Source organism: Helobdella robusta, assembly GCF_000326865.2.
Source record: "Helobdella robusta unplaced genomic scaffold HELROscaffold_3, whole genome shotgun sequence".
Taxonomy (NCBI): domain Eukaryota; kingdom Metazoa; phylum Annelida; class Clitellata; order Rhynchobdellida; family Glossiphoniidae; genus Helobdella; species Helobdella robusta.
Genome location: NW_008704501.1, coordinates 1650680 through 1722768, shown reverse-complemented (window position 1 = coordinate 1722768; position 72089 = coordinate 1650680). Strand labels below are relative to the sequence as shown.

The 72089-nt window shown below is 33.3% G+C and overlaps 8 protein-coding genes across 8 annotated transcripts in view; 6 read left to right on the top strand and 2 right to left on the bottom strand.

Moving 5' to 3' along the window:
* The window catches only part of HELRODRAFT_161145 (hypothetical protein), a gene marked incomplete at both ends in the record, with an annotated part of 6729 nt that extends 656 nt beyond the window's left edge, over positions 1–6073 (top strand). The window contains 5 exons of the mRNA XM_009021099.1: positions 1–39; positions 4562–4639; positions 5074–5139; positions 5406–5735; positions 6000–6073. The exon at positions 1–39 is cut by the window's left edge and continues 138 nt beyond it. Of these exons, the coding sequence (XP_009019347.1) occupies positions 1–39; positions 4562–4639; positions 5074–5139; positions 5406–5735; positions 6000–6073 (587 nt within the window). The remainder of the gene's footprint in view (positions 40–4561; positions 4640–5073; positions 5140–5405; positions 5736–5999) is intronic.
* A 2225-nt stretch (positions 6074–8298) lies between these two features.
* On the top strand, positions 8299–13913 carry HELRODRAFT_161144 (hypothetical protein; the record flags this gene model as incomplete). The annotated part of the gene is made up of 6 exons (XM_009021098.1): positions 8299–8366; positions 9614–9666; positions 10123–10422; positions 13229–13252; positions 13487–13608; positions 13851–13913. The coding sequence occupies 6 exons, from the start codon at positions 8299–8301 to the stop codon at positions 13911–13913; spliced, it is 630 nt and encodes a 209-aa protein (XP_009019346.1).
* Positions 13914–17415: 3502 nt separating this feature from the next.
* HELRODRAFT_161143 (hypothetical protein) lies at positions 17416–19598 on the top strand (the record flags this gene model as incomplete). The annotated part of the gene is made up of 5 exons (XM_009021097.1): positions 17416–17608; positions 17719–18003; positions 18080–18259; positions 18360–18395; positions 18457–19598. 5 exons carry the CDS (start codon positions 17416–17418, stop codon positions 19596–19598), a joined length of 1836 nt encoding a protein of 611 aa, XP_009019345.1.
* Positions 19599–23213: 3615 nt separating this feature from the next.
* On the bottom strand, positions 23214–24401 carry HELRODRAFT_161142 (hypothetical protein; the record flags this gene model as incomplete). Its single annotated transcript, XM_009021096.1, has 5 exons — positions 23214–23373; positions 23589–23591; positions 23647–23738; positions 23818–23889; positions 24168–24401. 5 exons carry the CDS (start codon positions 24399–24401, stop codon positions 23214–23216), a joined length of 561 nt encoding a protein of 186 aa, XP_009019344.1.
* A 600-nt stretch (positions 24402–25001) lies between these two features.
* Positions 25002–34880, top strand: HELRODRAFT_184959 (hypothetical protein). The gene is made up of 14 exons (XM_009021095.1): positions 25002–25098; positions 26163–26287; positions 26617–26691; positions 26772–26830; positions 26907–26956; positions 27060–27111; positions 27206–27258; positions 27567–27641; positions 28120–28190; positions 28635–28721; positions 28978–29054; positions 29169–29215; positions 33589–33681; positions 34645–34880. Exons 1-14 carry the CDS (start codon positions 25032–25034, stop codon positions 34737–34739), a joined length of 1026 nt encoding a protein of 341 aa, XP_009019343.1. The 5' UTR covers positions 25002–25031; the 3' UTR covers positions 34740–34880.
* Positions 34881–36047: 1167 nt separating this feature from the next.
* On the top strand, positions 36048–41077 carry HELRODRAFT_161139 (hypothetical protein; the record flags this gene model as incomplete). The annotated part of the gene is made up of 11 exons (XM_009021094.1): positions 36048–36092; positions 36263–36364; positions 36918–36992; positions 37257–37325; positions 37938–38024; positions 38726–38860; positions 39221–39307; positions 39673–39741; positions 40115–40189; positions 40779–40859; positions 40952–41077. 11 exons carry the CDS (start codon positions 36048–36050, stop codon positions 41075–41077), a joined length of 951 nt encoding a protein of 316 aa, XP_009019342.1.
* A 9214-nt stretch (positions 41078–50291) lies between these two features.
* HELRODRAFT_66185 (hypothetical protein) lies at positions 50292–54807 on the top strand (the record flags this gene model as incomplete). The annotated part of the gene is made up of 14 exons (XM_009021093.1): positions 50292–50369; positions 50444–50521; positions 50694–50765; positions 50984–51023; positions 51355–51464; positions 51621–51693; positions 51893–51959; positions 52365–52450; positions 52639–52731; positions 53080–53204; positions 53424–53474; positions 54025–54114; positions 54289–54399; positions 54688–54807. The coding sequence occupies 14 exons, from the start codon at positions 50292–50294 to the stop codon at positions 54805–54807; spliced, it is 1194 nt and encodes a 397-aa protein (XP_009019341.1).
* A 1216-nt stretch (positions 54808–56023) lies between these two features.
* On the bottom strand, positions 56024–61608 carry HELRODRAFT_161135 (hypothetical protein; the record flags this gene model as incomplete). Its single annotated transcript, XM_009021092.1, has 9 exons — positions 56024–56133; positions 56955–57128; positions 57353–57500; positions 57864–57925; positions 58613–58762; positions 60104–60184; positions 60539–60603; positions 60983–61199; positions 61473–61608. The coding sequence occupies 9 exons, from the start codon at positions 61606–61608 to the stop codon at positions 56024–56026; spliced, it is 1143 nt and encodes a 380-aa protein (XP_009019340.1).
* Positions 61609–72089: the final 10481 nt, after the last annotated feature.

The following is a 72089-nucleotide window of genomic DNA, read 5'->3' as shown; positions in this document are numbered from 1 at the left end:
GAGAGGTCCCTGGACAGTGCTGTCCTGTCTGCGATAACAGTGAGTTTGAAAGAGGAGGATGATGAGGAGGAGGAGGATTGGAATGATTGTGACGATGATGTTGAAGATGATGATGATGATGTTGGTAGTGGTGGTGGTAAAAGTGAATGAAGGTTGTGGTGGCGGTGGTGGTTGTGATTATAAAGAAGGTGATGATCATGATGACGGCGATGGTGTTGCAAATATGTAAAAATTTACTTCTGGACCTTGCTAAGACGGACAGTGTTGAGCTTGGTTATTCTTTTTCTCCTCTTGATAAGCGTGTTTGTTAGGATGTGGACTCGTAGAAAGAGGTTTTAAATTTGCAGAGTTGAGTAACGAGAGAATCTCTGCCATCAGATTAAAAAAAGTCTAATCGAGTTTTGAACATTTAAAATTTTATGTGAATTTTTTGCTGGCATATCAGCGTAATACCAACACATTGTTATAAATATTTATAAATACGTTGAATGATGATGAAACATTTTTGTAAGAGAATTTGAATGGCTGAAGGTTGAAACTGAAGCGGCATGCAAGTATCACACGAGCGTCCATGAATGAAAATTCAAGCGATAAATATAAATAATGAGTGCATTCGAGTTACGAGAGGCCTGAAGTCTGCTTATTGTGACAACTTTTTTGCTAAAGTGATCACACCCTTTTGAAAGGAGTGAGTGTGGTCTGTAACGATGAAGATGATGATGATGAGAATGATGATGATGATTGTGATGATGATGATTGTGATGATGATGATTGTGATGATGATGATGATTGTGAGGATGATGATTGTGAGGATGATGATGATGATTGTGAGGATGATGATGATGATTGTGAGGATGATGATGATGATTGTGAGGATGATGATGATCGTGATGATGATGACGTTTTTGAGTGTAAAGTTTATAGCGAAAGATTATGAAGGCCGATCGATGTAGTGGTTGTTACTCTTCTCATCCTCACTGCCACCAATTTGTTTCAACATCATCATCACCGTCCTCATCTACATCATCACCGTCATCATCATCATCATCGTTATTGTCATCATCATCATCATCATACACTGATCTGTCTGTCTTTAATTAATTAAAAGTGATTGGTTTAAATCATATTAAATAAATTATCTGTCTGAATGGCTGGATGAGAATATTGTTCAAGTGGAATTCGTAATAATAATAATAATAATAAATAATAATACTTATAAATAATAATAGTAATAACAACAACAACAATGTTAGTAGTAATAATAATTAATTTTAATTCAGCGATTTAAAAAGTGTTTGAATGAATAGAAATAAAACTGCTGAACAATTGCTGAACTTCTCGAAACAATTTTATGAATCATACTTGCACGATTCGTTTGAATTAATCTGAATTAATTAACATTTGATATTTAGTTAGTTGGCATGGAGGTTTTTTTTATGGCAAACTGAATGTTTCACACAACTAGCTAGACTTATATTTGACTGATATCCTGAAACGAAGTATCAACCAATCCACACAAATAGTTTTGAAAATTAATTAATTTTTAGATCGAAAAATGTTTCATTAATATACCTTATAATATTTATAATTATAAAATTAAACTGAAAATGACGACGCACACGCGCACACGCGCACGCAACAGTCACGTTGGTTCTCTTGTTTACTGAGATTTACATTCATCTGTTTGTCAATTTTGTATTTCTGCAGAAGAAAACTCGCGAAGTCCGGTTTCAAATGCATGTTTTGCGCTTCTGTGGGGCGTTCTTCATGTTTAGATACGTACATACAGAACAATTTTTCGTTATTATCATTAAATTTTTATTAATGAAATGCATCGTAATGCTATATAATGTATGGAATGCAATGTAATTTGAGTGTAATGTAATGAAGGGATACAATTTGATGAGATGTAATATGATGGGAATGAATGAATGAATGAATGAAAGAAGGAATGAATGAATGAATGAATGAATGAATGAATGAATGATGAATGAATGAATGAATAAGTGTTTCGTGTCATTTCAATTTTTGAAATGTTTTTTCCAATAATATTTGATTTTAAACAATATTTGGATATATCTAACAATATTTAATGATACTTATTAATATTTGATGATACTTATTGATATTTGATGATACTTATTAATATTTGATGATACCCAACAATATTTGATGATACCTAACAGTAGTTGGAAGTAGGTGATGGCATTTGATAGCAATTGATAATATTTGATTTCAGACATTAAATAAGGCATTGAAAGAAATTTACAACTTTAAAAGTTTATATATTTGAAATATTCGGAGCCTTAAATTAGAAGCCACTTCAAACGACCGAGTATAATTTAGGATGCTTTCAAAAAGCGATATAAATAGTCCGCATGAAATCTCACACGGTTGTGAAAAATAAATAGATGTTCATGCAGCGTTCGTTTACTCTCACACTTGCGAAATGTTCATCCTCACGTTCGCACTACTTTCATGTTCTTGTTCATTCAATGTTCATACAATGTTCATACAGTGTTCATCTTCACTTGTATATAATGTTCATCCTCACGTTCACGCAATACGTATTCATACTTATATTAATAAAACGTGCACACTCACGTTCACACAATGTTCATCCTTCTGTCCATGCTATGTTCATCTTCATGTTTATACTACGTTCATCCTCGCGTTCATCCTCAACGTTCACAGTCACATTTGTAAAACGGTTTTCTATACATTCACAAAGTTTATTCTTGCTTGTTTGTAATCGTTCTGAGTTAACTTTCTAAAATGGTCACCATCAGTTATGAACGTGCGTCTGCTTGGATGAACAATACAAACGTAAATAAATAAATGAACATTAACAAACATAACCATGATCATGAACGTGAACATGATTGAACATAAAAAGATACATAATGATGAATGGGCATACACACGAAGGAATGAACATAAATATGAACATGAACATACATATGAACATGAACATGAAAGAACATGAACACGAAGCCTACTCGCAATTCCTGACAGCACACCACTGATGTCTCCCAATGAAATAGCTCGCATTCCTAACGTTAATTCCAATTCAAGTGCTCATTTTTAACAACTATAAACAATCGCAATTAAAATAACAGCTTAAACATCCACAACAACAGTAATAATTAACTATAATTAACTATAATAATAATAATAATAATAATATTGATAACTTTTATTGTTAAACGTAATTATGCATTAATTATTATAAGTAGGTTTCTTTCAGAAACACTTAATAATTATTTATTTATTATTACTGTTATTATAGGTGTTATATTTTTATTATTAACATTATAGTTGTTTTTTTATAATAATATTAATATTATTACTGTTGTTGTTGTTGTTTAAAGGATATGATTTTTTGCTAACAGTCACTTAAGTTATCTCAACTATTTCGTCATTGTTTAGTTTATCATCATCGTCGTCGTCATCATCTTCACTATCATCGTCATCATAACCATTGTCGTCGTCGTCATCATCATCATCGTCGTCATCATTTTTATTATCATCATCGTCATCATCATCTCTTCATCGTCATCATCATCATCATCTTCATTATCATCGTCATCATCATTATCATCATCATCGTTATCATCATCATCACCATCATCATCATCATCATCTCTTCATCATCGTCATCATCATTTTCATCATCATCGTCATCATTCTCATCAACATCGTTATCATCATCATCATCTCGTCGTCATCATCATCATTATTATCGTCGTCATCATCTCGTCATCATCATTATCATCATCTCGTCATCATCATTATTGTCGTCATCATCATCATCATCTATCTTATCTAGGCGGGCTGATTTCGTCTCCGTTCACTGGCGACTTTCATTGACAGACATTTTAACGTTCAACTTACTTCTGGAATGCTTCAAATAATCCTTCATTTATCGCTCATTCATTCGTTCATTCATTTACTCGTCCATTCATTTGTTCATTCACTAGTCCATTCATTCATTCATTTATTTACTCATTCATTCAATCGTACATTGTTTCGTTCAATTGCTAACTTTACTTATTTATTCGTTCTTTTTTTTTCGATGATTTGAAATACATCCATGCGTGCATGCATATCTGCATGCACGCGTACATATATGCATACACACACACACATACATACATATACATACATACATACAAACAAACAAACAAAACCTGTTCCTTTATATTCCTCAGATGTTGGAGCATCTGTGTGAGAGTATCTTTGATACTTGGTGCAGGTCGTTGTTATCATTCTGCGCTCCGTAAGTTTCGTTCGCACGCTTTTGATGACATCTTCCAATTTAAACAGCTTTGCTTCAAAATTAGGAATAATTACTTGAAGAAATTTTCAAAGAAAAATCCATTAAAACTAATAAATTGTATATGCTTCTGACTGAAGAGTGTTGCATCGTTACTACGATATGTTGCGATTGATTGATTGCCTGCTTGACTGAATGAATGAACGAATGAATGAGTGAATGAATAAATGATTGATTGATTATCTGATTGATTGCACAAATGTACGAAATGTTAATAACAACAAGAACATGAGGATGAGGCACTTGCTGATAAGAGCGACAGGCAGCCAGCCTACGAGCGTTCGTTGGCGCCGCTCACACAACGTCAGCGATTAGGCTGGCGACAATAAGAATGATTTGTTGACTCGAGGAGCGTTCTTCAGGCTATAAATAGTCCTCCCAACTGATAAACGTGCATGAGTGTGATGAAGATGATGGTGGTGGTGGTGGTGGTGGTGGTGGTGGTGGTGGTGGTGGTGGTGGTGATGTTGACGGCGATGACGATACCGAAGATGGTGGTGATAACAATGATATTGTTGTTCATGATGACGCCAGAGGATGATAATTAAATGATAACAAATGATAACAAATGATAACAAATGATAACAAATGATATCTAATAAAGCATTGAATCGTGTGACGGAATGTTGAAATTATGGCCGACGCATTGACGTGACTGTTTGGCGGTTGAAGAGGATGATAGTGCTGGGTGATAACTTAACAATGATGATAACAATTTGTTTAAAATTGATTCTCAGATGAGAACATTATATCCACCATCGGAGATACCCTGGACGCGCAAGATAATCAAGACACCATGCAACGTAAGAGGATCTGTCTAATGTTTTGGGAATGTTTCACGCCACACAATCATGCATTTTTAAAAGTCGTTGAAATATTCATTAAATTAAAATTTTTGCCATCTAGCAATTAATTGCGTTCTTTTGTTTTTAACGGCTGGTTGATTCTGTGAGGCTGGTCTCAAATATTGCTCATTTGTCTTAATGAACATTATAACGATTAACGATTCGCAATGTTGTGTGCCGGCCGTGATGAATGAATTGAAAAACAACCTGACTGACGCACACAGCGGCAGCACCCTGCAGACTCAAGTGCCCATTCGGATTCGTGAAGAAGAACAAGGTCCCTGTTTGCATATGTGCGAACGATCCCAAGACTTACAAAACAAAGACCACCACTTCGCTGAACCTCCTACCGACGACACTCAGCGAGTACCCGCTGATTCCTGCCTGCCCCAAACTCAACGACTGCCGCCTCAACTGCCTCTACGGTCGTCAGGTCGATGACGATGGATGCTTCCTCTGCGTCTGTAACCTCTGCCCTCAACTTGTCTGCAACAAGAAGTGCCTGCCTGGCTTCCAGACCAATGAAGATGGATGCAAAATATGCAAATGTGCAGGTGAGTCATTCTTGTCGCCGCCATATTTATCTATCATCACTGCCGTCATCATCACTATCATCACCACCATCATTATCATCACCTGTATTTTCATCACCACCATCATCATCACCTGTATTTTCATCGCCATCATCATTATCATTACCACCGTCATCGTCATCATCACTATTCTCATCATCATCACCTTCATCATTGTTATCGTTGTTGTCATCTTATCACTGTCACCAACTTCATGTGTCACCATCTCAATTTTTCTCCTAACAGTCCCCACCCTCAATAACCACCACACACCAAACATCTCCCCACCCAACAACAAACACTCCTCCTTCATCGTATGAATTTTGTTATCTTATGATTACGGATTAATTTTTAAACAATTAGGAGGTTGTGTTTGTTATGAAAATGTTTATACAATTTTCATTTTATTATGAAACTGTTTTTATATATTTACAATTCAATAGAATGGTAATAGATAAGGACGGTGAAGTGGACTTGAATGCCTGCAAGTTATGTGTTGTGATTGTGGAGCATGGCTTGCACTTCAAACAATATTAAACAGCATACATAATAATTGCGTTTTATCCCTTCATTTCCGTGCCGTCAAAATTACATCGTTGCGTTTTTTCGCAAATATTTCAAGCTGTTAATTATTTCGATCTGTGTGTTGAATTTTATGGACACAATTTCAACAGCGTACGACAAATTTGTTAGACACACATTAAGGTTAAAGGTTAAAGGTCAATTATGATAAATACAGAAGGGTAATTTTTTCTAGTTAAAAAACATGTTGGTGTGTTGATCGAAAGAGAGAAGAAATACATGAAAAAGTAACCATGTAAACTTGTAACCATGTAAACTTGTAACCAGGTAACTTTGTAACCATGTAAACATGCAACCATGTAAACTTGTAACCATGTAAACTTGTAACCATGTAAACTTGTAACCATGTAAACTTGTAACCATTTAAACATTCAACCATGTAAACTTGTAACCATGTAAACTTGTAACCAGATAACTTTGTAACCATGTAAACATGCAACCATGTAAACTTGTAACCATGTAAACTTGTAACCATGTAAACTTGTAACCATGTAAACTTATAACATGTAATCAGCACACAAATTTTTCTCAGGCATAATTAATAGCAGAAAAGTTTATGAGCACTCGCTCTCCTAACGAAAATAACCACAAAAATGTACAGCAATAAAAATATTAATGCACTGAGAGCCAGCAAACATTGGAAATGTTGTAGCAACACACAAATGAAAGGTTAATATCTCTGTGATGAACTCGCAAGGGTTTGTAACTGCTGATAAATAATAAAAATTAATGTAAATGTTACAACACTGCTGCACAATCCTTTTTCGTGAATTATTTGATTAGTACGACGAACCCAAGCAAACATGTAAGTGGATAAATACCACACAGTTTTTATTTGAATTCATATCTCGAGTTGCTTCTATTCATCGACTAACATGCGATGCAACCGATCGTAAAACACTCGCACACCTGTTGTTATGTTTTAATAACCATTTCTTCCGAACTCTGATTTGTCATTGTGCCGGCCAATATATATATTGGATGAATTACAAATATTTGACATTTAAAATTTTAATAACATCATTAATTCTGGAGTTTAACAGAAACATTTTTTATTTTTCATACAATATTTTATCGTCACAATTTGTAACATCACTGTTTATCACTGCCAGCATCTTCAGCGACATCTCACTCATACTACACTTGTCATCATCATCTTCATCTTCATCAATTTCGCAATTATCAGATTAATTCTCATTATCACCATCATCACCAGCATCCACTCACACGTACACAATTGAAAAACAAGCGCGCAACTAACTTCTATGCGGAATGAAGCATCTATTTATACGTACATCCATCCAACCATTTCAAACAATATCCTTTATTGGTCGTTAATGGCAATTGGATAATTCCTAAATCTTAATAGTCAGAGGGGCGGTTTAAATTACTGCTTAAGGACGTCATCGTCGTCGTCATCATGTTATCGTAATCACTATTTCATCATCATCATCATCATCATCTCCATCACCATCGTCATCACCATGAGGTCTGGGTTTCTTGTTAATGTAATTTCTGCTGTTGTTGTGCATGCATGTTGTATGCGAGTCGAGTGCGAGGTCATGTTTAACTCGTCAGGTAGTACGTACATTCGTAGCTAAAACACATGGTTTCATTTGCTACTTGCAATGTATTATACACACATACACATACACACACACATACATATAAACGTACATTCAACCACTTAAACACACACAAACATACAGGCATACACACACACAATCACTTGCAAGTAAATATTTAGGCACACACGTACATACCAACAAGCAAGCAAACATTAGCACATAGGAAAAACATAAAAACAAACAAACACACACACACACACACACACACTTATATGTGTGTACCACCTATATACGAGTGCGTAGATATATATTCATAAATACAAATATAAGCAGAAGACCCTTTTTTTGCTATAAATATTTCCGCTATTTTAAGTAGTTGATTTTTAATGAAAGTTATGACTTTAATAAGGCTGAGAAACATAATGTTCTGCAAGAGCTGGATGCATTCGTGCAACACAGACAGGTACATGTATGAACGAACGAACGAAAAAACCAACGAACCAACCAACAAACCAACGAACCAACCAAGTGTTGTATTAAAATGCATTTGCATGATTGCAATGCACACAAGTACATAAATGAGCAAATAACTCAATGTTATACTAACCAGCCAACCAAACAACCGACCAGCCAACATTGTGAAATTTTTAAAAAAGACGGAAACTTTGTTGGGAACTATTTAGTCTTGCGAAACCAACATCAGTGGCCATTTTGAATTTAAGGATGATTTGATTTCAAGATGACACCTTCATCTACGTTTCTGTATTTTCATATTTTATGAAGTTTTAAAATATCATTTCGTTTTAAAATTGTTCGCCCACAACACTTTAAAAAGTTATAAAAATAAGCAGCTCGAATTCTTTAAAATGCTTTCAAAAATTTTCAAAAAATGTGAAGTAGGTAGTTTGCTAAGAGATAGCATTTTATTGGCTTTTTGGCTAGCGAGAATGGTAATATAACCATAACAACATCAACAACAATGGTAACAACAAGCAACAACCACAGCAATAATAACAGTGGAAACACAAATAATAAGTCGTTCAAATGTGGCATGAATTATGAAGTCCCGTTTGGGTTTCTCCGATGCATTCATTCGACTTAATCACCATTCGAAAGTACAGCTGCAGTAAATTTTCAATGTTAGAACGTGCACGGAGAAATACAAAAAATTAAAATTATTCCCATGTAAAGAGTACCTCTGCCTCCATATAGCTGAAGTTAAATTTAGTGTTGCTGGGTTTTTATTGTATTGTTGTTGTTGTGTTGTTGTTGTTGTTATTGGGTTGTTGTGTTGTTGTGGGATTGCAGTTGTTGGATTGCAGTTGTTGTGTTGTTGTAAGTTTGTTGTTGTTGGGTTGCTGTTGTTGGGTCGTTGTTGCTGTTGGTGTCGTTGTGTTGTCGTTGTTTTTGTTGTTGTGCTGTTTCTTGGTAGTATGCCTGTGGGAAGGTGCGCACGTTAAATAAGAAAAAAACAGAACACCTGCAGGATCAGTCGGAACTTCTGAGATATCTACGATATGCAATTTTATTTCTCAGTTTGTTCATTCGTTCGTTTGTTTCTAACAATCTCTGCTAATACTTTCATAATCGTCGTTGTCTTCGTCGTGCCATTCCAGCTGTCATCATCATCGTCGTCATCATCGTTGGTACCGTTATTATTGCTATCAATACTTTCACTATCATTATCAGGTTCAATATCATCATCATCAGCACCAGCAGAGGTGAATTTGGCGCTCTAGACGGGAAAAACATTTCCGCCCCTCGTTCATTTTACCTTTTTCTTATTATCAACAAACAACATTTAAGACATCTACCAGCAAAATAAAGTTACTTTCATTTATTTACTCCTCTTTAATGACGAATTATGTATTTAACGTTTTGAACTTTTTTTACGTTCTCGTTGAGCTCTGGGCAAAATAACATCCGCGCTAACTATCCAGCCAAGAAAAATGAAACCGACATTAACAATTTTATAGTTTATTGTAAATAGTGATAATACACATTGAAACACTTTTATAGCAAATTATTCGATCAATAGAATGTTGGTAATACAAAATGCGAGTCTCCCACACAAGAGGATTTCATTATTTCTTGCCTTACTTTCATTTAAGAGAATCTATGAATTATTTTGTGAAGATGTAACAAATACATCTATGATAAAACCACAAATCATCATTGCATAGAGGATAATCAAATTTTTGAAACAATTTCCCAAACAGACACCGGCCTCTTCAATCCTTACTTCAGTCCTCCTCACTCACCATCGCACCGCCACTCTACCATCAACACGACCTTGACACGTGGCAGGCCCTGCATCTCCTCCTCCTCCTCCTCCTCCTCCATCTCTTCCAGTGTCGGCAACAGCAACAACCAAGTGGCCCACGGACATTCGTGGTGGGATGGGTGTCGTAAGTGTTTCTGCAACCACGGATATGAAATGTGTGAGTTGGTGGTCTGCCCGCCAGTCAGGTGCTCCAACCCCATTGTCTTGTCAGACAGTTGCTGCCCTACCTGTCCAGGTTCGCTATTTGTCCTCTTTCTGTTGTTTGTTTGTTCGTTTGTTGTTTTGTTTGTTTTCATTCCGCTGTTGTTGTTCGTTTGTTGTTATGTTTCTATTGGTGTTTGTTTGTATTGTTTTGTTTTTGTTGTTGTTGTGTTTTCATTGTTTTTTGTTTTTTTTTTGTTTTTGTTTATCTCCCTGTTGTTGCCGCTTGTTTTTATTTTTGTTAGCCGTGATCGTGTTGCCGGTCTTTATTTATCGTTAGTGTTAATTATTATCAATTAATTATTAAGAACTTTTAAATGTTGCCTCATTAATTTGTTTGTCCGTCTCCATTGTTGTTGTCATTGAACAACTTTTTGTTTATTTTGTTAATAAGCTGAATTTAACAAGACTACATACATTATATATGTATGTATGTATATATATATATATATATATATATATATATATATATATATATATATACTTGTGTGTGTGTATGTGTGCGTGTGTGTGTGTGCGTGTGTGTGTGCGTGAACATATATATATTAATTAGCGCTATATGAATTGTTTTTAATAATGATAGTATTCATTATAAAGTTTTTTTGGACTAACTTTTTGCCTTAACTTAAAATAGTTTGCCAATCATTTTTGTTGGGTTGTGAGAGTTGAATGAGAATTATAATTTTCCTTCGGTTTTCTGTTATAATGTAATGGAACGTGCAATAATGTTTGCTTCGCTGATGTCTGCACAGTACAGAGGATTGAAGTTTGCATAGTTGAGATGGGTTGGTCTGCAGTGCTAACGTATGAACATGAAGAAATATTATAGACAACATTTGGAAGTTTCTCCAATGAAGAACATCCAATACTAAATCATGTTTTTATTGCTATTTTTATTCTTGTTGTTGTGGTTGATTTCTAGTTCAACATTATGACGTATAAACAGCCGGTCTAACGCTGCTAACTACTTTCTCCTCATGTTCGTTTATTGTATTGTTGATTTTGTTGTTTATATTGTTGTTGTTGTTGTTGTTGTTAATGGTGATGATGTTGTTGTTGTATAATCTTGTTGCTGCTGTTGTTCATAATGTTGATGTTGTTATTGTATATGTTGTTGTTGATAATGTTGATGTTGTTATTGTGTATGTTGTTATTATATTTGTTGTTGTTGATGTTGATGATGATGTTGTTGGTGTTGATGATTATGATGATGATGATGATGAAATGATGAGGACGATGATTCTGACGATAACAATAATAAATATTGATAACAAAAAAATATGATGTAGATAATGACGACACAGGGAATGACGACAACAATAATAACAACATCAAAAATGGTCATGATTGTTTCAAATCTTATTCGATTATAGCATTTTTATTGGGACATCGTATTCAATGAACAAGACAAATACTTGCAAGCAGTTCTCAGAGCCTAACTTCAGCAGCCAAGTTGCTCTTCTAAACTTATCAACCACGGCTGTGGTGTGGCTCCTTAAGTAGGCACATCATATTTCACCGGAAAATATTCACAAATTTGTTGTTTATTACAAAATTTAATTAAATTTTCTAACAAAACTTGATATACTTCATCAATCGATGTCGAAGTTCAAATTGCCCTACATTATTCGTTATCTTGACTATTCGTTATTGATTTTTCAAAAGGTTCAAGTTATCTGGTGTGAGTGATGGAAATAACAAAGAAGATTGAGGCCAACTTGTCTTGAATTGATTATATATATTTGTTTTAACCACTGGAGTAATCAAATTGCACTATATTATTTGTTATCTTGATTATTCGTTTTCCTTGCATATTTGTAATCTTTGGATTGTGAAGGATCGGAAAAAGAAGCCTAATAAGATCCTGCAAAGACACAGTTTTCCAGCGAGGTTTGAAGCGAAGTCGTAAATATGATTCATATCGTTTCCTGGATTAGTTTAATGTTTCCATTACTGTTGGTATTCAAATAAACGTTCAACATCTATCGGAAATCTTGAACATACGCAATAACGAACACTTGACGATCGCTAAAAGCTACAACACTGGTTTTGGAAATATATATATATATATATAAAGGTTTATATATGAAATAAGGCGCCCGATGATGATGATTAGGCAGTGAGATGAACTGAATTTTTTTTCGAAGTTGGTGGATGTTCATAATTTCATCTGTGTTTCGATGTTACTCTTGTGTGCAATCGTTCATGTGAGCTTCAGAAACATTTCAATGTTGTATAGCTGCACTTTGTTAATACATCGCAGCACGCAGACTTTCGATTTAAGTGTCTTTAATTTGGAGCTGCTGAATACGATTAGATGGTCTTTCACTCAAACACTGGCTCATCCTTTGCTGAACAACGTTATGCTAATAAGCATCATTTGTCTGTTCGTTCGCTTCTATCGTTCATTATTTTTGGATGCATGCATACATTTGCATTAATCTCTGCTTCACGCCTCTTACCAACGATGAACGAACAATTTTTTTTTTTTTTTGATTTCAATACACGCACGCGCGCACACACATTCACACATACACACTCACTGCACATAAATAAATTAGAATACATTATAACAAATATAATATATATATTGTCAATATTGTGTGTGCGTGCCTGCGTGCGTGCGTGTGCGTGTTGCGTATATTTGAGTGTAAATTGTAGTTTATTTACGGCAAAATGTACCTAGTATTTATAAATGAATATCGTTAAAAATTGAGCACGCGACAGATTTTTATTTAAAACTTCAGAGACACACACAAGCAAAGTAATAAACGTTTGAAAGCATCTGCTATTAGTACAATCACACACACACACACACACGCACACACACACGCGCGCAGTGTGCATTTCATCTGTGAATGGAGGTTTCTGGGCAGATGTAACACACTTTGCTACTAAATTAATTAATCATATATGTTATATATAACAATTGATTGCAGATCGATTTTGACCTCAATACGCAATAGTACACAACGTAAAACTTTTAAACGTAAATGTTATATTTATTTGTGAAGCATGCTGCCCATAGCGTACACACACGCGCACACGAGCATGCGCACGCACACAAGCAAACAAGCACACAATACACTTCTGTTCAGTGATGCACAGCAGCCATTGCTTTCCAACCGTTTCCAACTCACGGCAGAGCAATCGGTTAACTGTTGATGGATCCCTGAAGGGTTACCCGGTTCAATTGGTCCCCGGTTCAATTGGTCCCCCGGTTCAATTGGTCCCCCGGTTCAATTGGTCCCCGGTCTAATTGGTCCCCGGTTCAATTGGTCCCCGGTTCAATTTGTCCCCCGGTTCAATTGGTCCCCCAGTTCAATTGGTCCCCCGGTTCAATTGGTCCCCGGTCCAATTGGTCCCTCGGTTCAATTGGTCTCTTGCCCGGGCACCATCAATTACTTTCCATTTCTCTTTTCACAATTCATTCATAAATTATTGTATTGTGTGCGTATACAGGAAATATTCAACATCGCATCTCTCGAGTTTATTTTACACGGCATTTTGTTGATGAGATGCTGATGGGATAACGCAGAAGATTGTTGTAGCTCACGTGTGTTTCTGCGGTGGCAAATTGTCAAAAACAAAATAGAAATTGCAAATTTGCAATAAACGAAAGTCGTGAGAAGAGATGACTTGTTCAACTTACTCGATGCGTGCACATCCTTCGGCAGAACATGTTTGTTCTGTGAGAAAAATATTCATCTGCGTGCGTTATATGTCTGGCCTGTTTTATTTTTAAATAATTTTGTTCTATCTACTTCTCCGATCGTCTCGTTAACTCACTGCACGCATATGCTTTATTTTTCGATTGATATCATTTCTTTCATCAGTCTGGATTAGATTAAACTATAAGCGTTCATTATGCATTTATAAATAAATCAATCAATATCTGAATATAAATATTTAAGTATATGTGCGTGCGTGTGTGTGTACGTGTGTTTGCGTGTCACTGGGTTGCGTTCATACACACTTATGCAAATAAACATCATTCGATACACATTAACCCAGATAGAAACAAATGTCGCATCAATTCGCGTTTATGAAACACCTGTCCTTACGATGTCGAGGATGAAGATGATGATGAGGAAGACGATGATGAGGAGAAAGATGAGGAGAAAGATGACGATGATATGATGGCGAGAATGATGATAATGTTTATTGACGTTGTTACCCCATACATGTTTTTTTTATGATCGTTCACATTCATCATCGCCATCTTTACAATCCCGTTGTAATTAGTAAGATCATCGTCTGTGGAAGAATGTGGATTAATTGATGATGATTGCCGTCTTGATGAGTTTTTTGAGGTAAATTTGTTAACATCTATATCTACATTTCAACCAGCCAATCAATGATCCTCCTTTGTCCATCAGGGGACCGTCGAGACCGATGGTGTACATCTGAGCATGCTTTTAACATTTCTTTTCTTTTTTTTCTTTCCAAAAACCTTTTCTATCTTTTAGACAGTTTTATTGAATTCAGAATACCAACACCAGTCCATTCAGTAATGTCATCTATCTATTTCTTTGCAGGTCTACCAACGTTTTTCTTCCAATCCCTTTTCCTCATTAATACCATCTTAATCAATCTGTCTTCCCTCATTCTACAAATGTGTCCAAAAAATCCGAATTTTTTTTCTGACTTAGTCATATACACTTTTCTATACTTTCTGCCTCCAACTGATTACTAACGAATTTCGGTAACGCTTCATCTCAAATACTTCCAACCTGTCTTTGTCACACAAGCATAAAGCAGGCTTGGAAAAACGCAAGATTCTATCATTATCAACTTTGATTTTATAAATATATTTCCACTTTTCCATATTTCCTTTAATGATGCAAACATTCCATGGGCTATTGCTATCCTTCTGTCAATTTCTTTGGTGCAGTTGATATCTACATTGAGATTATTATAAAACACACATTCCCACTCACACATCATGTACACACAAACGCGCGCGCACACACAAACGCGCGCGCACACACAAACGCGCGCGCACACACATACACACACACACACACTCAAAGTAGTCTCCTGATGTTAGATGGATGATGGATGCTGTTCCAAGCGTTCCAGACAGAATTTTACGTGGTTTTTGGTCGTTGGATGAACTATTTATTATTTGTGGCAAGTGCATTTTATGGTAACATGAATTAGTTTGGGCATCTATCAGCATGAATCAGCATGAAAACCACATTTAGAATTAATTAAACATGATATCATCATCATTACCTCCGTCAACATCAGTGTCAGCCATATAATTTTTCAAAATCAACAACCTCATCTTCGTCATCATCATCGTCATCATTTTCATTAATAATAAGCCAATAACAAACAGTCTTCTATATAAGCCACAAATCTCGTGCTCTCTCTCTCACGCACGCACGCACATACACACACAATACACCGCAATAACATTACAATAGATTGATAGGGCATCTCAGATTGAGTTCGCTTGTTTTTATCCTTCAATGGGCTTATAATCATCTACTCATTATGTTTATAAATCCGTTTTGATGAGATAACAACTTGTTTGACATCTGAATTTCTGATGCAATTGTGTTTGGGCGTAAGCTCTTTCATAAAATTTCATCATAACTTTGCACAAAAATAACACGACTAATAACATTTGTATCGCGGCAAAAACTGAACGATAAGTTCGTTTGCATAGCGTCATGTTGATTTCATAAATGTTGTCTTTCACAAAACTACATCGCTGGGTGCCTGCCGGGTGCCGGCCGGCATTCATCGCCAGCTGCCATTAATCGGTACATCACCTCTCCTACTCACATTATCTAATTGATAGTTACACGGCTAGCTATGATAATTTCTTATTTACACGGTAATTTAAATAGGTTGTTGATCTATTGAAATTAGTTTATTTATCGTAACTGCACACTGCACAGAGTTGTAGCTCATATATAGCAGTATGTTTAAGGCACTGACAGAACTCGTACTTGTAAAGGCTGACATCCTCAGATGAACGGCGTTTTATCCCACCGATGTCATGTCTACACTACATATCTTTTAAGCTGTTTAACTTTCTATCAATATTTATCATTGTTGTTTAAATTTGCTATTCTGTATATGAATAAATAAGATATCTACATTTCTATCTATCCATAATTTTTATCTTGAATTTCACAACTTTTATCATGATGTATTATTGTTATATTGTGCAAAACATTATTTCCTATGCGTTATATAATATAATAATTATAATATAAAATATATATATATAATATAATAATATAATATTTAACATCGTTTACAATTTATTGCTAATGGTGTTAATCATGTCTCATTAAACTGTAGCAAGCTATCTAATCCTTTTTTTATTTGTTTATTATTGGTCTAATTTATTTATTTGTTCTTTCAAATGTTAATGTATCAATTCATTCTGCCAGTCATTCATTTGCCTGCTTAAACGTTTTCCCATTTTTCTTACTTACCCATTCATTTGATATTTGATTATTATTTTTTATCTTTCCAAAGTCATTTTGCTTTCTTTGCGGGTTCTTCCTAAGATTTTTAGAGGCATATTCCAAAGTTTGCGTTATTTTTATTTGGGATTTTTGCATAATTTTTCCCTTACTGACATTTTAATCTTTTTATAGTTCTATTACTTCCATGCATCTTCTACCCATCTTGCACTCATCTCTGCATTTTACAGTTTGATTTTTCTAAAGAATAATTATTTACTTATTTTTTGCATCTGCGCTGCTTGGCATTCAAGTTTGGTAATGTAGTTATATTTGTGTGTGTGTGTGTGTGTATGTGTGTGTGTGTGTGTGTGTGTGTATGTGTGTGTGTGTGTGTGTGTGTGTGTGTGTGTGTGTACTTCAGAAATACACGGTTGTACTTTTATGGTTGTCATAATATTTTCTTTATTTTTGCGTTTTACTACAGTTCATTTTAAAATTGTGAACTATTAAATTTCGAAAACTTCATTATTATTATTAATTTTTACAATTTTTTTGATTTACTTCAAATTCTTATTATAGGAAGTGACTCGCCAGCCATGCTTGAAAGTTCAGGAATGTGCTTCTCAAGTGATGGTCGTTATTTTGTTGAAGGTGAAACATGGGTGTTGGACAAATGCACGCATTGTATATGCCACCAAGGAACTCCACTCTGTTCAATTGAAACCTGCCCACCCTTGCTCTGTTACCATCCAATCGCGTTGCCTGACTCCTGCTGTCTCTTTTGCCTCAGTCGGTTTTCAATTGGTTGCCTGTTTGAAAATTTTTTTAGTTGCGAAATTTGTGTGCAGCTGAAAACAAAATGACATAAATGAAATTCAAATTAAAAATTAATTACTTAGTTAACATAAAAATTGTTGATGCTTCCGTAGACACGATGGAACGTCAGAACACTCTCCCTCAAAGAAATAACACCAGCAAGGTTCAACTTTCTCAGCACACCAAAAACAGATCGTGTTATTCGGGCACGGGAGCAAAAGCCAACCACGGCGATTCTTGGAAAGTGTCGTCGTGCCAGAGTTGCGTCTGCAGGGACGGCTCCATCAACTGCTTCTCACAGACGTGTCCAATTTTGGGTTGCAGTAAGACAGTTCTTAAGAAAGGACATTGCTGTCCCAGTTGTGTTGGTTAGTTCTTTTAAGTTTAAAAATATACGTAAATATGAAAAATTAATTGACTTCTAACTTCTGTACATGAAATCAGAAAGATCGATTCTGTACTGCGTGTACAACAACGTGACGTACGACAACAGCGAGAGCTGGTTGATTGACGAATGTACGACTTGCGCTTGCATGGACGGACAGATCCTCTGCACGGTGTCCATATGCGAAGCTCTCTCCTGTCACAAAACCGTGACCGTACCTGGAAAATGCTGTCCAGTTTGTCAGAGTAGCTGCTTACAATTTCATTGAAAATTGAATTTATATTTAAAATTAAAATTTATATCGTGTTATTTATAAATAAAAAATAATTTTACTTTTAGCCAAGGAACAACCTTCCTATTTTGGAACTAAAAATGGTTAGTTGACTTGAAATTAATAATTTTAATTACAATTAACAAACTGATAAAAATCATCCAGAGTCGACGCATCCTTTGAACGTCACCCTCATTGTCGTCCTCGTTTCCATCATCGCCATCCTCGCCATTGCCATTATCGTCCTTCTGGGCATGTTACTGTGGCTGAGGCCGAGACTGAGTAGACATCTGAGAAGAGCCTCCAGCATCACGTTACCTCCCTCCATGCATTCATTGAATCCTCTCAATCTCTTTAATCATAGACACGATCATCAGCAATTGAACGATGAAAAATCCGTGTCGTCGAGCTTACTACCTCTTAGTCCTGTTACAGGAATGATTGGCAATAACAACAACGTTAGTAATAATAACCAGTTTCAACAAAAACAGCAACCGACAGTTGGCAACTTGTTGCTGAAATATAATAAGGAAATACCATCAAAACTTCGTTTGTCTATAAACGAGTCACACCCTTATGACGCTCCTTCGTTGAGTGCTGCTGTTTCCTCAATGACAACTGCTTCCCTTTCTTCGTCATCTTCCGCCGTTAAAAAAAGACTTTCATCTTCCGACGGATACAGCGAAGAACGTCGCAATGTCATCGAAAATGTCAAAAACGATACCTCCCATTTCAATAAAAACATCAGTGAAACTAATCCTAGTCCAAATCACGACTTTTCATGCAACGCCAACGTCACCAACGTGAGTGGAGATTTGGTCAAACCGATAAATTTGCCTCCATTGCCTCCAAGAATGAAACCGATGATGTGCAGCGACTCGAACGAACCGTCGCCGATCCACCAGAACATCGATGGCAGGGAAGTTCTCCAACTGGATTCAGACGACAAAACAGATAAGGATGATATGAACAATCTGAACAACGATGAATACGATGACCACGTTTTGAACATGATGGAAAGCTACAGCAGCTTAAACGGTGACAATATATTGGATGTTGTAGTCACCGACGGTCCTGTTGATAACAACAGAGCCAACAGCATCTTTAGATCGCCACTTAAATCCAGTAGATTTAGTGATCTTGATAATGATCTTACTCGACATTTACTCAATCCATCTCCATCTCAAGACATCCAGACGAACGCCGATAACTTAACGAGTAACATAAATTATTCGAATAATAAAAACCGCAACAGCAGTAACAGCAGGGATAACAAGATGTCCCTCAGCAATCGTAAAAGTTGGTGAATAAACTTTCGGGTCTCCATCAAACAAACAAGCCATCTAGTTGGTACTGTTCATATCGTATAAACACATTTGTATACTTATTAATAAACATAAACTTGTGATTATTACAAAACGTTGACAAGGTTCGGCTGACTGACCGAGATGTATAAATGCAATCTTATTACATATACAGTAATATTATTTTTTTTTTTTGACAATCAACATCAACAACGTTAATAATGTTTTAGTAAACATTGTAGTCTAATGTAACTCAGTGCCAAGATTCACTGATGAAGAAATTTGTCATGTGAATGATTGGTAACTAAACCAGTCAAATATCCACAGTAGTCATAATGCATCGACCTCCTCCAAGACCTTTTCCACTTTCCACCATCACGTTGTTATTTTTCCCCCTACAATCTGTATTCTTGACTTGATAAACAGAATGAATAAACTTAATCGCAAGCATACATTCAAATTTCATTCACGCCAAACTATTTTGCAAGATGCCAGATGTCAAGAATCAACACGAGTTTTGAATGAAACGTCAACAACAACAACAACAACAACATAACTTGTTTAATGACTTGTTTGGTTTGTTAATCCAAGATTAGAACATGAACTAATTCGCTATCTTTCAATTTTATAAAACTGTAACGAAATACATTAACTAATGTATTTACTTTGTACATATTATATATATATTTGTATGCATGTATGTATATTATATATATATATATATATACGTTTTATATAGTTTGTGTTAACCTAGTTATACGGATGAAGTTACATGTACTTAAAAACTTGCATAAACTCACATAATTATAATATCAAAGAGTTGAGTAAGAAGAGGATGTCGTGACTTTGCGTCAGTGCTTGCGTACCAGCGTTTATAAGATTGAGCAATACTTTATAATGGTACGGTTGTAACTTTTGTAAGTTTGTGATCATGTCATGAGGTGCTGGATTGCAATCTGCCGTTACTATTTTTACGTTTATTTATAGTTTGTTTCATACATATGGATTGATGCATATACATTTTATACATACATATGATACATATGGATATATATATAATACTTGATTGATGTATATATATATATATATATATATATATATATATATATATGTAAAGTTTGGTAGTAGTTCTTCTTGTAAAAATATTTAATTGAAATCGATAGCTGCGATAGCATTATTCAATTTTTTCTTAATTCTTTCAAGATTATATATATATATATATATATATATATATATATATATATATATCCATCAGATGAACAATCTAGTTGGCACTGTTCACATCACATAAGCACATTTGTATACTTATATATATATATATATATATATATATATATATATATATATATATATATATATATGACATTGACTGTATATATATACACATATGCTATATATATATACACATATATATATACATATGTTGGTAATAGACCATAATTATAGAATATTGTAAATATATATATATATATATATGTTGGTTAAAGACTATATATATATATATATATTCATATAAATATACACACAGATATATATATATATATATATATATATATATATACAAAACACAGTATTCAATTGGAGGGTATCAGTTTATATTCGATCACACACAACAGTCAATTAGTTTGATCGGTGTTGTCTTAAGAACGGTTTCTTCGTATCTCATTTGCATTTGGACTTATTTTATATAGATTTATGCGAACAAAATTAAGGCTTTAAACGTTAAATCATTGTTACAAAGACTTGACATTCAAATTTAAATTTATCCATTAACAAAAATTTTATTTTTAACAATTCCATTACGTAAATGATATTAAATTTATATCAAAACGTATTTTAGGCGTTCAAAATTTCATTTCTCAGTCTAAATTTGACCACTTTGAGCAATTTTATTTATTTTTGTATCATTAAAACATCTAAGAGATTATTATTAACATTGACTGATTCTAGCTTATGCAAAAAATTATGCTGCACCGTTTCTATCCTTTGTTCTTTTGTTAGTCAAAATTTTGAGCCACTAAAGGCCATGACTCGGCTTGATTCAAGCCACATTATAAGCGTGTCAATATATTTATTTATCTATGTTTGCATGTATTTACGTATTAAACAATTTCTATGTACTTTTTTAATGTTACGTTTCTTATTTGTATAGATTATTTCTTTATCAAAATTGCTAAAAATGTACCCGTATTGTGCAAAAAACGTCTGTTTTTATACATTTATGTAATTTTAATTATATGTGGACAATTTTTAAATATTCTTTGCCACTGTCGTACGAGCTTTCAAGGTTTCAACCTTTAATGCTACCCTGGCCCAGTAGCTAGCTTAATAAAATGATAAGCATTAATAAAGAATAAACAATATAACGTATGAAACCACTAAAATGCGAGGAGTTGCACGAGGACAAAGTTATAACAAGGGGATGAACTCACTCGCGTTTTAAATTTATTTATTTACATAAGATGAATGAATGTTTGCGGAAACTGAATGTTTGCGGAAACTGAATGTTTGCGGATTAAATCTCTAACTATCAATACACGCTATGTGATATGCTATGATGAGAGGAAACGACAATGATGAATCGTACTGAATGGAAACGGGGAGGCTACAAAAATAATGAGATCATAAAGGCAAAGATATGAGATCATCAAAGTGGGGTCAATCTGAACCTCGCATACCTTGACGCTTGCTATCATTTAGATATTCTTGAGAATTTGACTTGTCTAAAGTTACTGTCAAATTTAGCAATTGAGCACAATCGGAAAAAAAACGGCCTAATTTTCGACGCGATGAAAACATTCTCACAGCACAGCAGACTGCTAGCATTTAAGGCTGCAAGGAGGAAAAGCTATCAGCTGCACCACTCTCTTTGTCCTGGTTTTTTTATCTTTGGTCGGTCTTTGGAAGAATATGTCTGCCCTGCCTGGGCGTCACTCACTGAAAGTGACTAAGTTCTCTGCACAGCATGGCTGCCAGGTCCGCGGCCGAGTCGTACAACGCCCCCGTGTTGCTCAATGGATGACCTTCACCTTTGCCTGCAATAGATACCTTAGGAGAAACACTTTTCCAGGCAACGAGAACTCTGGCCTAACTTCGTTCAGGTCATTGCATCTTCCTTGGCAGCTACAAGGGAATGATCAACCGAAACCAACCGTCTTTTCAGCCGCTCGTATGTCTCCCCATCTGTTTATCTGCCCTGTCAATCTAACTACACTCTGAACAACAGTTGCGGAAATTGTTCGAAGGAGCAACAACAATAATTTAAATTTATCACCAACACGTTAAAATATATTTAAAATTTTTGTGGTTTGCTCAAGCAAACTAAAAATAATGACAGTCTCAATGCTAAGATGTAATAAAAATCAACAACAGATTTATTTATGCAGAGTAAGATGTAACACTGAACGAATATTAAATAAAAACGAAACTTTTACCTTAAAGATAAATTAAATTAATGATAAAAACGAACCTAACTAATACAAATGAAGGATTCAAACTGAGAAAGCAAACAGGGAATGCTACAAACAACAGTCTAAAAAGTATTTTGATTATTCCATAATATACAAAACAACTGATATATCGAAGATGCCACACTAGATGTACAACTTGTATCCTGATCTACAGTTCATCTTTGTTCTTGTCAATCCAGTCTTTTACTTTATTAAGGTCATTGTCGATTTCCTCTTTGTCATAATAAGGCAATTTACTAAATGGGATTAAAAATTGAGTTACTTGAATCATTTTGAATGTAAGAGCAATCAATGATTTTTCAAGAAAGCTAGTTTTGAAAAAATTAAAATTTTTTTGTTTAACATGTAAACAAGCACCACCTGTCCTCATAATATCAATTCATTGTCTGATTATTTCATGTAGTAATTTTTTAGCATAACACAAGTGTTTACATGTTAGCACAATCAAGTTTTACTTTAACACTATATCACCCAAATGAAAAACAAAATTAAATTAATTGATCTAAATTTTTGAGGCACTAACTTTCTAATAAAATGAATAATAATGATAAAAATAAAATAAAAAATAACAGTAGACTAACCTGAACAGCAGTGATGTATAACGATCCACATATCCCCCAGGCTGACAGAATGTATCACAAGCCAGTTTACATAGGTAACAATATTTGCAGTACTAATGAACAAAAACAACAATATGCTTTCTATTAAAAGTAAAACTGATGGCAAAGCATATTTTACAAAAATTATCAAACCTTGCATAAATCACAGTTTGGTCTCGTGGGGCTTTTTGTGCATGGACAATCTCTGTCACACATCTTGCAAAACTGAATTAAATGAAAAATTAAATCAGACGAAAAAAATTAGACAACTGAATCACATGGAAAAAAAACACACACACTATCATAAGTAAGATATTGTATTTACTATTAAGTTAAAAATTTAACCATCATCGTGTTGTATTACAGTATGTATGTATGTATAGTAATTGATGTATAATTTCTTAATTAATTTAAAATTTTAAAACAAAAAATTTCCAAAAAAACCTTAAATAAGTAAATTAATAAATCTATTCTACATAAAATATAAATGTTTCTGACTGAACCTTGCAGTAGGTACAGTACCCACAAAGAGATCCTTTCTTATATTCCATCTCCGGATCCTGCTCTTTGCTCAGATCCATCTCCTCCTCTCCCGCTGCTCCTTCCTCCGCACTTTTCAAGTCACCGCCATATTCGGCATCAGGACTTTCCGCCAAAGGTTGTTGGTCCTCGTTTGCAAATGAATTGCAGCATAATGACAAGATTGTACACAACGCAAATAAATAAAATTTCTCCATTTTAATAAATTTTATCGGGAAAAATGATCGCAACCAGATAAATTTAAATCTGATTAACAAATTGCGACCAATAGAAGTCTTACAGGTTGATTCGCACAAACGTTATTCGTTGATGGGTTCTTGCATTTAAAAGTAAATCTACATTATTAATTTATTATTATGATTTCTATTTTAGTCGGCAAGTGCTAAGTTGACGCAAAAGCATCCAAAAACTTTATTTCAATTTTTAATTATAATTTTATGCCGTCGCGTGTTCCATGCTACGTGCAGTAATTATTCTTTTTACTTTCAACAGTTTATGCAATTTTACAAGCTAGTTTTAGAAGATAAGTACATGCATAAAATTGCATTGTGTTCTTCTCTTCTATTAAATTTAAATCAGCAATCCTATCCACCTATGGATCTATGCAATATATATATATATATATATATATAGGTACCTATCTAAATATATATATGTATCCATAAAATCCCAATACCCCAACCCCAATACACGATGATTCAAAAATTATTTAGACAAGAGACAAAATAAGCATTGCGATGATATAATATAAGATCTTTGTTTTAGTTAAACACCTTCACTTTTCAAAAAATAACAAACTCAGATACCCTAGGTTTTTAAATTACAAAATGAGCAAACGAAAGTCAATTTCTGACTCCAGCATGCCAAATAAAGACATTGTTGACTTTTTACTGGGTCTGCTATTTATTTTTTCAGTTTTATTTATTTGATTAAAGATGTCAGATGAATTTACTTTGCGTAATAAAATTAATCTGTTTTTAGATATCTAGACCTGTGATGAAAAATAGATCTTCTATAACTACAGGCAATGTTTAGCCCAGTGGCTGCACCGAGATGAGATTCCAAAACCAAAATTGTACAACATGAAGCTAATTTTGACCGTTTTGTGGTCTGCAGCCAGCCATTAATGATTAATTTATTGAAGTTTTAAAAACCTCAAAATGTAAATAAATATAAATAAATCAATATTTCATAGTCTCCATTTGTTATGACTTGAAATATATAAATAATAAAAGTTTTTAATGAAAACCTCAATTTTTAATGAAAAGAAGTACTGCAAAAAATGATGAGATGCATCAAAATTTAAATTAACTGCCCTGGCATTGGTTTGGCACATCCTTCTCCATACCTTTCACTAACAAATTATACTTTTTTCAAAACCTTAACAGTTATTCAAAAGAGGGGAGAAAAGACACCAAAAAGCGTCTTTTTAGAGTTTGTCGCCTGCAGAACTGCTTATTTTTATGTTACCGTCCTCAATAAACATATTTCTTGTTGGAAGATAAACGTAGGCTGCGTTGTTTTGAATAGAAACCAAGAATCTGTGATAGAAGCCATTTTCGATTGAACCTTATGAAAACCAACACTATTTTTGCACCAACTCAATAATTAACTGAGCATTCTTCTACCCTTTTCAGTATTCAGTCTTTTTTGATGCATAGTTTTTTTAAGGTTTAAATTTAAATTGTAAATTAAAGTACCTTCATTTATTTTCTCAGTATTTATAAGATTTTAATATAATTCATTGAAATATATAAATAAATCAATAGTTCATAGTCTTCATCCGTTATGGGTCGGACTTGAAATATATAAATAATAAAAGTTTTTATTTTTTTGTTTGAACTTATTTTGTACAAAACTTTTAGGATTTTTTTAAAATGTTTACATTTCTTTAAATCTGTGATAAATGTTAATGATAGCATAATGCATTAATGTCTGAAGAATTCACACAACTACAGAACTTGCAAATTATGAGAAGAATGTGACAAGGCAGGTGCATAAATACAATGCATACAGGAAAGCTGCTGGCTCCGTATCGAAACACACTGCTCCAATCACAAGTGGCAAGCAAGCGAAGGCACTGGTAAAATTTTTAATATGAACATCAGTTGCCTCTTCTAACAACGTTCACATTTAATAATTTTGTCTTCATATAAAGCAAAAGTTTTACTTTGATGCTGTCGTAACAACTTAATCCATTCAACAATGATACTAGGAGTTTGCTAATCATTTTGGATCTTCATATTAATCATCCATTAATAATATTGTATTTTGGTATATACAAACTCTGTTGAAATATCTGGATAGAAGGTTCTTTAAAGAATATTGCAAAATATTTCATCATAAAATAGCAGCATTCAGTTTCAATGTTTGAAATTTTCATTGATGTTTAAATCTTTTTTCTGAATGAAGGATGGAGTTGGTGAGAAGATAGCAAAGAAAATAGATGAGTTTCTTGCTACCGGCAAGCTTGAAAAATTAGAAAAAGTCTGTAGATTTTGTCTGTAGATCATTTCATTCTGTCTTTGTCTTAATTCTGTTAGATTTGAAAATAATTGTTTCTGCAGATAAGAAAAGATGAGATGAGCACGTCCATTGCTGAGCTTACCAAAGTTACTGGGATCGGGTAGGTCCCTATCTTCATATTTTCATATCGTCATTCGTAAGATGACTGTTATATTGGAGTTTAAATTTATTTTCAGGCCTGTTGCTGCCAGGAAATTTTTTGACAAAGGAATCAAATCCATCGAAGGTTTTATTTAAAGGCTCCTTTAAATAATTCATTTGATATAAAATAATTTGATATACATTTCGTCACTCCATAATTTGATTGACATTTTCGATAAAAATTTCAGATCTCAAGAAACATGTTGATCAACTGAATCATCACCAAAAAATTGGACTGAAGTTTGTTTAACATTTGAAATCTTTTGTTCCCAAATTTACTTTTCAAGTAGATTAATTTGGATTCTATTTTCAATTTCTTTTACGATAACAACAGATATTTTGAGGAGTTGGACAAGAGGATTCCAAGAAATGAAATGCTGGAACTTGAAGTGAAGACACTTTTTTCTATATTTCAATTTCGTGGTGGAATTCTGGTCATCTTCATTACTCTTCATTATTAACGATGCTCAAAACTTCATGCCATTTATTTCATCAGTTTGATAGTAAATGTAAATTATTATTTGAATGTGAAACCTACATCCAAAACATTTTCTAACAAAAAGCAGTGTTAAATCATTTCAAGGAAAAAAATTAAATTAATTATCACCTATTTATATAAATTAACACTCATTCGAATGAATATTTTTTTTATATTTTTCACACTTTTTTCATTTTATTGAAATTTAAAAATGAACAGAAAGTCATAAAGGAAGAAGTGAATGGAGTGGATGCCCTGTACATAGCTGAAATATGCGGAAGTTTCAGAAGGGGTCAGTGCTTGCTCGTCTACCTGCTTGACTGTTTTCGTTGTTTCCTTGCATTTTCGGTTCCCACCCCATCTTCGTTGCATTACTTTTACATTGCAATACGGCATGTTGTATGCAACTTAAATTACTTTCAAAACATTTTGAAATTGTTTTTTTCAAGCTTAGAATTGTCACATTCTTGTATGAGAGGTCCTCCACTTTTATTTGCACTCCTTACTTTCCAGTTGAAAAAAAAATGTTCAATATATTTTCACGACATAAAAATTGATTATTTTTAGTGATATACTGCGGCATTATATTATTTTATTCCACTACCAATTGATTCTTTACATTTTATTAGAGATTCGTTTATAGTTTAGTTATTCAAGCATCTATGAAGTTATGCGTAGGTCACTAAACTAATAATAATAACAATAATAATAATAATAATAATAATAATAATAATAATAATAATAATAATAATGATGAATTTGAAGTGTAGGAGCCGAGATGAGCGGTGATGTCGATGTTCTCCTAACCCACCCTTCGTTCACCTCACAGTCCAAGCAACATGTTACTATTGTGCATCATTCATTGAACCACTCAAATTTCACGCCGATACATTTGTATGATTACTCAAGTTTCATCTTGATACAAGATACATTATGCAAACATTATTTATATGATCCCTCATGTTGATACCAGATAAGATGCATAAATCATTTAAATGATAACTTAAAGAGTAAATGTTGATATCAGATACTCACACTATTTATTGTGTTTCTTAAGTTTCATGTTGATACAAGATACTCACATCATATCAATGACTATATGTATATCATAATTCACAATGCATGAATGACTAATTTTTGTGACAGTTCTAGTACATTATTACTTTAAAAAAAATAGCACTATTCGTAATTATAAATTATATATAATGATAAAAATAATTTGTTCACTTTCGATATAAAATATTTTAAAATGTTGTTCATGGTCACGCGAATCAAACGCATTCAGGCTGCATTGCTCCAGGCAGTGGTCGAGCGGTTGAGGTCAGTCACATTCATTACCGATACTTTATCTTTGGGAGACACCAAGTTTATGGTTCGTTCGTTTCAGTTTTTGGATGTCATTATTTTAATGAATTTATTGGCTTCCAAATTATTAAATGAACAATTTCCTTTTATTAACTTTTAAATCATGATTTTCTGTTTTTCTGTTCAGTTGGAAATCACCGTTACTAAAGTTAATTTGCCGATTGCCTTATTTATTTCTATCATTTCAATGAATGACTGTCGTCTGTGTGCGCCAAACATTTTTGTAGCGCTTGTTTTCTTGTATTCCAAAAACATTATTTCAGGGTATATGCAAACTGACTGACGACGATGATGATGATGACGGTGGCAAGAAGCACGGCCATCGCAGATTGGATATAAGGTCTTATAAATAATTTGCCATCGTCACAGTCCTCATCTACATTCATCCTTTTCATTATCATAATCTCTTTCATCACTATCATCACTACCAACATCATCATCATCATCATCAAAGATTGATACCTCACGACCAATACCCATGCGCTCTCCTCTACTTCACTGGTCAGTTTATTATTATTATCATTATTAATATTATTATTATTTTTAGTTTATTATTATTTTCAATTGATTATTAAATATGCTATTGACAGTGGTAACTAATTTTATTTTATCGTGTAATTATTAAAGGAGACACGCACACACATATATATGTATATTATTATTATTATTAGATTATTTATATATAAAGCGCCCTTTATTGTTCTCAAAAGCGCTAACAATGTAAAAGTTGATTAAATGCGCTAATGCAAAAGTTGATTAAATGTTTCACTTCAATCAAATCATATCATGAAAAGTTTGTCTGGAAAGATGGTTCTTTAGCTTTCTTCGAAATTTAGTAATTGACAACCCACGATTTCGCAAGTCGACCGGCAAACTGTTCCAAATGTTCGGTCCCATAACAGCGAAATCTCTGCAACCAACAGCAAGCTGAGTTTGTCGAATTGTTAACAAATCTAAATCGTTTGACCGTAACTTCTGACACTGTAACGGTGCATTTCTTGGAACAATTCGATCCATTAAATATCTCGGCGGTAATCCATTAATGCTTTTATACACCAGTAGGGCAATTTTAAAGACAATTCTTTGTTGAACGGGCAACCAATGAAGATTGAAGAGAATAGGAGTAACATGATCAAAATATGAACCACCAGTTAACAACTTGGCAGACCGATTTTGAATTAATTGTAACTGTGCAACATACTTTTTGGGTAAACCGTAGAATAAACTGTTGCAATAATCGATCCTCGAGTGAATGAACGAGTGAATTAAACATTGCAATGTATGCATATTTAGAGATCCTTTGATGAGTCTCAATTTTCTCAATTGGTAAGTACATTCTTTCAACAACAACTTTATGTGCAATTGCATTGTCATGTTTGTATCAAAAATAAATCCAAGATTTCGTGCTGATGCACAAAATTCGATGACAGATTCTTTTATTCTGATAGTGTTGATACCCACTCTATTCACTTGTTGCCATGTACCCACAGGCAAAAACTGGGTCTTGCATTGGTTCAACTTTAATCTTTGCCCCATCATCCAAACATCAATGGCTGATAAACACGATACTAAATCATCGACCACATCACCAAACGACGAGGGAGAGGAGTTGGCTATTATTCGGATGTCGTCAGCAAATGCATGAAACCTGAAATTGTACGACTCAATTATTGTGTAGACATCTGCTGTATAAAGCAAAAAGAGAATGGGACCTAAGACGGAACCCTGTGGTACACCGTATGACAAAGCATCGACAGCTGCCAAATTTGTTTTGAATAAAATTTGTTGAGTACGACCAGCAAGGTACGGCACGAACCACTTGTGAACGACTCCCGATAGTCCAAACGTTTGCTTCAGTTTTTTGAGAAGCAATGCATGATCGACGCAATCGAACGCCGAGCTCATGACCAAGAGAGCAAGCAATGACACATTTTGTTCGTCCATTGATGAATACAACCTTGACGAAACATCAATTAAAGCCGTTTCCGTTGAGTGAAACACACGATAACCCGACTGGTGAACCGGCAGAAGATTATGAATTTTCAAATGAGAAGCAAATTGTGATAAAACGATTCTTTCAACCAACTTTGACAAAAACATAAGGTTAGATACAGGTCGGTAATTTTTTAACTCATGTCTATCAAGAGAATTCTTCTTCAAAATCGGTGTAACAACAGCATTTTTAAACGTTGATGGAAATGAGCCAGAACTTAAACACAAATTTATGAAAAACGTTAAAAACGGTAAAAACAAATCAACAAATCTTTTAAGAATTTTTGTGGGCACACAATCAAGAAAACAAGATTTTGATGGAGACTCTAAAATGACTTTTTTTATGTAGCTGTCAGTACAGGGCGAAAAGTTTGAAAAAAAAGATTCTTCATCAAGATCACATGGAGTGAATGTTGGTTCATCACAATGATTAGTTGAATTACGAACATCATCAATTTTGCTTTTGAAAAACTTGGAAAAGTCAAGAGAACTATGATCAACTTCTGATACATCCATTACCTGTTCCATTCCAAGCAAACCGTTAACGGCATTCCAAAGACGTTTTGGTTTGTTACTATTTGATTCCACCAAGTCTTTCCAATAACAATTTTTTTTTGACAAACAAGCAATATTTATCTTTAATAGCTTGTCGCCAGATATTCTTATTTTTATCACTTGGGTTGTTCGATAAACCCGTTCTAATCCGCGACATAGCCTTTTCAAATCCCTGCACTATCCGTCGAACCAAGGGGCTAATGGAACATGTTTAGAGTTGACATAGTGTAGTGGAGCCACTTCATCAACAACCCTCCTCATCTCACGATCAAACAACACAAATGCATCATCCACGTCATCACTATCAAACGGACCACTGATTGGAGAGTTTAAAATTAGTGATTTAAAACGATGTGTATCCAAACGGTTCCAAGAGCGTACCAACCGTCTTGTTGTCAATGGTAGCCTGACACTGACCGAGAATGAAACATTAATCAGACCATGATTTGAATAAACACCACTGGGATCCACTCTACAATTAGACAAAGGAATATCAGGAGTGGACGCAACTAAATCAAGTGTGCCACCCAAGTTATGGGTAGGCTCATTAACCACGTTTGTTAACTGAAACGAATCAAATATTTCAAGCAGATTAATTGAGTGTGTATCACCAGGCCTTTCAATATGAATGTTAAAATCCCCAGCTACTATCAAACCATCACCCAATGCAAATAAATGTTCCAACACCGATGTCAGCTCACCAAAAAACAAAGATGTGACCAATTTTGAACCTGGTCTGCAAATACCAAAAACAAAAACTTTGCGACGCTCAAAAGAAAATTCAACTATAATAGCCTCGAAGGTCTGAAAAACCGGAACTTCAATTTTCCTGGCCGTGAACATTTTCTTGAAAAAAACAATAAGACCACCATGGTAAGGATCATGAGGCCTCAACACTTGCAAGAAACTAAAACCTGGCGGCATGGCCAACTGAATAGAAGGATCTTCAGGAGAACCATGCCACGTTTCACACAAAAGGAAAATGTCCAATCCACCAGATAACAATTGATAAACAACATTAAACTTTGCTATAACAGACCTTATATTAAGAAGACCAAAATTTAATACTAGATGATTGCAGTTTTTTGAAGCTTTACTATTTTCCAGCGTCCCACTTGGCCCCTCACTCGGTATAAAAAATGGCCATCATTAGCTTCTTTAGTTTTAGCTTCGGCAATCAATTCTCGCAGCTCAACGCGCTGATCACGTGTTAGATCATGACTGATTTTGATTTTGTTGAATTCACCCTCGAGAGACTTAATTTTCGAAATACTACGCATGACTCTGTTTTTGATGACAAAACTGGCGAATTTAACAATAACTGGACGTGGAGTTTTGGAATCATCAATTTTCCTCCCTTGTCTGGTGACTCTTAAAATATCATCATCCTTGATAGAGTTATCAGTGAGAGAGCGCAAAATAGCAGAAACTGAATCATTGTCCTTTCTATTAGATTCAATTAAGTTGAAAATAATGACGTTGTTTTCTCTCTCTTTGATAGTATTCACCACTTCGAGGGTACGCTGCACAACCTTGACGTCATTTTTAACCGCATCGATACCCTGTTTGACTATACCAGTCCAAGATTCATTCATCTGCTGCTTGAAATTGTCAAATGATTTATCGAGCGTATTGTCGACGCTGTTGATCTGGTTCAACCTATCACCATTTGCTACTACCAATTGCTTTAGTTCGCAAAAATCTTTACATAACGCGGTTGTATGTTTAGAAATCTTTTTAATTATCTTTTTAATTAATTTAATCTTTTTAAATCTTGTATATATATATATATATATATATATATATATATACATATATTTTTCCATATTTATAGCTACTTTATTGGCTCGTCATTGTTGTTGCATTGCCATCCGAATCTATCTGATGGTTATGAGAATAGAATCATAAACTGAATTACCATAAAAATAACTGTTACTGATCTTACCTCAATAAGTTTACAAATGCTGAAACATGAGCAAGGCATCGTGTAGTGCGTTGGTCACTCAACACCTATCCACACACAGAGCGTTCGTCGTTTATGCCTCTCAGCAGTCCAACAAATTTCCAAATTAAAGAGAGAACATTTTTACGAATTTTTCATGTCTGCATTTTTTAATTTCGGTTTTCTTTTATGAATACCATTAAAATGTTTCAAGTGATGATTTGTTTCAGCGCATTTTAGCAATGACTACATGATATTACGTATAACCTTTTTATGATGGTGATAATGTGATGACACGACAATAATGCATTGTGTTGGTTGATGATATTTTCATGATGATGTTGATGGCGATGATGTCATTATATTATATTGACTGATGACGAAGGTAGTGACGTATTCAACAAGAACATGCGTACACTGGCTCTCAGCAAGGGTTTCACCATCAACGAATACTGCATCAGACCCCTCGGAACTACTGGTTTGTTGGTTTAGTTAGTTGGCAGGTTTGTTGGCTGGTTTGTTGGTTGGTTTGTTGGTTGGTTGGCTGGTTGGTTGGTTGGTTTGTTTGTTGGTTGGTTTGCTGGTTGGTTGGTTGGTTTGTTTGCTGGTTGGTTTGTTGGCTGGCTGGATTGATTAATTAGTCGTTCGTTATTAGTTGGTTTTTTTTTTTTGATTGGTTGATTGGTTGGTCAATTGGTTAGTTCATTGGCTAACCTGCTGAGTAGCTGGTTATTTGGTAATTTAATTAATAACTGTTGTGATACATATATGCATTTTTACATTACATTTTTTTTTGATTTATATATCCATATCAATGTAGGGTTCTGAGCTTCGTACACACAAGTATAATGTTTATACTCGAATGTTTTCTTTATTATTTTTACAACTTGATATGTGAGTAGGCAGTGGCGAATCTAGAGGTGTTATTATAGGCGCCCTTTATAGGCGTTATTTGTGTTAAAAATTAGTAAAAATGGTTGTTCAAAAGTAGTGTTTTTGAAGGAAAAATAGACATTGCCAGAAAAGTTTGCTCTCTAGTCACAATGTTGGACATGGACATGGAAAAATTTAGGAAAAAAATTTGAAATTCCCCCCGGTTATCAAATAAGAAAATCTTGGCCCTTTCCCCCGTCAAAGTTGTCTAGATCCGCCACTGTGAGTAGGTACTACAAGTACTTGAATATGCTCTTAAAAACGTCACCGGCCTGACCGAACTAAGTAACCAATCACAATTATGATAATTTTTTAATTGATGTAAGTAATTTTTATGTATTCGTGCCATCGAACACAATTCTATTCCTCAAACCGCTTGTTAATGTAAATTCACTTTTTGGTTAATCTTTTCCTAAAAGGATGAAAGTAAATATAAATTTTATATTTTATTAATATAAATTGATTGTTTTTTAATAGAAATTGAATAATTATGAAATAAATATTGCAGGTGTGCCAGGTGAACCACTGGATGTAACGTGCGAGAAAGATATTTTCGATTACATTGGAATGGAATTCAAGGAGCCGCCAGAAAGGAATGATTAATTCTGCTGCGATCTCCAATACGAATTATATTCCAAACTATATCTTTTTTAAATTATTTGTAGAAATACAATTAACTTTATTACTTTTTTAGCAATTTTTTGTCTCTTGTACTGTATGGTTATTTTTTGATGAATATTATTTACAATAAACGCTTGGACGTTTCATTGAATTCTATGTCATTATGTAATTTTTAAAATGATTAATCATTAATTTATATAATGAGCACAAGTTCAATTTCAAAATTCATAAATTTATTCAGATTTGTGGTTAGTTCAGTCATTCGAACTCCTACTACTAGGGATATTTTTGATAGGGCTATGGTCAAATTTAACAATTTCTCAGAAATTTTGATTTCACTGCTGACCGTGTTGCAGCCTCTGCAGAATTGTGGAATTCGTATAAGAATGCAGGATTTAAAATGAAAATTACTAAAAAATGTGGAATACGTGAAAAGATATCATCAATTTCTTCTAAAAAACCCAAGCTTCCATCTATTTAAAGTTTTTTTCTGCCTACGCACCACACAATGCAATAACTGGAGACACGCCAGCGCAACTAGCAAATACACGGAGGAACATCTTTCCCTCCAAATTTTTGAATTCAATATAAAATTTTTAGAAAAAATAAATAAAAGTTAAATTGATCAGACCAATTAGACTTTTTTTAGAGTTAAAATGTTGTAAAATGTGTTTAAGATATTTGACTGAATGACATGACTTCATATGTTCAATAGAAGGGCAATATATAGCGTTGTCGTTATTCATCATATAATACTGCATATTTGACATGTAATGTATAAACGTACAACCGCTCTATTGTACATGTAAACATAAGATTATAATTGTATTATTTTGTGGTATATTGTGTAACTGTGTACACAAACTCAGTGTCTTTGAATAAAACAAGAATCTTAAAGTGCATTAAAGTGCATCACATAGCCAGTATATGATATATATGTGTGTTTGAATGTGTTTCTTTATTTTTATTTTCCATAAACAAATGTATGTATTCAATTGTACTGTACGCAGGCAGTCCGATGAAATTTCATTGCATGCACTAGCTAGCAGCTCATGTTGGATGCACGTATATTCATATTGTATACTAGGTAAGGTAGAGTACTTAATATATAGTATGTATATACGATTGTGCAGGTATGTTAAATTAACACTTCGTAAATAAATACTGTAAGTCTCCTACGCTTTTGCTGACAAACAAGAGAACGAACAGGGCATCAAATTGTTTAAACAAACAAACAGAAAGAAGAGGTTGGGCAAGCAAATTTTGAATTGTTTGTTTGCATCAGTCAAAATGTCATCGGTCGTTCCGTTTCGCCGATTTTTCATTCCTATTTCGGTGAGTAGCTTGGCTTTGTTTTTAATTTTAAGATTTGTTGGATTTGGATTGTATGTATTTTGTATTCCTGTATTGTAAATAATAAATAAATAATGACAAATAATACATCTTTTAATTTAATCACTTCTACATATTCAATTTATTTATCTTATTTTAAAATTGTTTGTCAGGCTGTGTTCTTGAGAAAACAACTTCAACTCACTTCCCATGTTCATGTTCAGAAGCTCATCTTTCTACAGCATGAAAACCAGCTTCCTCTTATCAACTCTGGAGTAATTTACAATTTGATTTGATTATCTTTTTTTCTTCTAATTTTAAAATAAATAAAGTGATACATTGAAGTGCATACAGGAGTGGCTGAAATTATTATTTTGAATATTAACTGAGTGAGATAGAAATTAAAATAAATGACTAAGAAAAACAAGATTACGTATGATGGTTTTTTTAATGGTTAGTAAGAAAAATAGTTGTTTCAAGACTTAGCTCTGTTTCAATAAACATCATAAAATACATTTTTTATTGAAAATTGGGTTAATTTTGGTTATTATTCTGCAAATAGCAAGTAAGGTTTTTGCAGTAGTTTTGTAATTTCAGTCCAAACATTGAAATAAAATTTTATTTAAATTTTTGGATGATATTTGATTGTAAAAATTTTATTGATTTCCAAATCTTTTATGTTGCTGTTATATGTTGTGCAGTAGTCATATATAAGCTAACGGATAATTGGGATGAATAACTCTTTCTATAATCATTGTATTAAAATTTTTGATCTTAAATTTTCACGAGTTCCAAGTATGTAAAGTAAACATCTGTTTTTTCATGCAGATTCGATGTTTATCATCCAAGGGATCATTCACTGATATTGTAGATGATGTCAAGAAAACCGGTCTGGATTTAAAGGTAAAAAATTTGCAATGTTTTTCAGTGTATTCAAATTCTAACTACTTCAATAATTGCATTGTATTGTTGATGAGAATCATGCTAGAGCAGTATAGGTATGCTTAGATCTTATCTTTTCTGTTTTCTCACTCAAATTTTCATTTTCAGAGCTTACATTTTTTGCAATTTACAATTTATTTTAAATATAAATTTGCTTTGCCGTTATGTCTGCAGAATCTTTTTGTTATTTTTACCTTTTAAATATAATTTAATTTTATTTCTAAGGAAAAAGTGGCAGAAAGAGCAGAGGTTGTCAAAGATCAACTTTCAAATATTCCAGGAAAAATGAAAGAAGTATATCATAAATGATTTTATTCTCTATATTATTATTTGAGTATCAAGATAATAATTGAAGGCATAATTTCACTTTTCTCAATTACATTCCTACTAACATGCACATCAGGATAGGGATGTGAATAAACCTTATATGCATTTTGTATGTTTATGGTATATGTTTTATATACCTAAATACACATTTGAACACATCTAATTCAATTGTAAATCCAATCCTTCGCCACATGGGTATAATAATCAAAGTTTAAATTAATTGCATGAGATGAAGATGCTAGATACATCTCAATGCTAGCTGCTCAATTGAAATTTAATTTGAAAACGGTCAATAAACACTATTTTATCAATAATTCAATTTTTTTTATTTTATATTGTGTGTTTTATTGTTTTCTCCACTGTTTCTACCAACTATTTTCACCTTCACCTTGACCAGTAGAGCTCCAATGCCCCCCTAGAGAATGAAATGGCCCCCAGGTGGGATCACTTTGGGAAATGCTGTTTTAGACTCAATGTTTTCGTTTTGTTATCATAGATTTTATGAGATTTTCTCTGACGAAATTTGTAGCAAATTCAGAACAAGCCTTTTTTATTTTGTATATTATAATTTATTTTAAGACAATGGAAGCAGTAAAAGATTCTGAAATTTCTAAAAAGGGAAAAGATTTTGTGGAGAATGTAAAAGGAACTGTGATTGAAAAAGCGGTAAGCTTTCATTCATCAATATTTTTGTATCAATTTGTAAATATTGAAAACAATAGTAGTAGTAGTTGTTGTAGTTGTTGTAGTTGTTGTAGTAGTAGTAGTAGTTGTAGTAGTAGTTGTAGTAGTAGTAGTAGTAGTAGTAGTAGTAGTAGCAGCATTAACGCTGTTCTGGAGGTTATCCAAAGAGCATGCTGTCAGGCATGCTAGCACAGCTGATTCGTTGATTGATTGTTGTTCATCCAACAATCAATGCCTGCTTTAAATTTGTTCATTGATTGTGTCTCAACAAGTTCATCTGGTAATGAGTTCCAAGTATTTGCGACTCTATTGAATAAGTAATTCTTTCTGCCTCTGTCTTTTTAACTCTTTAAAATACTTCAAACTGTGACCTCAGGTTTTGGTGTTGACTATGCTAAAACGATTATTTAAATCAACTTTATCCAAACAATGCATGATTTTAAACAACTGAATCAAATCTCATCTTTTTCTTCTTTCCACCAAGGTTGTTAATCCTAATTTTTTAAGACGATCTTCGTAAGCTAGGTTTCTTATAAATGGAACCAACTTTGTCGCTCTTTGTTGCTCAATGTTTTAATTATTTTGTCAAATAATAATTTACTTCTAAAATAAATGTGCTTCAGTCATGTTCACAAAAGCTTTTTATTATTTTGATCCATTTTAACATTACTTAAAAAATTAAGATGAGCAGTAAATTGGAAAATAATTTTTTACTCTTAATGTGCTATCTTTTAATCTCGTTTCCTAAGGAAAAAGCGGCTGAAGGAGCAGAGGCTGTTAAAGAGAAAATTTCGAATATTCCAGAAAATGTGAAAGAAGTACGTCACAATTTTATGCATCATGTGTATCAAGATAGAAATTATTTCATTTTTAGCACTCTCAGTCCAGGGAAGTTTAGACTAGATGCGCCGTATTTCGCACCTAACACCATTGGAAACAGTATTGATATCACACAATAATTATGTTTTTCACATGAAATCTTTTTTATCATTTTTATTATTATAATAATGCAAACGCTTCAAGGTCAATGTTGAGGTTTAGATGCTATAGTTTAATTCCTATATTAACATTTCATTCTCATACTTATTGCTTTCCCAACTGTGTTATTAGATATTCAATTATGCTGCTATGCAACAAATAAGAAGATTCCCAATTACAAAAAATTCATTTGTTTCTAGACATTGGAAGTGGCAAAAGATTCTGAATTTTCAAAAAAAGGAAAAGAGTTTATGGAGAACGTCAAAGGAACTGTGGTTGAAAAAGCAGTAAGTAGACTTTCATTGTGGTATCGATTTTAGCATAAACTCATAAAAAATATTAAAAAATTGGAAATATATTAATTCTTGTTAAACCGCTATAGAAAAACTAATAATAATTTTCTATGTTATGGACATTCAGCTGAAGCAAAATCTGCCAATAAGGCGTTAGATAAAGATTGATTCAAAATTTGCTATTTTTTTAAAAGTTGATATGTTTATTTTTGAAGCTTAACTTTTATTTCTTTACAAATCATTTGTAGCTGGTTAAAAAATTTGATTTTTACAAGTTATTTACATTACTTTTTGTAACATTTACTTCAGAAGTTACTATTTTTACTATTGATGTGGTAAATTTTAAATTTGTTTCTAAGGAAAAAGCAGCTGAAGGAGCAGAGGCTGTCAAAGAGCAACTTTCAGACTTTCCAGGTAAAGTGAAAGAGGTATGTCCTGATTGGTTTTATGCTCTACGTCAATATAATTAAATAATATTTTTGCTAATTCTGATTTAACTTCTATTCTCATAGCTAATATTTTGGTATGTGTCAATAATTTTGCTGGTTGTTATTTTTTGGAAAGAATTGTTTCTATCCACTTTCTTTTTTTTTGAAATTGAGTGGCTGAGATTCTAAAGAGTTGGCACTGCCAGCATATGAATTTTTTTAGCATGCACATTTGGAGTTGTGCATTACGGGATTGCATCTTGATTATCATGTAATAAATTTTCAAAAGTTCGGGAGATGGTGGTGTACAGGTGTAAGCACTGTTGTAATCAGCATAATTTTATAATTTATAGATATTTTCTAAATTTAACAGACCTTTGAAAGCATCAAAGATTCAGAATATGCCAAGAAAGGATGGGAAGCAGCTGAATCTATCAAATCAACTGTGGTCAGTTTTATCACTTACAGTTAGAATTTATTTTTTAGTCAGCTGTTGCATCACCATTATTAACATTTAAAGACATTTATTCAAAGTAGATGTGGGATGGAATTTAAATTTGTTACCGATTCTCTCTTCCGAACCAATTTGGTTGACAGTATTGATTGCGATATGGATTGTTTAAAATTTTATGAAAACATATTTTACATTCAGCGACGTTTAAAAGTGTGTAGGAAACCAGTCGTCTGATTGGATAACGTTTTACACATAGCCGAAAATTTTAGTTTTAGATGGCCGGTGGTGGTGAAATTTTTACTAGTTTTCGTCACTTTTGATGAATGTATTTTCGATCATATTTGTGGAAAATGTGCCATTGTAACTGATGACTTTTTTTTATCTTTTCCGGTAATATTATATTCAATGTTCAAAATTTCAAGACACTTCGGCAGTAAAATGTCTGAAACGTCACTGCTTGTAATTAATTATTTTAATAAATATTCTGGTACATGTCGTTGTTTTTGTTTCGCACATTTATTATTATTCACTTTTTTTAATAAAATGGGATTGTAACCTATTATTAAATTTTTAACTTTTGCAGCAAAATATTGGCGAGGCAGTGACCAAAAAATCAGAAAAAGTTAAGGAACAACTTGCAGACATGCCTGAAAACGCAAAAGAGGTTTGTCCAAGTATTTCATTTCAATGTTTGTTTAAAGAACATACGTAATTGTGTAGTTGTTGAAAGAAAATTGCTTGCTAATAACTCTACAGAAATATAAACAAGCGATGGAATCAGAGTACGCCAAAAAAGGTCGCAAGTTTGTAGAGGATACAAAGGAGAAGATGTGGAAGGATAAGAAGCACGGGAAGAAGCACAAGCACCGTGATGATGATTGATTGTTAGTTCAATCTAGTTATTGGTTCAATGCGTTGTTTGTTAGTTTGTTGCACCAATCTCTTTTGCTTTTTGTCATTAGTTGCTTTTGAACATATTTCGTAGATTTTCATTCATTTTTGTTGTGGTTTTGTTATCAATATTGTTTTGAAACGATTAAGTTAATCGTTATTATAAGCTTAACTCACAACACCAATCAGTACTAACTGTGTACATTATCATCAATGTATGAGCTTTTTTAAATACTGCAATCATCATCAACCCCAAATTGAGATAGCAACCGTCATTTCAAATGTCAACGTCTTGCGTTATATCATCATCATTATCATCATCATGTACGCTGGCTACTTTTTTGGTCATTTGAATTCTGAAACTATCATCATTTCAGCATCAAGTTTGAATTTATGCGACAGAGAAGACAAAAATTAACATGTGAAATGTAATGAATGAATATATCCAAAGCCTTCCATCACATGCCTTTAGATTTCCTAATGAAATTTTTAATAGTCTTTAAATATTTTCTTTCCTTTTTTACTTAAATGTTTAAAACCTTCTATTTTGTCGTAAAATGTTTGGGCCCATCTATATTTGTTAACAACCCTGAAAATAAATAAATCCATGAACAGGATAGGGCTAAATTATTCTATTTTTTTTTTTAATAACATTATTTTGTCCATATTTTTAAGTTATTTTTGACAAACTTTTATACCGGTATATTATATTTGTTCGTCGTAGAATCTCATTCATAATTTAAACGTGCTTGCGCTTAAACCAAATTAACATCTGCATTAGCCTAATTCTATATGTTTTTTCAGATAATAAAGTTATTTATTTTCATACTTTAGATTTTTTTTATCTATTTTTTGTTAACGCTTGAACTGTTATAGATTTTTAAGTTGTTAAACTACTGAGTTAATCTGCAGACGACCATGCCGAGAGATAAGATTGGAATTTTAAATTAAATGTTGTCTTGCGTTCTAAGATAAAATACATACCGCTTCTTCATCATATTTTGCATTTTTTAAATTTTACTTTCAAATAAATTTAATTTACCTTCTGTGTTTTTATACTTTCATTTGAATATTTCATAAAGTTGATTAATTTAATTTGCATTAAAAATTGTAACATTGCATTAAAACAACTTGTAACATTACAACTTGTAACACAGCTTGTTTGAGATGTGATTTTCAGTTCTTAATCTAATTCGTTGAAATTTGCTTCAATGTTTTTATGTGGAAGCAACTTATTACACAAGTCCCATGGTACAAGGTCAAAAAAAGTTAATTAAATGTTAAATCTTAGACATTGTTTCACTTTTTCATATAAATTTTTTGAATAAAATTGTAGCTTAATATTATTTTCGTTTCAATTCTAACTGTAGTTTTGCGTTAGAAATCATATAAGTTCGTATATTTTATAACATAATTATTATATTTCTAGTTTAAATTATTTGTGTTGTAATAAGAATATTTTTTAGGCGTAATTTCAAACATTCTTCTCTTACCCAGTTTATCCAAGGTTCACTTGCGCAACACGTGTAACACTTCATAAAAAATATTCTTACGTCTATATTATGTTTCAAAAAAGATGAAGTTAAATGTGAATAAAAATAAAAGGGTATTCAAAAAAGTTGTGTCGCAAATTGAGGTCTTAGTCTTTATTAGTCTTAGTTTGCCTGAATGCATTTGTTGAATTTAACCGATGAGATCTTTAATAAAGCGTTTATAATTTTGAACTTTCATTAGTTATTTCAAATTTAAAATCAAACAACACAAAAAAAATTAAAAATTATAAAAATTGGTCGAAACATGTGCAGTGCGAAAACCACTAACAAACTTTGAACGTCAAAAGTACAAGCCAATCATTTTCGCTACTCGTTACACGACAAGGTAAATATTTTATTTCTTCGTCACTTCGTTAGTATTGATCTTTCTGCAGTTCTTCCGCTGAAATGCACTTGAAATATTTGAAAGTGTAACACGGGTGGTTCTCAACTTTCTCAAAATGTAGCTTTCAATTGTAGTAGCTCTTACATTAATCCAAAATCTTTACTCAAGACGCTTTTTTCAATTTAAAAAAGCTTTTGAAAATTTGGTAAAGATTTTTTCTAGAAGCTTTGTTAATAATAATTAAAAACAAATTATATTAACCTCACATAGCAACTTCGTCATCGAATTGATTTATTATTATTTTCATTAGGTTAAGTAATAAACATTTAAAACTAAACTATAAACCAAATGGATTTTAATTTTATCCAAAACATTACTCGTCACAAATGACATCATCGTCATCGTCGTCGCCATTGATGCTATCAACCAGCTGTTTCTCTTCTTCGTCTAAAACATCATTTTCAATGATGATGCTATCATCAGAATCTTCGTGATCGCATCCAGAATATTCGAAGCATTTATTTTCTTTTGCAAAATTTTTCTGGTTTATATTATTGACTGTTTAAAAATTGTAACAAATTTTGTTAAAATGTTAATTGCATCCTTCTTATGCGATAATGTACACTTCTGTAGTATTTAAATAAATAATAATAGAATCAAAACCCACGATAAAAAATGTTATAATTAACCTGTAAACATTTCAAGTCCAGTTTTTAAAGGTTTGTGGTGTATTCTTTAGAAATTAAAAAAATATATAAATTTGTTTTAAAAGAAATAATCTCAATATCAAAACTGAATCGGAAATTGTTTAGTAAAAAATTAAAAATTTAGGTTATTAATTAGCCTACTCGCTATCGTGGCTTGTTGGAGAGGAATCCCACAGGAACCTGCTAGCATTGTCTTCCTCAACGTTAACCTCACTCTTACCGTTGTTAGATTCATTTAAATGCAAAAATTCGCTAAACGTTTCGTTAGAATTCTGAACAAATCAATAATCGTCAAAATTTATTTATTCATTCATCTGCCTATAGGCCAAAATATTAAAAATTAAGTTTAGACACAATATAATAGAGCATTTGCAAATTGATAAGCAAATTAACATTAAAACACTGGAGAAAATTGCAGCGATATACCAACCAACCATGAAATCATTGGAACTTTTCAAATTTTTTTCGAATGACTCCTTCAGTAAGATCAGTTTCCTATTAATATCTTGCAATTTTCTGTTGTATCTGTTCTCAATGATTTCATTTCCAGCTTTTGTATCGCAGTCTCCATTTCCAACGCAGGCGACATCATTGCTGTTTATCATAAGTTGTGATATAAGGTTGTCTGAGTTTTCCTTGTCGCGTTCATTCAAAACGTCATCATTTTCGATTCTAAATTTACTCTCTATGCTACTTCGATTGTTACAAACAGGTTGATATGGATTGGACTTCAATTTTTGAAATTTTGCTTTCTTTTTACCCTCATACTGTCGTAATGTGAACACACAGACAACGTAAGTTTATATTATATATATGATACACTGTATATATATTCTTATATATGGTTTAAATCAATAACAGATCTAAACTTATATATATGGATCTAAAGTATTTATGTTAAATAGACAAAAAAAGGCAAAACAAAAATATGATTAATTATAGCTACTATGACGATGTTAAACAACATCAACCAAGAACCAACTACACGCACCAATCAGCATGCACCAACCAACCAGCAGGCACCAACAAGCAATGGTCAACGACCGAACCAATGAAGAATCAACACGAGCATCCATTCACCTGCCACTCACCAAGTTCGAGAGGTGACGTTGTTGCTGTTTTGGGTTGAGTTTTCTTTCTGATTGATATTTTTTCAGCTGGTCGTCTATTTCAGACAGACGATTTTGTTGTTTCACGTCAAATGTAAATGCTTCAAAATGATTAACTGAATTCTTCGCCTTATCATCCTGATTGTTTATATGAAAATTTAAGCATAGATGCCTCCAATACAGTCTTCATAACATTACATGTTGGCTACATTAATATTAACTAATTAATTAAATATTCTGCAAAGCTAGAAGATCTCCGTAATCAAGCAAACTATATATATATATATATATATATATATATATATATATATATATATATATTTGTAAGAGTTAAACAGAATATCGCAAAAAATTAGAATTTGATGCGTATTTTCCATGATTTAACATCATTGGTCAACCACCGACATAACGCCCCGACACGACACTACACATTATATTTTTATATAAACACAGCAATCACCAAAGTTTTAGGTTTCTATGCTGTTCAAGATATTGTGAGTACTGAGTAGTAAGTAATCAGCGTTGTATCGCAGAAATTTGTTTAAGCATTATTTGATGAGTCGTATTTTTTTCATATTATTATTCTGAATTTTGACATCAACCTATAATTTAGATTCTCTCAATTGTTTTATTAATTTTTAACTTTTATTCATTTGAGCCTTGTTAACTGAAAATGTTAAACAGCTAAAAAAACTCATGAGAACCATTTAGTTGAATGAACAAATTTAAAAATAAAGACAAATTATAAAAATATAAAAAAGAGGCAGAAACATTGAAAAGACCGACCCCAGCAGCACCAATGTCCTGAATAAAATCGTGGTAGGATTCAATGGGATCGTCAGATAACAGAACTTCCAGCCTTAACTTCTCTGAATCAGTTAACTGATTATTGACATCAGAATGAAGCTTTAGAAGGTTTGTGAATTTTAAAACTGTTAAATTTAGTGTGTCAGAATCAATAACATTGGAGTTGTTATTGAAATAACATTTAACAAGCTTGATGTTCGTATGTTCGTATTAATGTAATATAGCATTCTGTAGAGCGATGACTGACAGTTGCTTAAAACTTTAAAGCTTACATTTGCAAACAAATGTTTTGGATATTTTTTTGGAAAGGACTGGCAGTCTTAGAAGAGCTGGAATGTTGAGGGAGGAAATTAACAAATGACAGAAGTTGTTTGTTAAACTCTGACTTTTTTATTAATATGAAAAGTTATCATAATAAATAAATAAGTTAAAGCCTGTGCATTTAAGATCTGAATTGTAATGAATGTCATTCTGTTCATCAGCCAACGCATTAAATTAAAACGCGTAATAATTTTAAGTTTAATCAGTCTAAAATTCTAAAATAAAACAAATCTGCCAAACTTTGAAAAAGGATTAAAAAATCCTGAAAGAGAGAATAATCAAGTGAAAATAAAATTAGATATTCAGGAAGGGTTTAGCCAACGTCAGTTCTCAATAGATATGCGGAATGGCACGAATATGATAATTGATCGTTTACGATGTGACCGTTTACGATCTCGAAAACATATTTGTCAAAACTCCAGGCATTTACCAAAAGTAACACTAAACATTTAAATGTAGGAACCTTTGAAACCATATTTTTTTGTTTGCAGTAGTGATTTAATCATGAAAGCTGATTAAATTTTAAGATTTTTGAGGAAGTACGTTATCGTCAAACATGAAATGGTCGGTATAGCGGAATGAATGTTAAAAAAAATAGAGTAGATGATAAGAGGACAGTTAACAGAGTTAACTTAATTTTAAAAGTCAATAAAGAAATAATTCACTCAATTTATTTATTCAATTATAAAACTGAATAAATTAACGAAACACAAATTTTTAAAACGCAATAACTTACCGGACTAGTACATTTTTCCAACATTTTTTTGTCTATGTTTTGAGGTAAATTAGTGAATAAAAAAATTATCCTGAACAATCATATTTAAATTATTGCATTGGTTAGGCCAAACAATTTTTAAAAATTTATATTCAATGACACTTTAAAATTATTTATAAAATTTAATATCAGTTTTACTCCAAGTACTATAACTGTTACATAATTTATAGATTAGCAAGCAATGAATAGACACAACGTAACAACGTTTCCAATTACAAATTGATTTTCAACTTGTTATACTTTCAATCAAAATTTTCAAATAAATTTTTTGTAGAAAATATAAACCTGTACTGATTTCGGCTTCTACGTTTTTTCTTAAAATACACTGCCTTGAAACATCATTACATTCACCATTGATACTGCTATCAAAAGTGCATGTTTTAATTTTTCTTGATGATAGTGGATACGTTAAAGTACACTTCTCTAATATGGAAAAAATTGTGTTGTATTCAAACATTTTGAAAATGTAAAACAAAAAACATTGATGTAGACAAACTTTCCAAATAATTTTGAAAAAAAATATTGTTCGAACCCACGTTACGTTCGGAAAGTGACGGAAGCGATGTTGTTTGAGATCTTTGAAAATTTTTATGTGTTTCTTTTTTAGTCTCGCTTCAAAAAAGCGTTATAAAATATTAACGCATCAGTTAGTATAACGTGAAAAAATCATATTAGACTACAAACCTAAGTTGAGCTACAACTCTTTTATTCATTAACATATATTCTTCTTTTAATTTATCTTTTAATAATTCATCCAACTTATTAAGTTTCATCATTTCCTGAGCAATTTCTTCTTCAGTTACATTTTTCCTAAAATTTACGTTTAAAAAACATTGAAGTTATGACATTCAATTACTACAACTAACAAAAAATAGGAAGTTTTTAAAATGCTGAAGACAATAATAAATAATTATATTAGTATGAAACATATTACAGTTTATTTTATTCGTAAGCCACTTGTTGATTAACATTAAAATGCCATTCTTTCAAATCTCATCCATGTAAAATAGAAATTTACAAAAAAATAAAAATTAAAACAAATATTGTATTAAAAAATTAAACACAAACTTTTGAACAGACCCCAGATTGAAATATTCGTCATTTGTATTGCCGAGCAGATCATAATAATTATTCTCTTCATCTTCCTTATCATTGTTATCTGCTGCATCACCATCTTTTTGCCCTGAAAATAATTTTTAATTTTACAGACAAAACGTACGCAAAAAAATTAGTTTTATTCAAACCTAATTGCAAGATTTCATCCATTGAATTGAAGAAAACTAATTTAATTGAGACGTTGATTATCTGAAAAAGATCGTTAAAGTGGTTTTGTATATCACCATGGAAACCATTTTTAAAAACCAAAGACGTTTAATTTCATATCATTTCATTTCATTGTAAACAAAAAAGATGTCGACCTTAATAAATGTGCGGCGTTTTTCATCACTTTCATCGGTAAATTTGAATTATAAAATTTCTTTTTTTTTACAAAATTTTTTCAAATGTATAAAAATGTTATAGATTATTTAAAATAAATTTAAAAAAATTATGTATTGTATATTTTTGAAGTGCACGCTTACAACAGCATGACATGATGATGATGATTATGATGGGATTGATCTGATCTGATGACATTGCATGATGAGTGGAGTGATTTATATTTTAAATTTTTTATATGATTTACATTTTTATTGCTCAATCAAATGCTGCATGAAATTACTATGAAAAGACAAGTCCATCATAAATAAAATAATAAATGTTAAATTGTTAAAACCTGAAGTATCATTCATGACCATGATGAAACAATCAATATCTAATGAATTTTTATTTTTAATTTAGCAAAAAATAAAGTTTCAATTTAACAGTTAAATTGAAACTTTATTTTTTAGCTAATTATGCTTTCAAAATTTGAATTTCGAATCAAAAGTTAAATTTTAACTTTGGATTTGAAAATCACATTTTGAATACTTACAGTTGTAACACTACTTACTTACATATTACAGCAGCTCTAAAACAGCTTACACCAATTTTGTACTCAGAGTTATACATCATATAGATTAGATACTAAGCAGCATGATGGCCTAGTGGTTAGGGTCACCTGGTGCTGTTTCTCAGAGATGGAGACTGAGTTCAATTCAATCAATTTTCGTTTAGTATCCAGAGACCCAGTTCCCCGAGGTAGGACAAGGTAAACCGGGTTCAATTTGAATATGACCTAAAGATATGATTTTTTCTTACAGTATAACCATCAGTAAACCATTTAGTAGTTGATGACATTATGTTTAATTTTATGATATATATATATATATATATCGGCTGTGCACGTCAACATGACTCATATATCGGAATTACTACTACCTCACTGACAAGAAGGCTTACGATGCATAAACAGAGTGGTGCTATCAAATCTCATTCGGACTCAACACACTCAATCACTATTAGCCATGAAACCCTCGACAGTAACACCAAAGTAATATACCAGAACTGCAACTACACGCATCTTAAAATTGCAGAAGTAGTCCTAATTGACATCAATAAACCAAACATAAATATACAACAAAAAATGACAACCTCACTTCCAACCCGGCGCTTAACCAACAACGAAAACAAAGAAGTATTAAAAACTAGCATTGTAAATAGTGACAAAGAAGAATATGATGCTATGGATGAACAAAAGGAGACCAAAGAAGATGACCAGCCAATAAAGAAACCTGACACCTAATTTCCATCTAATTTCACTTTGACAAAGTCAATCTCCATCTAAATTCATTTTGACAAAGTAAATATTTCCCTATATAAACTGCAGAAAGCACTGATGATGATTCATTCGGAATCGAAATATGGCCTTATTTGCAGCATGAATTCGGAAAATGTTATATATTGATATATATGTTGATTGATTATGTTTGGTTTTTTAATAATTTTTTGTATATTGAGAAATTAATTTTAGTGTCGTGAGCCCAAATGCAAAATTTAAATGTAAAATTAACAATTAAATGGTACATTGTGAGTTCTTGTGCATAATTTTTTTTTTTTTATCCGTTATAAATGAAAATTTAAACAAATTATTGAAATCCATTGGATTTTTCATGCATCTATTGACTATTTTTTATTAGATCTCTTTAATTTCTATCTATTTTGGTTTGGTGTTTATTGTCTCAGCATTTTCTTAATTATTATTTTTATGAATTCCAAATGGTGTTGATCTATGTTAAAATTTTTTTTCCTTTGCAGACCTACTTTTCAAAATGCTGCAAATGTACATGTTCCAGTCTAAACTCTTCCAAACATCAGCATGCCCTCAGCAGCAGCAGCAGCAGGTATCATCATCATCATCCGCAACATCGAGTGGCCCTTCAGAACCTGTATTATTTCAACATAAACAATGTAAGAGATCATTATTCAATTATTATTAATATTTATTTTTTAATTGAGTTAACTACAAACAATTTTTTACATTTTTGTAAAGTTTATAAATTACAAGTCCAGTATAAATTGTTTTGAATATGAATCATTCATTATCAAATTGAGATACAGCAGTTGTTTCAGGTCGTAATTCTTCATTGTTGAATTTGACATATCTGACATTTTATTTTCAGATTCGTTTCATGTCAACGAGGAGAAATTTTATATCAGAATTTATCGAGAACATAAAACATGAATTGAATAAAAACAAAGAAATGAAAGTTAGTTCATCTATGTTGTCAATTTTTTCAAATATTTTTATGATTATCCAATAAATTTTTGTTATTTTTTAAAGGACAGTTTAAAAAAATTTCGAGAAGAAGCAGAGAAACTTGAACAGTCAGATTCACTGAAGAAAGCTCGTGAGAAATATGTAATGATGTTGTAACTATATTATTTTTGTACTTTTAATTTATGTTCTCCCAATTGAATCCACTCGGTATCTATCAATTTGTAATTTGTAATTATTTATATTTTATTATATATTTATTAATTAGTATATATTATGTTTATAATATTAATAAATTATTTAAACTGTTTCTTAGCAATCTATAGAAGCTGAAACAGTGAAGAGCTCCGATGCACTGAAGAAAAAAATATCTGAAATGGTCAAAGAAGTTAGTAGCATTTTTTTCAAATCTAAGTTTTTCATTTATTTCATCTTTATTTTTTCAAATTTATTTTTAGGCTCTCATGATTGTTTTGCTATTCTGTTTAACTTTTTTTCTGTAGTGTTTAATCTGTAATGTTTAATGGTTTTTTTTTATTTTGTTGAAAGATTTAACTGCTGAACGTTATTTATAATGAAATAAAGTAATTATTCATCAACCATCAGAAGCTGAGTGATGTAGAGAAATCTGAGTATGCAAAGAAAGGTTTTTGTTTCTTTTAATTTGTCAACTTTTCTATTTCTATATTGTTATTCTTAACGGCCTTTTTTTCAAATGAAAAATTTATTTCTTTTTAGTTGATATAATCATTTATCGTAATGTTAATAATTCTACCTGAAAAGTTGTTTTAAAATGTTTACCTAATGATTTATATCAATAGATCTATAAGTGGTTGGCATCAATTTGTTGGGAATTTCAGCTATGCACAAGCTTATCAATTTAATGATCTCTGAATATTTTCCCAAAACAAAATGGAAAGAAAATGATGTAAGGTTGATATAAGATTTCACCACTAACTTAACAACGTCCTTATCAGGTAAAGAGATTGTTGATGACGTTGCTCAGAGCATGGGTAGAGCAGCTGACACTGTATCCAGACAAACAGAACAACTGGCCAAGAGTCAAGTCTTCAAGACTGTTTCATCTGTTAGTTTTTGTTTCAAGTACTTCATTCGTGATAGCTTTCAATTTCATGAGTGTTTGTAAGAGGTTTCGTAAGTTTTGTAACATTTGTCACATGAATTGGAAATCATGTAAGATCGATATGAGGTTTCATTGGATTATTTCTCATTAATTTATCAGGGTGTGAAAACTTTGAAAGAAGAAATTAAAGAGTCAACAACTTATGAAAGAAGCACCCTTTACAAGGCTCCTGGTTTGATAACGAAATTGATTAATTAATTAATTGATAATCAGTTTGTTGCTGATCTATAAATGATGTTAATAACTGACGACTCTCAAGTGAGCGTGCATTTGAATGCATTGTCTGCTTCACGGCCTGCCTGCTTCACGGCCTCATTCCAGATGTTACTCTCAAATGGAGACGAGATTGAATCTTGTAAAATATTTTTCAGAGAAACTACGGAAGCGTGAGGAGTACATGGTGAAACCGGGTGAAGAGAAGCCCATTGAAGCCAACTTGTTAGTCTCCATTGTTTGTGGTTACAGTCATTAAAGCGTGAAGTTATGAGCGATTGGATGAAGTTTTTTTTTAGTAGTAATTCAATGAAATACTAGGACTAAAATGACAAATAGTAAAATAGTCGTCAACGCTGGTCATCATTAATCATTATCAATCAATGGACTGTTTTAATGGGGGTCAACCAATGTTATGATATACGAATGTTATTGCAACATTTATGAATGAATGAATGAATGAACGAATGAATGAATGAACGAACGAACGAGCCGACCACACACCACAAAAACACAGACACACACATACATATACACAGAGACACACACACACTCACACATACACAGACATACACACACACACACACACACAGACATACACACACACGTCACACACACATTGTTTTGAAGTGACGCATCGGGTGTGGTACTGCACAAGGACTCACAGTGGTATCAGAGCTGGCAGTTATTTAAGGACAACAACCAGCTCGTCAACAGTTCGTCATCGCATTAATTTTACCCTTTAGCTTGCTATTTCATATAAATTTTTGCTAACTCACAAAAATCAATAATCATCAATCAACAAATAATTGATTTTTTTGTTACGTAAGTAATCCATACTATTTCGAGAATAAAAAAAGTCTGATGATGGACTAGTGAAGAGTAATGATAATTATTAATGAAGAGTTGTTTGACATGAAGACTCGCTACGACGAGAGTGGCAACGTCCTCATCAGAGCCACAAGAACCGTCACAGACAAGCTGTCTGAATTATTTGGTTGGTTGGTGTCGGTGTTGGTGTTTCCGCTGAATTTGTTGCTGCCCTACCTACCTCCGTTGTTACTTCATGTGGATTTGTTATTTTGGTTCTTATTATTTTTTTTGGCTTTTTGAAATCATATTTTAAACCTGATGTGAAGCTAACCACCGACGAACTTCAATAAAAGTTTAAATAAATGAACTGATGAATGATGATTAAAGGAATATACAGTCAAACGATTGCACTACAATATTTTATAAGATATGAATTTTAACTGCACGCACACACACACACATGCACGCACACACACACGTGCACGCACACACGCACGCACACACATACAAACACATTCTCGCATGTTCTTAGGCGGTATATTCACAAAGACCGAGATGTCGACAGTCTTGACGGAGATCATCCGCATGGACCCAACTTTCGACAAGGAACAATTCATCAAGTTGTGCCAGTTCGACTTTATACCGAACATCTTGGAGGTAAGCATTCTGTCTTTTGTTTGGCTCTCTCTCTCTCTCTCTCTCTCTCTCTCTCTCTCTCTCTCTCTCTTTCTCTCTCTCTCCCTCTCTTACATGTCTGTCTCATTGTTGATGGGTTGTGATGATGACATTGATGAAAATGATGTCAACTAGTTGACGGCGTTCAAATTGTTGTAGTTATTTCTCAATTTCAAAACTATTCAAAATATTTTTCCGAAGGCCATAGTGCAGGGAAACTTGGAAATCTTGCAAGATTGGTGTCATGAAGGAGTTAGTTCGCAGCTTCTGTTACTGTAGCACTCGTTTTGTGTTAAGTGCTGTTGTTTGTGTTGCTGCTGGGTTTATGCTGAGTGGTGCTTGGAGTTTATCTTGGTTATTTAGTATTTTTTTTACGTTGTGTTAATATTTTTGTTATGCATATTTTTGTTATTATTGTTTTGTTCGTCTTGTTGTGAATATTTTTTGTTTTTTTGTTGTGTTGCTTTTTATTTTGTGTTTGTTTGTTTGTTTGATTGATTGATTGTTGCGTTTTTATAGTTGTGCTGTTTGTTGTGTCTTTTTTATTGTTTCGTTTTATTGTATTGTGATGTTTTGTTTGTTGTATTTTATTGTTGTTGTATTTTTGGTTGTGTTGTTTTTCTTTGATGTGTTCTTTTTTATTGTTGACTTCCTGATGCGTTGCAGCATACAACAACACACATCATCAACAACACAACAACACACAACATCTATAACACACCACAAAACATACCACAATAACACACTACATCAATACAACGACATAACTCATCACAACAACACACAACATCAACAACAACAGGCCTTCAACATTCTGGCAACTCCGATAAGGCAGGCTCAAGCAGCCAATTACAAATTTGATTCCAAAGTGTTGGACGTTAACCATGTTGATGTTGGTCAAAATTCGTTTGCTGTATTGTCACAGTGTTCATTTGTTGTTTACATTCTCTCATTTAACCGCAATGTTATTTAAGTTCTATTAGTAATTTTCGACTTCAACGATTTTTCTATTACTTCATTAATTAATTAATTAATTTTTTAATTTGGTCATCTGTCTGTTCATCAGATAGTAGCTGGCAAGATAATGGACCAAGGACCTGTCCTGGTCATCAGCTTCACTGCCCAACAAATCATGGTCGTCAGAGATCTCATGAACAATGTCGTCGAGGGAGATCCAGTATGTTTATGTTTGTGTATGTATTTTGTATGTCTGTGTATGTTATTCTATTATGACTGTTGTATGTTTTTATGGTTGTATGTTTTTAGGTCTGTTGTATGTTTGCGTGTCTGTTGTATGTTTTTATGTCTGTTGTATGTTTGCGTGTCTGTTGTATGTTTTTATGTCTGTTGTATGTTTGCGTGTCTGTTGTATGTTTTGTTGATAATTTAACGAATGCACGTACACATTCATTTGTGGATATTTAAAATATTTTATTGCAAAATGATTCTAAAAAACAAACAACAGGAGAAGATAATGAGAATATTTTATGTGTGGGCCTTCTGCAGAGATCAGAACGTCCTTGATCCCAGGGCCGCCTGGAAGTTGATCGATCTGTCTGCAAGTCCCATGGAACAGTGGTTGTGATTGGATGAAAGTTGCGCGGTACAATGTTTGTGATTGGATGCAAGTTTCGTGGTGCAATGTTTGCGATTGGATGCAAGTTTCGTGGTGCAATGTTTGCGATTGGATGCAAGTTTTTAGTAAAAACTATGTTTTATAATTGATTGAATGATTTATTTTTTGGTAGATTTTTAGCTGATTTGGTTGGTTGGTTGGTTGGTTGCCCATCAGTTAGTCGTTGGTTGATTGGTTTGTTGGAAAGTGATATTATTATTTTTTAATTTATACGCTTGATTGGCTGGTTATAACATAGATAGATACATGTTTAATATATTGCACAAGTAAGTAGATGTTCAATGAATGAGCTCTGAAAAATGAATTGTGTTTGTCGTTTCATGAAATCAAATGTGTCATGTTCGTAAATTTATCAAATTAACTCCACCCGACAACGAGATTTGTTACCTGTTGAATGCATTCGTTTCGACGTGTTCATCCATTCTTATCTTTTTGTTGACGGAATTTTTTAAAATTTTTACGACAAAATTTAATGTTTCAGTTTGTATACACAACAAACGATCACTTTGAAAATCAATCGTCTGCCGGGCCAGAATAAATTTTTGCAAATGATGTACTTCAAAATGTCTGCCGGCTAATTGAGGCCATGCACACAAAACATGGCTTAATTAAGCTATCGATTACCGTTGCATGCCTGTATTCAATCATGGATTTCTGGTCATCTGGATGAAAATCTGGCTTGTGTTCTTGTAAGCGCTACGCAAAAATGTGGCCATGTAGCCTATCTATGCTTGTGCTTATATTCCGGCGCTCCACATGTTCCATCTCATTTATCGTTTGACTTACTATTGATTTGTTTGTGTATCATTTATGTTTTTAATATTCAAGTTTTCATGTTAATTGAATTACTGTTGAAATGTTAAACAAATGTTCAGCATTCGGATGCAAAAGTGGATGTACCTCGATCAAATGCAGCAACAGATCGAGAAAACAACCTTTCTTTTCATTTTCAAGGATACCAGTTGAATAATTCTGGTTTATTGTTGAAGTGCATTCGAGCAAAACCTCGAAAAAATTTTACACCTACCAAATATCCGAGAATTTGTTCTCATTTTGTTCCAACCGATTTTGTTGATGAGTTCAGTGATTCATATAGGAGACAATTAGTGAAATCAAAATCTACGGGCAATTCTTCCATTAAGAGCCATTACGTTCGTTAATAAAGTTATACGGTGGCCTCATTTCTGCGAAGACCGATTTTCAGTTTTTCATCCAAGTATAAGTCCAGAGATCCATTGTATTCATTCAATGTGTGGTTTTGTTGTACGACTGTGTCTGCATATACATACTCAGGTACATGTAAGTAATGTTTAAAAGGATCGTTTCAACAAAAAGTTTATTACCCTTTAAAACAAAAATGCTAAATCACAAGTTAAGAAAACATGACGATATAGAAATTATGACGACACAATTGTAAATAAATCTGTAGACAGCAACGTTCGATTCGTTACGACATGTGCCGCCGTTGAACAGGTTTTCAATCATGTCATTTCACGTCTAGAAATATCTCGGCCCATTTCTTCAAAGTCTAAAATATTCACTGCGTAGTAAATAATAACTGCGGAATAAGAACTAGATGTACGTAAGTATTTGCGTGTGTCAACGTGTGTGACCAAACCTCAAAATAACGTTTTCAAGCTGTTAAAGGATCAGTTATTTGAGTGAGCAAGTTTTTCAACACAAAATCGATTGTCAGGAGCAATGATCGAATCAGCCAAAAGATTAATCAACCAATCAATCAACAAACCAATCAATCATTCACTGAAGAATTTCTATTGCTCCATTCCGTCACTGAGCATCGCGTGTTTGAAAATGTTCTTCAGTTGATTTGCCGCAATCTGCATGTGTCACAAGACTAATATAATAAATGTAGGTAAATGCTTTAAAAATAAATACTGTTTCTCATGTCGTGACAACTTAAATGAATGAAAAACAAAAGTTTGCGTAACAAATGTTGCTCGAAACATCAACAGTTAAGTGACAGTACAAAAAGATGAGCGATAGTAAGAGGTGGGAAGTTATTTGAGTGGTTAGGGATGAGCTTGCGCCGTTTGAATCGTCTTGAGTCATGGCATCATACCGAGTATCGAACGAACCTGATATTATTCTATTCAAAGCATCTCTAGAGTAATTATTTATATTGTGATAATGAGCCTTGTAGTATTGATGATGTTGATGGGCTGATTTGACGTGCCTTGGAGGCAGGGGGTGCAGAGCCGTGTTGCTGGATGAGTGCTGAAGATCCGCCTGACTTCTGGCATCACATGGTACTGTGTGGAGAAATTATAAACATGATGATGTGTCCATTTGTGATGGTACAGGACATACGTACATATAAATAGGGATGATGACGTCAAGAACGATACTAATGACGTAAATAATGATGTCGAGAAAAAAGATGTTGAGGGTTGTGATGATGATGCAGAAGATGATGATGGTGATAGTAGACGAAGAAGAAGATGACGATGTTGAAGAAGATGATGATGACAGATACTTGGGTGCATGTTGAGGGCGTATGCAAATTGTTCCTTGATTGCATTGTCTGGATTGTTGTTTGTTTTCACGTTCGTACTCTGTTGCTCGTGTTTGCCGCACTGACCATCTGATGAGAACATGTTCACATCGTTCTTACGACTGAAAACCTGTTAATGTACAAGAAACAAGTGCACATGTGTATGAATGTGCGTGTTAACACATGTTGGAGTGGTTGATAGTATGTGTGAATGTTTTTGCTTGTTTCTCTGTGGAAGTCTCTGCTTGTTTGCTCATGTTTCTAGCTAAGTGTTTTTGTGTGTGTGTGTGTGTGTATGCATGCATCCATACATGCATCTATAGAGATACATTCATGCGTGCAAAGAAAGAGGAAAGCGTGCTGCTGATTCAATTGAGATGTTCATGCAGACGACAATTCGCAGGGGAGCAAAATTTTATGAAAAGTGAAATTTTTCACAATTGCATACAAAGCAAGTAATCAGATTGGCGTTGTCGTTCTCCTCATTCAAAACCTCGACCGCCATGTATTGTCTGCTCCCGACGTCCCATGTTGCCAAACAACGAAACTGCAAACCTGAATTATTTATTGATATCGAATCATTTCTAGTAAATTTTCATGCATTATTATAATAAAAAATGGTATCGTCAGCATTATTAGCAGCACTAATTTAATTTAGTGAGATTCCAGTGATGTGTGGTGCTCACAGAACTGATGTTTATTGAAATGAGGTTTATTGAATCAAAGAATGTTTGTGTGTGAAAGCCAGGAGGAGGCTTGTCGAGCACGACCATCCCAAATCAGCCTGGCTGGCTCTATGACACCAGAAAAAAGTTACCAAATATGCTGAAATATTAAGCAATGCTTGAAATAAATCAATTAAAAAATAATCAAAGCGTTAAAATTTTAAAAAAGTGAATAAATATTTATTGAATGTTTAAAAATTGTAAAATTTGGTGAATTTTATGAATAATTGTTCTTGGAAACTAAAGGATTACACCAGATCCTAAAGGGCCTGATAATTGAGGATCAGTATAGGTATTCTAAGTATATGGTAAAACCTCAACTTTCATTTTATTGAAACTGATAGAAGCACGAATCTATGATACATTTGCATATCATTTATAATTTTTAAGCCATGAAATAATTACAAAACTACAAAGTAATAACAGTTGCCGATTAACTTAAAGGCTGCACAAGTGAGGCATTTGCATCTAGTAACATCACGCCGCAAACGCATATCTACCCTCACCCCAAACGAACCTGGTTTGGAAGAGCACGTGCTGACGATATCGATGACGTCATCGTGCAAACATCCGACCCTCAGATAACCATGGCAACCGACCACTCCAGTGTAAATGAAATACTTTCCTTCTTCCAAACACGTTTGTCGGCCACTGGCTGATTCCTTTCCTAAAAATGAAATTTGAATTGAAGAAGAGCGAGTTTAATGCAAATGTCATATTTTAAGGACCTGTTCATAATGTGAAAACGCTATATGGAGTTTTTATATTTAGGTTTTGTTGCAAAACCAAACGCGCAATGAATGAGTGGAAAGGCAAGGTTAAAAAGAACAGAAACAGCTTTCAAAAATTTTTAAAACTCCGATGACATGAAGAACATTGGTATTAGGCTACCATTGGAATTAGTATTAGTCGTAGTATTAGTATCACATATTATTTTCCTATCGCCAAACACTTCCAACGATTTATTTAACCACATGCCTGCAAGCAAGCAGTGTTGTTGCAGTTGCTGAAAGATCACGTTTATATCTTTAGACTCGGTGAAAGTTGTTTGAAAAATTCTACAAAACTTTGTTAATGTCTTCAATGTATATTAATTCATATTCAGCTGCACTAACATGCATCTGATATATCTTGCTGATTGCTTCACTAACAATATATGGATGTCGCCGTAAGTTGATGTGCGTCGCTTCGTAATGTAAGTAAAATTATTCAGTGGATGAGTCTTCAAGTGAATGCAACAAAAATGAAACAAACACCACTGCAACAGATGAAAGGAAACCTCAAGAATAAAATGGAAAAAATTGAGAAGCTAAAGCCTGGAATTTAATCAGTTAACGAAGAAAGAAAGGTGTTACAAGAACGAAGGAGTGAACGGGGGACGTGGAGGGCGGAGAACATCCAGCAGGAGGCATGGGTGCCAGATAAGACGTGAATGGAAGTAAGAAAAGTTTTTATTCACTGTTGGCATCACGAGCGCAGAATAATGAGAGCTAAGTCGAGTGTGAGGCCTGAGAAAAATAAAAATGATTATTTCTCTCCCGTTTTATTTTCTGTATGAAATCCTTCTTTATGTAATAATGCAGTTGGGCTTGTACGTTAAAATAGAAATGTGTTAGAGGCTCTCCGACTTAATATATATTTTTCACAAGTCTATCGGTTTGAAATTGCGAAGAAAGAGTTTTTTTGAAAAAAATGCTTGCATTCAAATGAAAAAACTGCGCAATAATATTGGAATAAATCTTGTTAAGTTTGTTTTTATATTTGAAATTGTCGTGAAAGTTTCTTCCAAACACAATACCCGCAAAAAAAACAGCTGAAACAAAAGAAATTACAAGCAATGCTAATGAACAAAAGTACAAATATGACATGATGATTGATGATGATGACGTATTGTTGTTGATGATGACGTGATGATGACGGCGTAATGATGATGACGTGATGATGATGATGATGATGACGACATGATAATGTTAGATGAGTGGGATGTCGTTTAAAAAATGATAATAACTTATTAGCAAGACTTCCTTCTCGTACATGTCACGTGAACAATCCAGCGTGCCACCACCACCACCACCAGAACCTCCATGCCCTGCAATCATCAATTTATGAGGGAATGAAAATATATTTTCACATTTTTGTTTCTGTTAATTAATTCGCTTTCTATTAATTTCATTTTTCCTTGAATTTATCAAGTTTTTTATATTTACTACTGCAATTTTAAAATCACAATAAACAAATTAAACAACATTTTTTTATTTATTTCTCTTTTATTTATTTAGGTACGTCTTGTAGAGCGTGCTCCTACGTAGTTATGCGTTGCATTTTGTTTGTTCTTTTCAGATCAAAAGTTTGATTCTCAAATAAGTATGTAACGATCGATTCGTCAGCAAGTCTGTGTGGTTGTCAGAAGTCAATGATAGAGAACGCAAAAAACTGCACGAACCTAAGAACATCTGAAGAACATCTGATCCTCTTCTCATGATCATCATGCATTGCTCTCGTTGTTTGCTGTTATGTGTTGTTGTTGTTGTTGTTGCAGTTGTTGTTTTTGCATTGTTGATGTTGTTGCTGCTGCTGCTGCTGGGTTGTTGCCGCTGTTGCGTTGTTGTTGTTATTGTTGCTGTTGCATTGTTGTTGTTGTTGCGTTGGTAGTTATGTGATGATTTTTGTATGCTTGTAGCATGGTGTATGCTTGTAATATATATTTTAATTGTGAATCAATTTACGTTCATACATCATATATGACTTGAAAATATAACCAATTTTATTTGTGACAAAAACGATTGTCATACTTTTCTTTAATTTTTCGATTAGACTAATTTAACAAAATATGGCATTTTATCTTAAACTGCAACAGTTTAAATTATTTATTTGAAAAATAACAAACCAATTGTTATGAACTAATGAAAGTGCTATAAAGTGGGTGGAGTTTGAATGGACCAATCGCTGACAACGATAAGACATCGTGTCATTAGCTGATTGGACGTTAATTTGTTGCCCCTCTCTACTTGAGGTTACTTTTAATTTGTTGGAGAAATCTTTCCACTGTTCATTGGTCAGCCATGTTGGAAAAGTGCATGGAGTATCCAGCATCTGCTTGTCATCTGTCAATTAATATTTAATTATTGATAGAGGTCGGCTTGTGTGTGGCTTGTTGGTGCGTGATTGGTTATTGGGTGATTGGCTAGTGTGTGATTAGTTGATGGGTAATTGATTAGCGTGCAATTGGTCGGTGTGTGATTGGTTGGTGAGTGATTGGTTGGTATAAAGCTGCCTTCGAGTAGCTTGTTTAGCATATGATTGGCTGCTGGGTAGAATAATAATTTTGGTGGTTAAATAAATAAATCGTACATTCATCCCTCCATTTCTTCACTGACCTAGTGATAACATGAGGACAGTTGGCCCATCAATGTGGGACCTCAGTCCTCTGCAGGATGCATCGGCTGACATGGACATCTGGATCAAAGTGCCCACCTGCCTGTAGATCTGGCCGGTGTTGTTAGTTTTGTGCATGTCTTCGTGGTTGTTGTGTATTTATTATTGCTTTTGTTGTTTATTATGTTGTGGGTGTAACTTATGTAACTATTGTTGTCATTATTTGAACTGTCTTTGTCAAATTCCGTAGCTATGAAGGGTTTTTGGATTGAAACCTCGAACAAGAAAATCAATGTTCATAAATTTGGGCCTCTAAATAATCTAACTTCTCAAAAACAAAAAAAAAATTACGATGCACAACGCTGTTTTGCAAGAACAAATGGTCATGAAGATGTGTGCGTGTGCGTGATTAACAAGAAGTCGTAAATTTTTATTACAGGATGATCAACAAACTCCTACAGAATTTTTTTTAGTTTAGTCACTGGAGGTCGTTGTTTAAGTTCTCCGAGTTGGTGTTAGACACAACGACACCGCTGTTACATTGTGTCTGTTATTATATTTTGGCTCGGGTCAGTTTGTTTTTTCTGTTTGCGTGAACTTGCAAATAAGATTTTGTTGATGTCTGTGCAGTTTGTGTGGTTCGATGTTCTTGCATGTTGATGTTCTCCGCCGATAGCATTACCATTTGATTTTGCTCTACCATTCGGATTTGTTACTTTTAGAAATTTTTTATTTGAGAAATTTTTGATAATTTGCAAATCACATTTGCAAGAAATGTTGACGATGACGTCGACACTATTTGTGACGGTGACGCTGATGATGACGATTATGATGAGGCTGATTATAATAATAACGATGATGGTGTTTCTGATGATGACGACGACAATGATGATGAGGCCAAAGAACTCCATAGATCGGAAGAAATAGAATAAAATGTTGGTGATGATATCGGCAATAAAGACGGTGATAAAAGTTGTACTATCTCTATGAAGTTTTCCATGGGAATGTTGATGGTGTCAATGAGTGAATTAAAAACTAGTAAGTGAAACCATGAAATGAAACGACATGGAATAAAATGACCTCTATATGACATTGGAATGACGTGGAAGAGTTGCACAAAAATGAAACAACTGAATGAGTTTGCAGTTAACAACTAACAGCAATTTGACACATTAATAACAAAAATTATTAAAATGAAATAATAATTTGACGTGACTGTTGAAGTCGTTGCGACCGTGTTGGAAGCATTAAATATTCAGACATCAATTAGACACAGCCTGCAGACAGGCATATCGAGACAATAAAGAAGAATGAACATTTTGATAACTTAATGCTCTGGGCACATTCATTCTCGTACATTCCGAAATATGCTTCCATTCCAGTTTTAAAAAAATTTGAAATGGTCCATTCATAACACTTAAGAAATTCTTTCGCAATCAGAGCAAATTATATTCAAGTCCTGTTTAGCTACTTTGTCACTTGTTATTCCCAAGCAATTTCATTCACAATGTTGTTGCGACATAGTTTGTGCGTGAACGTGTGCGTGTGTGTGTGCTGTGTGTGTGTGCTGTGTGTTTGTGTGCTGTGTGTGTGTGCTGTGTGTGTGCGTACGCTTAATGCATTATATTTGCCTCATCATTGTGCTTAGGTGCATGAATGCATTAATCAGTCAATTAATAAATATCCCAACCAACCAACCAACCAACCTGCGTGTGAATGAATTTTTGTGTGAATTGTATACCCAAATAAATGAGTGAATATGTTTTGTTATGTGTATTCGCAAGCAAAATTACGTGCGTCTGCCTTTTAATTTCTCACCTTGGATTCTATATTTCATTCTATCTAAATGGATGCGACCGACTGTTTTCCCTCTAAACGTTGTAATTACACTTAGGTATTGATAGATCAAAGGAGGATAAACATGATAAAGATCCAAACATGATAACGACAACTTACGACCAGCCAACTGATAACGACAACTTGCGACCATCACTTGTGAATATTTCTTACGATTTTTTTTACAAGGAACATCAAATCCGGCAAATTATTGTGTCTAGTTTTGTTCATTTGAAATTATTGTAAACCATCTCATTGTGATCATCATAGTCATAATATATTTTTACTAGGATCAAATTTTTTTATCCAAGATACTTTTTAAAAAATTACATTTAGAAAAATTTTAATATTTAATTAAAATGAATTAAGAAATAAATAAAACTTTAAAATGTTGTACGTTTTTTGTTGTATCAATTTAATGATGATGATGATAATATCAACAGGATAATAAAAAATAACAAAAAAGAAGACAACATATAAAGTAATATGTCCGTTATGATTTATTTAAGAAGCATGAAAGGAATTGAAAGAGCGTTCATTAGCTTTGTTTTCATGCACCGAATCTCCAAGACCACGTCAGTGCATCTTTATAAGAAATCAATGAAAGACCATAATTGCCTAGTTTAGCAGTTGGTTGGATGGATTGGATACCTAAGTGATGTTTGATGAGTTTAATTCTGTTGTATCATTCTTACTTTATCATTTGTGCTATTTTTCTGTACTTTGGGAACCTTTATTTTCGAGGTTTTCCAGAATTGTTTTGAATGTTATCTTGCATGTTTCAAGCATTTGTACATCATTCCACTGTTATTTTGTTGTACCATTTGATGTTTTATTTTATGATCAACACTTACTGTTTTTGGAAATTTTTTTATTCAAATGTTTTATTTAAAATGCTTCAACATCAAGTTAATGTTGCACATGGTTACCACTTTTAAACTGTTGTTTCCTTCAGGTTGCATCGTCAGAAGCCTCATAAATAAGCATTGCTTGCTACCCGCTTGTTTGTTGAATGCTGCAGAGAAATAAATTTTTTTCGCGAATAAATTCCGCACGCTACATAGCTTCAAATGGATGCAACAAGGTTCTCAAAACGTCACCCCACAAGTCTCATTGAAGTTGTCTTACTGCACATACACAACCCTCCTCATACTTCCATTTCATTCATTAGTTAACAAGTTTTTATGTCTGGTGTTATCGTTTCGCAATAGGTTTACTATCACTACTGCTGCTGCAACTCTCCAAATATTATTGCCGGTTGCTACTACAAGTATTGTTACTGCGTTACTACTTCTGTTATTTCGGTTGTCACCATTGATGCTACTACTGTTATCACTATTACTTCTACTATTTCTACCTCAATTTCTACTACTACTACTACTACTACTACTACTACTACAACGATTACTACTATTACTACTACTACAACAACTACTACTACTACTACTGCTACTTCTACTACTACTACTACAACTACTACTACTACTACTACTATTACTCTACTACTACTACTACTACCTACTACTACTACTGCTGCTACTACTGCTACTACTATTAATACTTTTTCAACTACTTATTATTATCAACATTATCAGTAGCATTAACAATAATAATAACAATAACAATAATAACAATAACAAAAATAATACACAATAACATTAATATTGCTTTTACAGCTCCGGTTAAATTTTGTATTAGGAGTTTTATCGTCGAAACCCTCACCTATGATGGTAATTAAGACAGCATCAAAAACAACAAAAACAACAAAAACCACAACTACAACAACCACCATAACAATGCTATTAAGAGGAGGAGGTAACAGAGAAGAACACAGCATTTGATGCTATTTATGATGTCATCATTATCAATTGCTGAATTATCAAATCGTCACTCCTACTACTGTTACTACTACTACTACGACAACTACAACTATTACTAACAGCAACAACTACTACTATTGCTAATACTACCAATGCTACTACTACTAAGACTACAATTACTAATCTTATACTGCAGTTAACATTGCTACTACTACTGCTACTAATATAATAATAGCCTACTAACAAATGCTTAAAAACAGATGTGATGAATTTATCAATAGAAAAAACAATAATAAAAAGTTAAATAAATATTTTTGATGACGCAAAAAATGAGCGTAATAGGAAGATAATTAACCCGCACCTGACGGCAGGCTACACTGTGACGCTGCAACGTTTGCGAAGCTGCATGCCAGCCGGCCACTTGACGCCGATGACCATCAAAACACATTTCCACGTGTCGTCTCACCTCCGTCAGATAATTTGCAATAAAATTTTCTCTCATCACACAATTACTATAAACAATAGCTCAATCGGTGGGAGTGTCATGTCTTGCGCTTCTATTACGCGATGGCATGGTTCGAATGCCGTCTGTCCAGAATTAAAAAAACCATCGTACGAAATGTGTATCAGTGTCGTGTGGTGTGGATAGTAAAGTCTTTGTGGCACGAAACTTCCTCCATAAGAACAGAATAACATATAAGCAGCCCTGCCTTTGACAGGGCTGCATTATACAGAATATAAAAATGCATCACAAATTTTATTTTAATCGTTTTTTCGCTCACTTCGATGACAATTGTAGCAAAGGCACCTCAGCGCTTATATTGGAGCTACACAAATTACATTAATAATAACAATAATAATAATAATATTATTATTATTATTATCACGTAACTTGTAACACGTAACGCCTAACACGTAGTATGAAATTTGAAACGCGTAACATGTGGCATGCGTAACAATTATTTTCATTGAAGCTGGTTAAACGAGCGTTACATCGGTTTTGCTTGCTTGGGTTTTTAATGTTTAAAATTTAAATGATTGACACTATTATATTAACAACATCTCAATTTGTTCGGGGTGATGAAATTTTGTCAAAAATTGGTATGTCAACACACTTGTCAATTAAGTTAATTGCAATTAATTTAATAATTTATGAGAAATTAAATGTTAAAAAAAATGGATTGGTTAATAAATTAGAAAACTTACAAAACAGCGGAAATATTTATTTGAAGAAACTTCATGAAGTGACTGAGGTTCATCGTGTTGTTGTTGTTGATGATGATGATGTTGCTGATGGTGCTTTTGATGATGATGGTGATGTTGTTGGTGGTGATGATGATGTTGCTGATGGTGCTTTTGATGATGATGGTGATGTTGTTGGTGGTGATGATAATAGTTTGGTTGATGATTATCATAGTGATATTGATCAATTTGTTCGCGATGAATGTATGGCTGGGATGATTGGAGTTGTTGTGATTGTTGTTGTGGTTGTTGTTGTGGTTGATGTGGTTTTAAATGTTGTAAGTATGATTGAAGTTGAAATTGTTGTTGTTGATGTTGTATTTGTTGATATTTTGGTTGCATAACATGACTTGATTTGAAAAACTGTTCTTCAGAATATTTTACATTCATACGAGCGGAATGTTTGTTGTTGTTGTGGTGGTTGTTGGACAATAACATCTCATCATCATTGTTGTTGTTGTTGTTGTTGTTGCTGTGTTTGTTGCTGTTCAGTCTTGAATATGTGCCGTGGCGTTTATGACGACGATGATGACGACGACGATGACGATGGTAATTATTATGATAGTGATCACGATGTTGTTGATGTTGTTGGTGGTGATGAGGATGATGATAATGATGTAGCTGATGATCTTGTTGTTGTTGATGATGATGGTGGTGGTTTTCATGATGGTGATGAGCGTTGTGGTGAACAGTATAATCGTTGTCTTCAGCATCATTTTGTTCACTCCTGTGACGATGACGATGAAGATGGTTGTTGAAATTTTCGTTCAAACTCTGCTCTTCATCATCATCCACATAATTTAAATTATATCCAAGCTGAAGACGATGATGACTATGATGATGGTGCTGGTGATGATGATATTTAGTATCATCATCATCAGCAGCAGCAGCAGCAACATCGTTTTGTGATGATGCCAGAAATCTGCCGACGAGATAATTGTGGCCAGCTTCTTTCCACTCACCCAAGCATTCCATCTCGGCCACTGTTGAAAGAGTGGTCATTTATTTTTTTGTGGTCATTTCTAGGAGTTGGTCATTTCATGTCGTGTTGGTGTTAATTAATTTTAATTTAAATAAAAATGAAACCACAGTTGAATGTTCTTACGGGTAATGTTAAAATGTAACGATCAATCTTTAAATATTAATATGATATAGGTAGGACCAAATAAATTCTGTTTTATTCAATCAAGTATTATTTTATTTGGTTCAATTATTTTTTTATGTGCGTGTAGGTGCGAGTGTGTGTATATGCATTTTTGTACATATGTATGTGTGTATGTTTGTTTGCGTGTGTGCGTCGGTGTCTGTGTGTGAGTAGAGCGTTTAAGTTGTTTGAATTGATTGAGTTTGTTTCTGTGACGTGTTTTATTTGCAGCGAAGGTTTCATTTGCGTACACGGAGGACACAGAGCGAAGTTTCATCTCATCTCATTCACGCGAATCCTCTTCACCACCGGAACGTGAAGTTTTCCTTTGAAAAGACTTTTGCCAACCTTAAGAATGTACGTGTTGCAATAAAACAGCAATGTATGACGTCTGCATGATGAAGTTTTGCTGTTGCCTGCACGATGAACATGCTCATGAGACGAACACGACACGACGCAATTCCATACAAGTATCCAATCATTCATGTCGTAACACTCTCATACGCAGGCTGGTCTTCACAGGAGCGAAAAGATAAAATGCGTGGAAAACTTCCGCAACTGTTTATCGCACGTGAGTTAATATAACGGCATGCTTGCCAATGCACACGCACGCACGCTCGCGCACGCACAATTGCACATACGTCGTCATTTTGTAGGTAGGCAACTGCTTGTGCAGGTTTGCGTGTCGTGTGTTGTGTTGTGGATGTGAGGATGTGTTTCCGTGTCTGTGATACAGTTGTTATTGGGACGACACTTGTCGTTGCGTTTTTATAGACGTGCCTTTTGCATGTGACATCATTCCATCTCGTCATATTGTTGCACCTCTTCCATTCAATAGTTCAGTTTTGCTGTCTAAACTTAAATCCAGTAAAAATCTAATATGGCTGGTCAGATAAATTTTTTGGTCATTTAAAAATCTTTTAAAAACGTTTAATAAATGTTAACACATTTTAGAAATTTATTTAACCATCTAATTGCTGAAAGCATTTTCAACATTCACAACTTTTTCAATGTTTTCAACATCTCCCGACATTCTCAAAATCCTTCAACCTTCCCAACAACTTCCAACATTTTCAACATCTTCCAACAATTTTTAAAAATTTCCAACATTTTTAACATTTTCCAACATTTTAAAACATTTTCAACATTTTCAACATCTTTCAACTTTTCAATATCTATCAACATTTTTCAACATTTTCAACATCTTTTAACATTTTTCAACATTCTCATCATCTCTCAACATTTTAAACTTCTTTAAACATTTTCAACACCTTCCAATATTTTTAACATCTTCCAACATTTCTAACATCTTCCAAGTTCTTCAACACTTTTCAACATCTTTAACTATATTGAAACCCACCTAAGCCGGAAGTGTAGGCAATTTGATGGCACCTTTTAAAAGTGAACTGAACTTTGAATGGTGTTGAGCAGGTTGCCAGGCGAGACATGGGGTCACTGCACAGACCACCTGATTGGTTGTTGTACATGAAGGTGAAGGTCTCTTGGAATGGACATGAAACCAATGTCGTTATGTTGCCTGTAAACGCAAGTTTCAAAGTGATTCAAGTTATACAAATGAAATGCAAATTTTAAAATGTTTTTTCAACAAATGTTGTCCATGCAACCGTGTATAATGTGTTAATTTAATGAATGTTAATTTAATTCAATCTTTACGTAAGAATTGTAACATGCACCTATCGAGACATATGTGATTTTAAGTTTTTGTATGAAATATTAATTCTGCAAACAATTTTTTATGTTTTTTTTCAACAAGCCACCGAAAATTTTGTTTTATAAGAAAATTGGAAAGAAGACGCAAAAAAAGAATGAAGAAGCAAAACGCAGACAGGGGCAGGCAAGGAGCTGATGAAATTTACAACTTTAATTTCATTTAAAGGTGGGATTAACATCTTTTTTCTTTAAATTTATTTTTTCCCTTCATTCTGGAACATGTTGAGACTCGTTAAAATTTCTGGCAGGCAAATGTTGCCGTAGTGATGTATGTATAAATGCTTTTAGATATATTTATTTATATACTGTATAAGTGGTCAAGCGGTTTGTTGGTTGACTGAGTTTTAGCTCTTCGTTCTGTTACATTTTTTGTTAGTTAGAATCTAAAATTATATTGTTTATATTTTTTCTCATGAATTTATTCATTTATAACTAGCTTGGTTTATTTCTAAAATCACCTGCCTGATGGTCAACTAGATGGACATTATGATGAATAAGCAGACGGGCAGACGGACGGATGGGCAGGTAGGCAAGCAGACAGGCGGGCAGGCAGACAGGCAGACGGACGGGTAGATAGGCAGGCAAGTAGGCAGACAGGCAGGCAGGCAAGTAGGCAGACAGGGGGCAGGCTGGCGGGCAAGTAGGCAGGCCAGTTAACGAACAAATGAACGAACGAGTGCTTGATAATTTGATTAATTGTTTAATTGGCTGAACGCTCCGTTGATTTATTATCTTCTTTACTTCTTGAACGTCGTTCGAAGACTAATGTTAAGAGAGAGAAAAAACGCAACAAATAACAAAAATGCATGCACGCGCGCGTTTTTGTTCATTGTGATATTTTCAAAACTCAAATTAAAAAATGAATGACGTGATTAATGCACGGTCGTTCATCGGCTGTTCACTGCTTCCACATTTTCATGCTAATTGAAAAACGATTATTTCATGCATGAGAAGACATGCAAGAAAAACATGCGTGTGCGTGTGCGCGATTGTGCGCACATGAAAATGCAACCATACAACAACACAACTAAATCGGTATTTATGTATGCGACCACAATAATAACAACAACAGCAACATCAAAAACAACGTGCATTCGAAGAAGCAGCAATATTTTCTTCAACGTCTGAACATGAACTCCTTTCAGGTGCACTGGTGTTATTAACGCGCACACGCACGCGAATTATTTCAAACTTCCCTGCCGTCTCTTATGATTTATAACTTCTCGCGATGCCGCTATATAAATCATACTACAGAGTTTGGTTATGAATGATATTTGTAGTTAGTCTTGGAGGTCTTGGGTTCAAAACCTGCTTGAAACAATCTCTTTCATTTATCGTTATCACTTCTTTCTATGTTTATTCATATTCTGCAATTTTGCTTATTCGGTTTGAATTAAATTTGTTTTATGTAAATTATCAGCAGTACAAAAGTTATTATTAAAAATTTTCAAATTTAAAATAATGCATTAAAATTTACTTATTTAGTTCACTGCTGAGAAACCATTTAAAAACTTGAAGTAAACGCTTCATAGAGATATTTCTTTGTGACATTTTAATGAGGAATCGTTGAAAACTAACAAATGGTCAAATGACATGTAGTCCGGCAAATAAAATGCTCTCTGGATTTCAGTATTGTAAATGTGTAAATTATGACTTTAACATTGCTCAGCCTACTGTGACTACAACTACTACTGCTGTTACTGCTTCTACCTGTGGCGGATCGAGAAAACTTTAACGGGGAGGCCAACATGTTGAAATGGTTTAAATTTTGACGGGGGCCAAAAATTTTGACGGGTGCTAAAATGTCGTCAAAAAAATTTTTTTTGTTTATCACGTCAACAACTTTACTGACTTTTAATACAAATATTGCCCCTTAAATCTGCCACTGACTACTAGAGCTACTATACCACCACCACCACTACTACTACTACCGCTACTACTACCACTATTATTAAGACAACGACTACCACTCAAACACTGACTACTGCTTCTACTACCACTTTTACTACTGTTGTTGCTAATACTACTACTAGCTAGTCTAGTAATGAAACTATTTTTTAAATTTTATTTCACTTCGACCATTTTTTACATTACTGATAAAATTATCAAGTTGTTGCATGCTGAATGATGTAAACCTTAGCAGTTGTTGGAATAAATTTCATAAGAATGTTTCACAGAAGAAAGATTTAAAAGAGCAGAAATACAACATCAATTTGCGTACTCTTTGAGATGTGAAGAAAGAAAAGTTAAGTGAAACTTCCAAAGTGATGAAAGTCGAGACGGAAGGACAAACACTAATACTTTTTAAAACAGCCAGCTTCATGGGATCTCCACTGCATTGCAAGATGTATGGAAATATATAAATCAGTTGGAAAGATGCTTTGTACATATATGTTAAACACGTGTACTATGTATTGTATGTTGTATATGTTACGTATGTTACAGCTATGCAACACATTTGTTGTATATGTTGCGTGTGTGTTGCGTGTGTGGTTTAATATGTTATACATGCTACATATGTGTGGTATGTATGTTGTGTATATTACATTTGGGTTGTGTATGTGTTGTATTGTTGTATATGTGTTGCATATGGGCGATATATGTTATATATGTGTGTATTGTTGTGTGCGTGTTGTACACATGCATCATACGTGCTTCTTACAATTTATTCAATTTATTAAAGAACTGAATATTAATAAAATATATAAATATTGCCCTAGCAATAAATTATTAATTAAAAATGAAGTCTGCCATTTATAATAATGAATGAAGACGATGTGATGAATATCTATTGTGAATGCAAGGAAGAAGGCAGGAAGAAGACAAAAAACGTTGGGAGTAACCTC

What these genes read in the sequence shown, in the direction of transcription:
- HELRODRAFT_184959 (XM_009021095.1), top strand. Translation starts at nt 25,032, where the DNA reads ATGAGCAAACGAAAGTCAATTTCTGACTCCAGCATGCCAAATAAAGAC. An exon ending in AGGAATCAAATCCATCGAAG is followed by an intron (nt 26,957 to 27,059) that starts GTTTTATTTAAA and finishes TAAAAATTTCAG; the next exon opens with ATCTCAAGAAACATGTTGAT. An exon ending in CGCTCTCCTCTACTTCACTG is followed by an intron (nt 29,216 to 33,588) that starts GTCAGTTTATTA and finishes CTGATGACGAAG; the next exon opens with GTAGTGACGTATTCAACAAG.